This window comes from Hypanus sabinus, chromosome 2 (genome assembly GCF_030144855.1).
Source record: "Hypanus sabinus isolate sHypSab1 chromosome 2, sHypSab1.hap1, whole genome shotgun sequence".
NCBI classification, from domain to species: domain Eukaryota; kingdom Metazoa; phylum Chordata; class Chondrichthyes; order Myliobatiformes; family Dasyatidae; genus Hypanus; species Hypanus sabinus.
The window spans coordinates 99,446,337-99,518,425 of NC_082707.1; the positions used below are offsets into that span (position 1 = coordinate 99,446,337).

The following is a 72,089-nucleotide window of genomic DNA, read 5'->3' on the forward strand; positions in this document are numbered from 1 at the left end:
GTGTTGCGCGGAGCGCGTTACCTCCTGACTATCGTGGACCGGTTCACAAGATGGCCAGAGGCGGTCCCGCTCACCGACACCACCTCCGAATCTTGCGCCCGAGCCCTGATCGCCACCTGGATATCTCGCTTTGGTGTACCAGCCCACATTACCTCCGACAGAGGCGCCCAGTTCACCTCCAGCCTGTGGTCAGCTATGGCCAGCCTTTTGGGGACTCAGCTGCACCACACAACTGCCTACCACCCACAGTCGAACGGGCTAGTGGAGCGTTTCCACCGTCACCTGAAGTCGGCCCTCATGGCCCGCCTGCGAGGAGCCAACTGGGCGGACGAGCTTCCCTGGGTCCTACTCGGCATCCGCACAGCGCCCAAGGACGACCTGCACGCCTCGTCGGCCGAGTTGGTATACGGCGCGCCCCTGGTCGTCCCCGGGGAGTTCCTACCAGCCCCAAGGGGGCAAGAGGAAGAACCCGCAGCAGTCCTGGGCAGACTTCGCGAGAAGCTCGGTAACCTGGCCCCCATACCCACTTCACAGCATGGGCGACACCCGACCTGCGTACCCAAAGACCTACAGAACTGTAAGTTTGTGTTTGTACGAAGGAGCGGGCATCGGCCACCGCTGCAGCGGCCATACGAGGGGCCGTTTATGGTGCTCCGGAACAACGGGTCCACGTTCGTGCTGGACGTTGGGGGGAAGGAGGAGGTTTTCACGGTGGACCGCCTCAAGCTGGCCCATGTGGACCTGGCGCAACCGGCCGAGTTTCCGGCGCCTCGGCGCAGAGGCCGACCTCCCAAGCAGGTTCTGGCCCAGACTGTGGACATTGGGGGGTGTATCGCCGGTTCTGGGGGGGGGGGTTACGTGGCGACTCATTTCCTAGCGTATCCGAACCGACTCACAATTAGATAGCCTACGGGGGTTTGCGAGCACAGAGCTTTGGAGCCTCTTCGCCATGGGGGGCCGGTTGACAGAGGCTTAAAAGTAAGGCTGAAGTTTTCGAATAAAGTTTTTTCCTTCGACTGCAGTTACCGACTCCGTGTCGTAATTTTAGCGCTGCGTGTAGCACACCGCTACAAGACCACCCTTCGGGAGGGTGAACTCATTCACCCTCCTGAAGGATACTGTTACGTTGGCCTACCTAGCCAATTACTGAAGACCTGTGTTAATCAGCTTTTCTGTACTCAGCCAGGTTCCCTGTCTGGGCCACTCACTGGCTGGGATGTTTATGGATATCTTCAACCTCTTGCTTCAAGTAGTCATCACCCATACCAGTGCCCTTCGTAAGACCTTCGTAACCAGCCTCATAATCCTCGTAATCTTCCTGTCGCATATACATCCACTGTGATGAAGTGCTTCGAGAGGCTGGTCATGAAGAATATCAGTTCTTTGCTGAGCAGTGACTTAGATCCACTCCAACTTGCCTACCGTCAGAACAGGTCAGGAGCAGATGCCATTTCATTGGCTCATCACTCAGCTCTGGAACACTCGGACAATGAAGGTGCATATGTCAGGATGCTCTTCATTGACTACAGCTCAGCATTCAATGCTATTATTCCCCTGAAACTCATCACTAAGTTCCAGTACAGTACTCCCCTGTGCAACTGGATCCTTGGTTTCCTCACGGGCAAACTCCAGTTAGTATGGATTGGTAACTTCATCTCCACGTTCTGTCAGAATGCAAGTATCAAAGATCGGCAACTTCATCTCCTCCACATTCACCATCAGCACAGGTACACCGCTGGGCTGTGTGCTTAGCCCCCTGCTCTACTCGTTTTGTTTGTACAGCTCCTTTGCTGTTAACACCACTATTGTTGGCTGAACCAAAGGTGCTGATGAATCAGCATATACAGTTGGAGGGAGACTGAAAATCTGGGAGAATGGTGTCACACAATCTCTCACTCAACGTCAGCAAAACCAGAGAGATGATTATCAGCTACAGGGGGAGAAGCCAAAGGTTCATGAGCCAGCTCTCATTAGGAGAACGGAGGTAGAGAGAGTCAATAGCTTTTTATTCATGGGTGTTAATATATCCTGGCACCAGCATGGAAATGTCATCATAAAGAAGGCATGGCAGTGCCGCTGCTTTCTTGGAAGTTTGTGAAGATTTGACATGTTATCAAAGACTTTGACAAACTTCTTCAGATGCAGCATGGAGAGTTTGCTAATCAGTCGCATCATGGCCTGATATAAGAACACCAATGCCCAAGAACAGGAAAGCTCACAAAAAAATTGTGGATGCAGCCGAATGCGTAAGAGGAAAAAACCTTTCACCACTGAATACATTTACATGGAGCATTGCCACAAGAAGCCAGTATCATCCTCTGAGACCCTCACTCTCCATGACATGCCTTCTTGCTTCTACAATTGGCCAGGAGGTACAGAAGCTTTGGGACCCATATCAATGGCTTCAGGAACAGTTACTCTACAACCATCAGGCTTCTGAACTAGCATAGATAAATAAGTTCACCAGGACTCAGACTGATTCTACAACCTGAAGACTCACCTTCAGGCACTCTTTACAACTCATCTTCTCAGTATTATTTTTATTTGCACAGTTTGTTTTCTTTTGCATATTGGCTGTTTGTCAATCTTTGTTTATAGTTTCTCATAAAATTCTACTGGATTCCTTTTTCTTTCCTGTAAATGCCTGTGAGAAAAAGGAGTACTGTATATGGTAATATTTATGCACTTGCTTAATAAATGTTCTTTGAACTTTAAATTTCTGCCCTGCTTTTGCTCGGGCATTTCCATTGTCTCTCCTCACTCCATCCCTCAACACGGACTGTGGGTTCTGTTCTCCGATCATTATTCCCTTGGCACTGCACACTTTAGCTGCTGCATTAGATAGAATTAGCTCTACTGGTGCTGGTTATTGCTGATGTCCTCTACTCAATGGCTTAATATTAACAAACTAATAACTTAGATGCTTCTTGTAGAATCTATGGCTTACAATTGCCAATTGACTTAGTTTATCATAGTGGATAGTTAATCTCTGTCGCAACCACGGATTTGGCAACGCAGTAGAAACGGCAATTGCGCTTGTGAATTTGCACGGGTCAGCTAATTATTACTTAATCGTGGTAGTATTTAACTCCATATTTGTTGTAGTGCTTGTTGAGACTTAGTTAACGGCCCTGTTTGGCCTGGTGTTTATTGCTTTATTTTCCCTTGAACACTGTTTGCATTAAAGTTTTGTGAACTATCGACCTGTTTCAGTGTCTCTCACTCTGCGCTTGGGCCATATCCAAAACTCTTCCTATAGAGCATGATTAGCTAGTAATCAGCAGGCAAACTTTACAGCAGGAGTTTGATTATGTTTTTAGTGGAGAGGAGTACAAGGTTGTATAACCAGCCTGTCTCTAACTTCACCCGAAACATGAGTGAACCAGCATCAGCTTCCACGCCAGGGGCAGCATCACTAGCATTGATTATTCTGAGTCTGCTATGTTAAACAAGACACACCGTTTTACTTAACACCAGGCCATGAAATATACGTCCTGTTCTGTGCTCCATCATGGGAGGAGATTACTAGAAAGAGAGGGAATAAAGATCTAAGGATATTCTCAAAGTTTTATCAAAGCATTTTGGAGAGTTGCAGATATTATGGCCATTCATTTGAGGTCTTGAGCAAGTAGTAGAGGGAACAGGACACTTCATGTAGTAACCACCAGCCCTGTTGTGGATGAGTTTGTGGTTCTCTCATAGACCACATCAGCCATTTCAGAATTAATAAAACTGGAGCAGAAACAAGATGCAGGATTCTAGAGCAAAAAGAAACAACCATCTGCTGGAGGAACTCAATGGTTCAGGAAACATCTGTGAAGGGAAATAGACAGCTGACATTTTGGGTTGAGATCCTTCATATTGCCTTCTTTTAGGATGAGGCCAAACACAGACTAGAGGAACCATATCTCATATTTTGCCTAGGCGGTCTGCAGCTTGGTGGCATGAAGAATGGTTTCTCTAACTTCTGGTAAAATTCTCTGTCCTTTTCTTTCATCTCCTGATCTACCTAATTTGTCCCACACCTGCCCCAGTCTCATCACCCTATCCGAGTTTCTTTCCCCTTCTCCACCCACTCTATCTACCCATCACCCGCACACACCTCTCACTGAGTCCCTTCCAACTACTGTTTCCATCTGTCCACCCTCACTATCTCTGTTATTTATTTCTATTCTACACCTTCCATCATATTCCACCATCTGCGGCCCTTTGTCATTTCCACCCATTGCAATTCTGCTCCACCATCTGCCTGTCACCCTTTTCACCTGGAGCCACCGGTCACTTGCCAGCTCTTGTTCCAGTCCTTCCCCTCACCTCCTTCACTGACTGCTGTATTTCCCTTCTATCTTTCAGTCCAGGAGGAGGTCTTGACCTGAAGTGCCATTTTCCTTCCCAGATGCTGCCTGACCTGCTGAGTTCCTCTCGCAGTTTGTTTGCTGGTGTAGAAGAAGGTCATCTGAGATCTGGGATTTCCAAAGCAGAAGATGAGTAACATTTTGAGCATGGATGGAGATGTACAGACAGTGCTCTCTAAATGGTCCAATACCAAGGATATTATTAGTACTTTGAGTATGCATTTGAGTTTATGGTGTTGCAGTGTTAGAGACATAGGCAGAAGTTATTTAGTTAAAGCAGGAACCATTAGAGCCATAGAGTTGTATAACACAGAAACGGACCCATCAGCCCAGCACAACGTTTAACCTATTTGCCCATCTTCATTATTCCCCAATTATGTCCATATTCCTCGATGCATTGCCTGTTTAACCATCTTTCTACATGCCTCTTAAATGTTGTAACCACCTCCTCTGACAGTTATCAACCACTGTGTAAAATACTGACCCTGAAGATAATCTTTAAATCTCCTACCTCCCACCTCTGACCTTTTGTTTGATACCCCCTACCATGGAAAAAAAGATTTTGACTGTTCACTTCAAGCCTCTCATAATCACTCCTCAATCTCCCAGGTTCCAAGGAAAATAAGAATAGCTTTTCAAATCTCTCCCCATAAATAAAGTCCTTCAATCCAGGCAACATCCTGGTGAATCCCTCTTGCGCCCTTTCTGGTGCAATTAGATTATTCCTATTGTGTGGTGACTAAAACTATACACAATATTCTCAAATGCAACCTAACCAGTGTCTTATAACATATCATCAAAACTCAAACATATCATAAGCGATCTTCATCACCATATTGACCTGTTCTGCCACTTTTAGGGATGGTTCTGTCAGCAGACTTTGACCCATGATCTCTCCATTCGTCACCATTGCTTAGCATCCTACCAGTTACTGAATAATTTCTTTGAGTGTTTAACTTTCAGACACACATGATCCTGCATCAGTTGGGATTCGGTTCCTTCTGCCAATACACTGTCCAGTTTTCCACTTGATCTATATCCTACTGTAGCTAAAAACAACCTTTTGTGCTATTCACAACACCACTAATTTTCATGTAATCTGCAAATTTACTAATCATTCCTCTTACAATCACATCCAAATCAATAATGCATATCATAAACTAACAAAGATCTCAGTATCAATCCTAGTGCTACACTACATGACTAATTACAGACTTCCAGTCAGAGAAACATTCTTCCACCTTTATTGGCTATCTGCTATCACCAATTCAATTTTGGACTAAATTAGCCTACTCACGAACAAGAGAAAATCTGCAGGTGTTGGAAATTCAGGCAATACACACAAAATGCCAGAGGGTCTCAGCAGGCCAGGCAGCATTGATAGAAAAGAGTAAAGTGAATGTCTCAAGCTGAGACTCTTCATCAGGGCTGGAGACAAAAAGATGAGAAGTCAGCATTAGAAAGTGGGGGAGGGGAAGAAGAAACACAAGGTGATGGATGAAACGGGGATGAGGGCTGAAGTAAAGAGTTGGGAAGTTGATTGGTGAAAGAGAAGGCTGGAGAAGGGGGATCTGATAGGAGAGAACAGAAGACCATGGAAGAAAGAAAAAGGGGAGGAGCACCGGAGGGAGGTGATGGGCAGGCAAGGAGATGAGGTGAGAGAGGACAAAGGGATTGGTTAAGAGCGAGCATGAAGACAGAGAAATCAATGTTCATGCCATCAGGTTAGAGGCTACCCAGACAGAATAGAAGGTTTTGCTCCACCATCTGGATTGTGGCCTCATCGTGGAGGTCATGGATTGACATGTCAGAGTGAGAATTGCAAGTGGAATTAAAGTGGGTGGCCACTGAGGGATCCTGCTTTTCTGGCAGACAGAGCATAGATGCTTGGTGAAGCGGTCTTTCAATCTACATCAGGTCTCACTAATACAGGAGGCCACACTGGGAACACCAAACACAGTATATGACCCCAACAGACTCACAGGTAAATTGTTGTCTCACCTGGAAGGACTGTTAGGGGCCCTAAGTGGTAGTGAGGGAGGAAGTGTCGGGGCAGGTGTAGCACTTGTTCCGCTTGCAAGGATAAGTGTTGAGGGAGATCAGTGGGGAGGGACAAATGCACAAAGGAGTCACAAACCCTGCGGAAAGCAGAAAGTGGAGGTGAGGGAAAGACATCCTTGGTGGTGGGATCCTGTTGGAGATGGTGGAAGTTACGGAGATTTATGTGCCCGTAGGGTGGCAGGGGAGGAGAAGAGGAACCTCATCCCTGTTGGGGAGGCAGGAAGATGGGGTGAGGGCAGACATGTGTGAAATAGTAGAAATGCAGTTGAGGGCAACATTGATGGCAGAGGAAGGGAAGCCCCTCTCTTTGAAGGAGCCTGCTTTCCTTTGGTTCTACGTAGCTTAACTTCCTGAACCATGTGGAACTTTGTCAAATGCCTTACTAAAGTCCAGATAGACAATGTGTAGCATTCTGTTTTCATTGATCTTCTCAATTATGACTTTGAAAAACTTCAGCACATTAGCAGGGCAAGGTTTGTCCCTCACAAAGCCAAACAGATTTTCTCTATCAGATCAGTCCTGCTCTTTCCAAATGAATGTAGATCTTGTCCTTTAGTATATCCTCCAGTTATTTCCTACAACTGTCCCATAGATCTTCCTTTTTTCCAATGACATGTTGTAATAGATCACATCCATCCCTGGACACTTATCCACTCCAAGACATCCAACATCTCCACCTCCTCAACGTATTCTAGACAATATGTATCATTCCTTGAACTCAGTCAGCTCCACCTCCTTCTCCTTTGTGAATACAAATGTGTCCTACTCATTTAGGGCTTCTCCCACATCCTCCAGCTTCAGAGGCAGATTCTCTCTTTGGTCCTTAAGGGGCCACTTTTACACTGGCTACCCTTTTGCTCCAAATATAGAATGAGATAGGATTCGCCTTAATCCTACCTGCAAATATATCTCATTACCTCTCTTTGCTGTCCTAATTTTCTTAAGTATTCTAACTTTTTATTTTCCTCGAGGGATTCAGTTGATTGTAGTTGCCTATAACTGTTGTATGAAACTTTGTTTTTTTTTGTAGCTTAAACCCATGGTAACTTCTGTGATCTAATGTTTCCTAATCTTGACATTTTTACCCTTCATTCATGTTGGAGAATGCTAGCCCATGAACTCTCTTTTAAAAAACACCCACATGTCAGATGTTATTTTACCCTCAAGCATCCAAATCTTCAATCACCAGTCCCCCTCTGCACTAACAAAATCAGTCTTCCCCCTATTTAGGACCTTAACTTGAGGAGCAAACTTATACCTTTCCATAGTTACACACACAGAATGCTAAAGGAACTCAGCAGGCCAGGCAGCATCTATAGAAAAGAGTAAATAGTTGACATTTCTGGCTGAGATCTGTTCTCAGGACTGCATACATTATCCTCCATTCTTTCAATTGGCATTTAGCAGTCATGAGGGTCTCGACCTGAAACATCGGCTGTTTACTCTTATCCTAGATGCTTGTGTTTTCTTGAGTTGTTCCATGCTCTAAACCCACCTGTGAGGGTCCTCGTATAGTTCAGCCTGCTACACCCCCAGGCTCCCGAACCTGTCTGCCTGTTCTGTCCACATGTAATTCACAGAAACAAAAACCAGACTTCAAACTACTTCTAAATGCATCGACTGAGAACAGACACAGGGAAACAATGAACAAATTGCCCATTTATCAGAACTTCTGGAAGTCTTAGAGTTAGGGTATTCGGTGCCATTGAAAATCAAATGTCCTCTGCCTCAAACATCTGCATAAGTTAATGAGGAATCCCAGAAGGGTACCTGACCAATTCCCTGAACAAAGCTACATTTGATGGGTTGTCAATCACCTGTCATGTATTGCCATTGACTCTAATAGGATAAAATAATGATTTCAACAAGATTCTTTCACACACATCTCCCCTGCATATTGGATTTTACCACTGATGCTGCCTGACCTTCTCTCTTCAATATTTGCTGTGTTTACTTCAGATTTCCAGCATCTGTTGTATCTTTCTTTAATTTGATATATCTGTAGCTGTGAATATCTTTCAACCACAAGTCAGCCTTGTCTTCAGCATAAGCTCCAATGGATAGATTGCTGTGTCTGAATGTCCGATGCCTGCCTCCCTGACCTGGATGTCTTCTCCCAACTCTAAAAGGAATCAAAAAGGAGCCAAAAGAAATGGCACGAAAGTACACACACCATTGTTCTCAGTTACTGAGCCATTGAGACTAGTGATCATGGACAGTAAGGTTCTCACTGCTTGGTGTAGTGCCTTGTGGTCCATCAGATGTCTGGATTAGAGAGTAAGCATTGTGAGGAGAAGCACATAAGACATAGGAGCGGAATTGGGCCATTTTTCAATCGAAGCAAGAGGCTGCGAGTGGAAGACCAAAGCATCGCGGAAAGAAGGTTGTTTTTCTTTAACAGCTCGGGGAAAAGAGGCTCTACTGCGCAGGCACGTAACATAGCGCGCCAAGGTTTAAAAGAAAGACCGCCATATACAGTGTCCATCATTGGAGTGGACTGAGTCGGAGTGGGATGGCTTTGGCTCAATCAGGCTTCAGCGAGAAACAGGCAGAGGCAATGGTAAGTTTCTGTTTTTCTTCTTTTTTTTGTTCAGACTAGAGAATATGCCAGGCAGGATGTTGGAATGATCCTCTTGCAGGATGTGGGAAGTCAGGGAGACCTTCGGGGTCCCTGACAAAGACACCTGCAAGAAGTACATCCAGCTGCAGCTCCTACCAGACCGCGCTAGGGAACTGGAGCAGGAGCTGGATGACCTCTGCATCATTTGGGAGACTGAGCAGTTTATAGATAGTAGCTTCCAAAAGGTAGTTACACCTAAGGAACAGGGCACAGGTAATTGGGTTACCGTCAGGCGAGGGAAGGGGAAAGGGCAGGTAGTGCAGGGTTCCCCTGTGGCCATTCCCCTCCAGAACAGGTATACCGATTTGGATACTGTTGGGGGGATGGCTTACCTGGGACAAGCTGAGGCAGCTGGATCTCTGGCACTGAGTCTGGTTCTGCAGTGCAGAAGGGAGGGAGGAAGAAGAGGAGAGCGGTAGTGATAGGGGACTCCATAGTCAGGGGTACAGACAGGAGATTCTGTGGTTGTGACAGAGACTCCCGGATGGTTTGTTGTCTCCCGGTGCCGGGGTCAGGGATGTCTCTGATCGCGTTCACAGCATTCTGAAATGGGAGGGTGATCAGCCAGATGTCATGGTACACATCGGTACCAATGACACAGGTAGAAAGAGTCAGGAGGTCCTGAAGAGTGACTACAGAGAGCTTGGTAGGAAGTTGAAAAACAGGACCTCGAGGGTAGTAATCTCCGGATTGCTGCCTGTGCCACGTGCCAGTGAGGGTAAGAGTACGAGGCTCTGGCAGATGAACACGTGGCTGAGAAACTGGTGTAGGGGGCAGGGTTTCAGATTTCTAGATCATTGGGACCACTTCTGGGGCAGTTGGGACCTGTACAAGAGAGACGGGTTACACCTGACTACAAGGGGACCAATATACTTGCAGGGAGGTTTGCTAGTGTTATTGGGGAGGGCTTAAACTAGATTTGCAGGGGAATGGGAACCAGAGTGCCAGAGTAGTTAGTGGAACAGAGGTAAAAATAAATGATGTTAGTAGTTCATGCAAAGTCACAAATAGTAAGGTTGTGTGTGGTGGTAACAATCTTCTGAGGTGTGTATATTTCAATGCGAGGAGTATTGTGGGAAAGGCAGAAGAGCTGAGGGCCTGGATTGACACGTGGAATTATAACATCATAGCCATTACTGAAACTTGGCCACAGGAGGGGCAGGACTGGCAGCTCAATGTTCCAGGGTTCCGATGTTTCAGACGTGATAGAGGCAGAGGGATGAAGGGTGTGGGGGGTGGCTTTGCTAGTCAGAGAAAATATTACAGCAGTGCTTCAGCAGGACAGATTAGAGGGCTTGTCTACTGAGGCCACGTGGATGGAGCTGATCAGACATGTATGGATCCACCGAGATGCAACACTGAGCATCATAGAAAGTCATTCCTGCTTGTGGCCATCAAACTTTACAACTCCTCCCTCGGAGTGTCAGACACCCTGAGCCAATAGGCTGGTCCTGGACTAATTTCCACTTGGCATAATTTATTTATTATTATTTAATTATTTATGGTTTTATATTGCTATATTTTGACCTATTCTTGGTTGGTGCGACTGTAACGAAACCCAATTTCACTCGGGATCAATAAAGTATGTCTCTCTGTCCATCTGTCTGAGAAACAGGGAAGGTATGACCACATTAATAGGGTTGTATTATAGACGACCCAATAGTCAGCGAGAATTGGAGGAGCAAATCTGCAGAGAGATAACAGACAACTGCAGGAGACAGAAAGTTGTGATTGTAGGCGATTTTAATTTTCCACACATTGATTGGGACTCCCATACTGTTAAAGGTCTAGATGGGTTAGAGATTGTAAAATGTGTTCAGGAAAGTTTTCTAAAGCAATATATAGATGTACCAACTAGGGAGGATGCAATATTAGATCTCCTATTAGGAAATGAGTTAGGGCAGTGACGGAAGTGTGTGTAGGAGAACACTTTGGTTCCAGAAATCATAACGTCATTAGTTTCAACTTGATCATGTATAAAGATAGATCTGGTCCTCGGGTTGAAATTCTAAACTGGAAAAAGGCCAAATTTGAAGAAATGAGAAAAGATCTAAAAAGCGTAGATTGGGACAGGTTGTTCTCTGGCAAGGATGTGATTGGTAAGTGGGAGGCCTTCAAAGCAGAAATTTTGAGAGTGCAGAGTTTGTATGTTCCTGTCAGGGTTAAAGGCAAAATGAAAAAGAATAAGGAACCTTGGTTCTCGAGGGATATTGGAACTCTGATAAAGAAGAAGAGAGAGATGTATAACATGTATAGGCAACAGAGAGGAAATAAGATGCTTGAGGAGTATAAAAAGAGTAAGAAAATACTTAAGAAAGAAATCAGCAGGGCTAAAAGAAGACATGAGGTTGCTTTGGCAGTCAGGGTGAAGGATAATCCTAAGAGCTTCGACAGGTATGTTAAGAGCAAAAGGATAGTAAGGGATAAAATTGGTCCTCTTGAAGATCAGAGTGGTCAGCTATATATGGAACCAAAAGAAATGGGAGAGATATTAAATGGGTTTTTTGCATCTGCATTTACTAAGGAAACTGGAATGGAGTCTATGGAAACAAAGCAAACAAGTAGGGAGGTCATGGAACTTATACAGATTGAAGAGGAGGAGGTGCTTGCTGTCTTGAGGCAAATCAGAGTAGATAAATCCCCAGGACCTGACAGGGTATTTCCTCGGACCTTGAGGGAGACTAGTGTTGAAATTGCAGGGGCCCTGGCAGAAATATTTAAAATGTCGTTATCCATGGGTCAGGTGCCAAAGGATTGGAGGATAGTTCATGTAGTTCTGTTGTTTAAAAAAGCTCAAAAAGTAAGCCGGGAAATTATAGGCCAGTAAGTTTGACATCGGTAGTAGGTAAATTATTGGAAGGAATACTAAGAGATAGGATCTACAAGTATTTGGATAGACAGGAACTTATTAGAAAAAGTCAGCATGGCTTTGTGCGTGGTAGGTCATGTTTAACCAATCTATTAGAGTTTTTCAAGGAAGTTACCAGGAAAGTGGATGAAGGGAAGGCAGTGGATGTTGTATACATGGACTTCAGTAAGGCCTTTGACAAGGTCCGCATGGGAGGTTAGTTAGGAAGATTCAGTCGCTAGGTATACATGGAGAGGTAGTAAATTGGATTAGACATTGGCTCAATGGAAGAAGCCAGAGAGTGGTATGGAGGATTGCTACTCTGAGTGGAGGCCTGTGACTAGTGGTGTGCCACAGGGATCAGTGCTGGGTCCATTGTTATTTGTCATCTATATCAGTGATCTGGATGATAATATGGCAAATTGGATCAGCAAATTTGCTGATGATACAAAGATTGGAGGTGTAGTGGACAGTGAGGAAGGTTTTCAAAGCTTGCAGAGGGATTTGGTCCAGTTGGAGGAATGGGCAGAAAAATGGCAGATGGAGTTTAATGCGGACAAGTGTGAGGTATTGCACTTCGGAAGATCAAACTAAGGTAGAACATACAAGGTAAATGGTAGGACACTGAGGAGTGCAGTAGAACAGAGGAATCTGGGAGTACAGATACATAATTCCCTAAAAGTGGCATTACAAGTAGATAGGGTCGTAAAGAGAGCTTTTGGTACATTGGCCTTTATAAATCAAAGTATTGAGTATAAGAGTTGGAATGTAATGGTGAGGTTGTATAAGACATTGGTGAGACCGAATTTGGAGTATTATGTACAGCTTTGGTCACCTAATTACAGGAAAGATATTAATAAGGTTGAAAGAGTGCAGAGAAGGTCCTCAAGGATGTTGCTGGGACTTGAGAAACTGAGTTACAGAGAAAGGTTGAATAGGTTAAGACTTTATTCCCTGCAGCATAAGAGAGTGAGGGGTGATTTGATAGAGGTGTATAAAATTATGATGGGTATAGATAGAGTGAATGCAAGCAGGCTTTTTCCACTGTGGCTAGGGGAGAAAAAATGGTTTGGCACACCCAAGAAGGGCCAAAAGGCCTGTTTCTGTGCTGTAATGTTCTATGGTTCTATTTGGCCAATTGAGTCTGCTCCACCATTCAATCATGGCTGATATTTTTCTTCCCATTCAGTTGCACTCCGCAGCTTTCTCCCCGTAACTTTTGATGTCATGTCCAATCAAGAACCGATCAAGTTCTGCCTTAAATATACCCAACAACTTGGCCTCACAGTTCCCTGTGGTAACAAATTCCACAAATTCACCACCCTTTGGCTAAAGAAATTTCTCTGCATCTCTGTATTAAATGGATGCTCCTCTATCCTGAGGCTGAGCCCTCTTGTCCTAGACTCTCTCACCATGGGAAACATCCTTTCCACATCTGCTCTGTCTCTAGACCTTTCAACATTTAAAAGATTTCAATGTGATCCCCCTCATCCTTCTAAATTCCAGCAAGTACAGACCCAGAGCTATCAACCGCTCTTCGTATTTCATTCCTGGAATCATCCTTGTGAACCTCCTCTGAACCGTTTCCAATGCCAGCACAGATGAGGAGCCCCAAACTGTTCACAATACTCAAGGTGATGCCTCTCCAGTGCCTTATAAAGCCTCAGCATCACATCCTTGCTCTTTTCTTGTGTTCTAGACCCCTTGAAATGAATGTTATTAACATTACAATTGTCTACCACACCACAAACTCTACCTGCTAGTTAATCTTCAGGGTTTTCTGCACAAGGACCTCCAAGGTCCCTTTGAAATCATAGGATAGATAGAGCAAGCTAGTGTTTTTTCTCTTTACAGTGAAAGACCATCTGAGCTGATTTGATAGAGGTGTACAAGATGATAAAGTGAACAACCAGAGATATTTTCCCATGGTGGGAAAGGCTATTATGAGAAGGCATCATATTAAGGTGATTGGAAAAAAGTATAGGAGGGAGGTCAGTGATAGGTTTCTAACATCAATGTATGGGATGCGCTGCCAGGAGTGGTAGCAGAGGCAGACATATTAAAGACATTTAAGAGACTGTTAGATAAGCAAATACAAATACAAATACTTTATTGTCACTAAACAATTGATACTGGAGCATACAATCATCTCAGTGATATTTGTTTCTGCGCTTCGCATGGATGAATGGAAGATGAGGGCTATATAATCTTCGAATAGGTTAAGAGGTCAGCACAACATTGCAAGCCAAAGGGCCTGTAGATAGACAGATGGACACTTTTATTGATCCCAAAGGAAATCACTGTGACTAGAGCATTACAAGTACACAGATAGAAATATTAGAAGGGAAGTAGAAAGAATTAAAAAATTAGTTACCACAAACAGACTAACATCACTTCCCCATCTATAGGTTGACTCATTACAAAACCTAATGGCCAAGGGCAAGAAAGACCTCGTTTAGCACTCTTTGGAATAGTGCAGTTGTCTTAGTCTATTACTGGAAGTGCTCCTCTGTTCAGCCAAGGTGGCATGCAGGGGGTGAGAAACATTGTCCAGAATTGCCAGGATTTCTGTAGGGTCCTTTGTCCTACCATAGCCTCCAGTGTGCCCAGTTTGACTCCTATATCAGAGCCAGCCTTTCTAATTGGTTTATTGAACCTGCTGGCATCACCTCAGTTGATGCCATTGTCCCAGCGCACCACTGCATAGAAGATTGTACTAACAACAAACAGACTGATAGAACATGTGAAAGAGAGGCCTGCATACTCCAAAGGACCTCAGTCTCCTCAGGAAGTAGAGGCAACTCTGGCCGTTCTTGTACGCAACCTCTGTGTTGGTGCTCCACTCAAGTCTGTCATCCAGAAGCACTCCCAGGTACTTTTAGGTCCTCACCATATCCACGTCCTCACCATCAATTGTAACAGGGAAAAGTGAAGACAGTCTTTCTGAAATCCATCACCATCTCCTTTGTCTTACTGATGTTGAGCTGCAGATGATTCAGCTTGCACCATTTGACAAACTGTCATGCTGTGGTGTATGTTCTAAGATGCACACCATTTTGAGGACTAACAACTTGATATAGGTATTGGGATGTTGGGGATGAATGAAGGAGAAGGGGACCAGACCAAAGCTCCAAATCCTCCTGCGCAATACAAACACAAATCCCCATTGCTGAAGAGTGTGGGTGTCCAGAGTCAGGCCCCTCAGAAATCTGGAGCCTGACCAAGAACCACAGGTGTCATTTTTGACTCCAAGGGACCTCTGTAAAACAACAGTTATTAATCCACAGATGCTTTTGTGAAAATGAAGGCACATTCGAATATCAGAATATGTTTTGGGGTGACACACAAAATATACTGGAGGATTTCAGTGACTCAGGCAGTAATGATGGAAGGAAATGGACAGTCGATGTTTGGGCCAATCTGGAAGTCCAGTCCAGATTAAAATTATATAAAATTATAGAAAGCAGTTTTAAAAATTATGAAAGTCATGGATAGGGTAGAAAGAATCTTTTCCTATACACTGCACGTACACTGTAGATATTGGGAGATGAAGCATCTGATTCATCAGTCCTGGGTCTCACATAAATGGGTCGATGCGCTTTCATAATGGGCTGAGGTATTCAGCCAGACTTATTACTGGAGAGATGGAATATCAAAAACATGAATAATACTAATATAATTCTTGCCCCTCATGACATCTGTAGGCAGTAATGCCAACATGAAGGCAACATTTCCAAGGATCACAGGACAATGAAAGCAGTGAACAAAATAGAGGTGAAATTATTTCTAAGTGGGGAGAGGTGAGGTCGTCATTTTGGACTTACAAAGGGAGTATCTGCATATTTTAAGCTAGTGGACAGTCAGAAATATTGGAGACCTATGTACACAGATCAATAAAATATAACCAAGTACATAAAGCTCATAGAATGTTTGTATTTTTAAGGGGCTAGAATATAAATATTTACTTCAGCTACAGAAAGCTCTGAGCTGAGCAATTCGGGATAACTATCAAGAGTTTTGGGCATTGCATTTTGGAAAAAGATATTAACCTTGTGGAATTAATACAATGATGCCTGCACTCCATTAGCTGAAGAGAGATTACAAAAATAGGCTTCGGCTATGGAATGTAAGTTTATTGATTCTGTAAGATTTTGAAAGGAACTGGCGATTAACTATTCATTTCTTTTACTCCTGCTGCAAATCTAGGGTACAAAGTCTTCAGCAAGAAACAGAGCCAACCATTCTAGACAGCATTTTTAATTGTTATATAGCAGAAATCCATAACACAATTCTACAAACCTATCAACTCTATTTAGTTAAATATTTTAAATAGGAAGTTGGCAGATTTTTCACAAAACGGGAAGCTGACTGGTTTTTCAGGAAATGGAAGGAAAGTATTCAGCCTATCAAATCTGTATAGGCTCTATAATTGTATACTCCAGGCAAACCCACTCATTGCTCTGCAAATGGTTTCCCTCCAGACCTTTACCAACTCTGTTTAGAATGCAGCAATGGATTCTATCTCTACTATTCTCAAAGGCAGCTCATTTCAGATCACAGGTATTCCCTTAGATTCTTCTGTAAATCACCTTCATTCTCGGCCTGCTGGTTCCTGACCCCTCACCAACAGATATACTTTTTCTTTATCAATTTGAAACCCTTTATGACTTTAAATACTTCCATCTGCTCTCACAATCAAAGAGATTAAAATCAGCTTCTCCAGTCCTCCAAAGGACCTGAAGCTGCTCACAGCTGGCTCCTTTTTGGTAAATCTCTTGTCAACCCTCTCCAAAGCAGACAGATCCATCGGAAAGGGTGATGCCCAGAATGGGATATGTCAGTTGTTGTGGAAACCAGAGCAGGAGTAGGCCACTCAGCCCATCCAGCCTGCCAGTGGAAACAAGCATTGTGGTAAGGAGCTTCACCATGACTTCTATGAACTTGCATGTAATGCTTCAATTTATAAAGCCCAGGAACTTCTGTGTTTTTTAAGCTACTTTCTTGGCTTGTCCTGCCATGTTTCATTGTGTCCTACGTCTTGGTGTTCTTTAGTATTTTGCATATCTCAGAATTAAATTTCATCTGCCACTTCTCGGCCCATTTCAGTGTGTTTCTCCTTAAAATCCATTACTATCCTCCTCATCATTCGCCATACTTCCAAAATCACTGTCATCTGCAAATTGTGCCCTGTACATCCAGGTATAAGTCATTTATACGCAATAAGAAAAACATTAAATCTTCTCCTAACCAAATGCAAGATCATTCACTTTGGAAAGAATAATAGAAGAGCAGATTGTTACCTAAATGGTGAAAGATTGCAGCATGCTGTTGTGCAGAGGTATTTGGGAGTGCTTGTTCATGAATTGCAAAAAGTTGGCTTGCAGGTACAACAGGTTATTACAAAGGCAAACAGAATGTGGCTTTCATTGCTAGAAGAACTGAATTCAAGAGCAGGGAAGTCATGCTGCAACTATACAGGGTACTGGTGAGGCCGCACCTGGAGTACTGTGTGCAGTTCTGGTTTCCATACTTCAGGAAGGATATACTGTCTTTGGAGGCAGTGCAGAGGAGGTTCACCAGGTTGATTCCAGGGATGAAGGGGTTAACCTATGAGGAGAGATTCAGTGACTTGGGACTATACTCTCTGGAATTCAGAAGAATGAGAGGGGATCTTACAGAAACATACAAAATCTTGAAAGGGAAAGATAAGATAGAAGTAGGAAAGTTTTTTCCATTGGTAGGTGAGACTAGAACTAGGAGACATTGCCTCAAGATTCAGGGGAGAAGATTTAGGGTGGAGAAGAGGAGAAACTGTTTTTCCAGAGTGGTGAATCTGTGGAATTCTCTGCCCAGGGAAGCAGTTGAGGCTTCTTCACTAAATATATTTAAGATATAGTTAGACAGATTTTTACATAGTAGGGGAATTAAGGGTTATGGGGAAAAGGCAGGTAGATGGAGCTGAGTTTACAGATAGATCAGCCATGATCTTATTGAGTGGTGGGGCAGGCTCGATGGGCTGGATGGCCTACTCCTGCTCCTATTTCTTGTATAACAAAGCCTATTAAGCAGCCAAGACAGGAAGGTCAAATGGACAGTCTCAGAATGAAGGGACTTGCTCAATGAGTATACAGGCCTATTCATGGTCTTTGGTTCTGGTTAAGCATTTCCATGCAACCAAAACGCTATTAGAATATATTAAAGTTCCACTAATTTGGCTTCCCCAGGACTTTGGAAGTACCAGATTGGCAGACTTCACAGGCAATTGGATGTTACTCCAATACTTTCCTCAACAATATCATAAACTTCCCAGTGACACCAGTATGTTCAGGAAGGATGGGGACAGAGCCTTGATTAGTTTACAGGGCGCATACAGGATGAGCCCTGGTGAGCTTTTAACGAGATGGAAACTAGTGCTTCAGTCTGTGAAGAGGAACTCTCAAACTGGGTCACAAACAAGAGAAAATCTGCAGATGCTGGAAATCCAAAGCAACCCACACAAAATGCTGGAAGAACTCAACAGGTCAGGCATTATCTATGGAAAAGAGTAAACAGTCGATGTTTCGGGCTGAGACCCTTCACAATCCTGATTTCCTAAACAACCTAAAACGTAAGCTGTTTACTGGAACTGGGTGCTGGCTTGTCAAGGAGAGCACTGAGCTGAGGTCCTTGTACATCAAAGGGAGCACTGAGACTGGGGTCCTGTAGTGTTAAATGGAGTGCTGGAAGCAGGGATCTGTGTGCTAAAGGAAGATGGAACCAGGTCCCATTTTGTAAAAGGGAGCTTGTGTCAAATGGACCATGGAATCAGCATCCGGTGGATTAGATGCAGAGCCATCAGAACAATAGGACACTGAATACTAGAGTTTTACTGTAAATCCTTAAAATGGGCACTTTCCAAACTATAAAGTGATGTACATTGGAAGGTGGTGATCTGAGAACACAATACAGCTTGGATTTCCAATTTCATATCTAGAAAATGCTGGAGATTCTAGTTTTCATTTGAGATGTTAAACAGTGGTGTTATCTCCTCTCAAATGGACTAAAAGATCTGCTTACATTATTTTGATGCCATGACCTTTTCTTGTTAGTTACCCTGAGCCAATATGTTCCTAAATCAATACCTAAAATCACAAAAAAAAGTCACTTATTAACATTGTGAGGACTTTCTCTCTATACATTAGCTGAATTGTTTCAAAGTTTCAAAGAAAATTTTATTATCAGAGGACATACATGTCACCATATACAACCCTGAGATTCTTTTTCCTGCGGGCATACTTAGCAAATCTATAGAATGGTAACTCTGAACAAGATCGATGAAAGAGCAAGACAATAGAAGTCAACAAACTGTGCAAATACAAATAATTAGCAATAAATAATGAGAGTGAAATAACAAGATAAAGAGTTATTAAAGTGAGCTAACTGGTTGTGGGAACGTTTCAATAGATGAGTGTAGTTATCTTCTTTTGTTCAGGAACCTGATGGTTGAGGGGTTGTAAGTATTCTTGAACATGGAGGTTCATATATTACAGCAGTAACTGTCCAGTTGTATGATGTATAAAGCCAATGAAATGTCCACCATCTTCAATGGGATCCTACCACCAAACAGCTCTTTACCTCTTCCCCCACTCTCCACTTTTTGCAGCTATTGCTCTCTCCATTTTTCCTGTGTCTATTCATCCCTTCCCAGTTATCTCAATCCTGGCACTTATCACTGCAAGCAATGGAAATGCTACACCTGCCCATTTAACTCCTCCTTCACCTCCATTCAGGGCCCCAAATAGTTCTTCCAGGTGAAGCAGCACTTCACTTGCAAATCTGTTTGGGATTGTTTACAGTATCTGGTGCTCCTAATGCAACCGCTTCTACATTGGTGTGACACAATGTAAGTTAGGAGACCACTTTGTAGACCACTTCTGCTCCATCAACCGGAAGTGAACTTTCCTGGTTGCAAACCATTTTAATTCCTATCCCCACTTCCTATCATCATGCCTGTCTATGGCCTCTTCTTTTGCCATGATGAGGCCACTCTCAGAGTGGAGGTGCATATTCCATTTAGGTTGAACATCAGCCTCCTGCCTCTTCTCCTTGCCTGCCTATCACCTCCTCCCTGGTGCCCCTCTTTTTCCCCTTCCTCCTACAGTCCAATTTCATCTACTTTCAGATTCCTTCTCATCCAACCCTTGACCTTTCCCCAACCACCACCTTCAAGCGGATTCTCCTTCCCCTCCTCCACCTTCTTATTCTGGCATCTTCCCACTTCCTTCCCAGTCCTGAAGAGTCAGCTGGTTATTCATTTCCATGGATGCTGCCTGACCTGCTGAGCTCCTCCAATATTTTTTATGTGTTGCTCTGGATTTCCAGCAACTGCAGAATCTCTTGTGGCAATATAATTGTGTGCTTTTCCTAATTCTTCAACAGTTGGGGATCTTGTTAAACTGTTGATTTACAGTGACTTGCCACAGTATTTTGATAGATAAGAAAATACATAGAATTGGTAATGATCAATACGATGGCTGCCTCCATTGGAGAGACAGTTAGAAAGAGTTACAGAACAGAAGTAGGCTCTTCAGCCCACTGAGGCTATGTTGGCATTCAACCACTGATTCCTCCCTGACCCAGTTTATTCTCCCCGGATTCCAGCACTTAGCTTCACACTACAGTGGCCAGTAAACTAACCAAACTGAGTGTTGTGAGAGGCAACTGTGGTGCTCAGGAAAACCCATAGTCACAGCGACAACATGCTGACTCCACACAGACAAAACCCAAGGTCAGGGTCAGGCCTGGCTCACTGGATCTGTGAGGCAGCTCCACTATCTTCAGCACCACACCATAATAAAAAATTATTCTGCGATCTCTATGTATCTACAGCTTGCCCCTAGGAACACAGCAGCCCAGAATATACAGTGAGGGGTGAGTATCTTAACTCAGTAAATGTCAGTGCCTTTTGAAGGCATTGGGAAGTAGGATGTACACCACAGGGTGACAAGTATCTGTCTGAACCTGTAAGACAGAGAGATCAACTTGTATCTTCCCACCAGCTGGTTGATCCTCATCAATATTATTGCAAGGGGATGTCACCGAGAAGAGTTATCAAATTGTAAAGTTCACTTTGTTGAAGGAGAGTGACGTTTTGCTGTTCATGAAGGGGAATAGTTACTTTACTCCAGCCATTGGGTTCTTGAACTGACGTACTGTTTCCTGACCCTACCTCAGCAACGGAACATTACTGAGCTCCATGGACAGTCTGGTGTCTGGCTCTGTGGTCCCAAAGGGAAGGGTGCAGAAGAGGTGGGCTGTGGTGACAGAAACATAGAAAACCTACAGCACAATACAGGCCTCTGGGCCCACAATGCTGTGCCAAACATGTACTTGCTTTAGAAATGTCCTAGGGTTACTCATAGCCCTCTATTTTTCTAAGCTCCATGCACCTATCCAAAAGACTCTTCAAAGACCCTATTGTATCTGACTCCTCCACTGTCACTGGCAGCCCATTCCTCACAATCCCCACTCTCTGCATAAAAAACTTACCCGACATCTCCTCTGTACCTACTCCCCAGAAAACTGTGCCCTCTCATGTTAGCCAAGGCATTCATTAATTAGTGGAAGGGACAGAAAGAAGGTTTGGTAGATGAAAATGAGATTCCCAGATGGTATGTTGCCTCTTGGGTATGAGGATCGAGTCCTCAGCATTCTTAAGTGGGAGGGTGAGCAGGTTGTGGTCCATAAAGGAACCAATGACATAAGTAGGAAGAGGGATGAGGTTCTACAAAGTGACTTTTACTTCCTCTACTTCCCATAGCATGCACTAGTGAGGCCAGAACTGCGAAGCTTATACAGTTTAGCATGTGGCTAAGGAGCTGGTGTAGGAGGGAGGGGATCTGATTTTTGGATCATTGGGCTCCCTTCCAGGGAAGGTGGGATCTGTACCAAAGATCTGGTTTGTACCTAAACTGGAGGGGAACTAATATCTTAATGGGAAGGTTTGCTGGTGCTGCACAGGGTAGGTATAAACTAGAGTTGCAGGGTGATGGGAACCAGAGTGCCAGAACAGATAGTGGAGTGGCTGTGGAGACAGATGTTGTTGCTAAGACCTCAGGAATCAAAAGGATGAACATGGTGTGACTAATATTCTGAGTTGTTTATTTCCATGCAGGAAGTATTGTAGGAAAGGAGGGTGAGCTCAGGACATGGATCAACACTTGGAGTTATGATATTGTCGTCATTTGTGAGACTTGGTTGCAGGAGGGGCACAACTGGCAGCTCAGCATTCTGGGGTCCCATTGCCGTAGACGTGATACAATGGGAGGGAAAAAAGGGGGAGAGGTGACATCACTAGTCAGCGAAAATCTCATGGCAGCACTCTGTCAGGACAGACTGGAGCAGACTTTAGAAGAACAAATTTGTAGAGAAATCACAGACTGCTTCAAGAAACTTAAGGAGGTTGTGATAAACAGTGAATTTAACTTCCTGTATATTGACTGGGTCTTTCTGTATATTGTCAAAAAAAAAGTTGGGATAGAGATGGTCAAATATGTCCAGGAATATTTTTTGAATCATTGTGTACAGATAGTGTGCAACACTGGAGGGTGGGTTTGGGAGGTGTTAAATGAGCCTTGAGGGCAACAAGTAAAACATGTTGATGGCATACAAATTATTGTTACAAGTTACACAGTAACTGCATGATACAAATACTGACATTAACATTTGAAATTATAGGATACAATAGTGCCTGGAACAACTGCAGAGACCTGTCACCATTAAGAACAGCAGAAAAATCTTTTGTGAGGCACGTCTTGGTTTGTTTGACTAAATCTGAGTTGAGTCCATCCTGAATCCTGGTGTAGATTTAGGGCTGCAAGATCAACTACAGCCATACAGGCTTTCTGAAAATCTCAATAAACTATATCCACTGACTCTCCTTTATCCATCTTGCTGGTTATTTCTCTCAAAGAATTCAGACAAGATTTCTCCTTACGGAAACCATGCTGACTTTTTATCATGTGTCTACAAGTAGCCTGATACCTCTTTCATAATAATGGACACCACCATTTCTCCAGCTACTGATTTCAGGCTCACTGGCCTATAATTTCTGCTCTTCTGCATCTTCCCCTCTTAAAAAGTGGAGTAATCTTTGCAATTTTCCAGTCCTCTGGAAATGTTCCAAACCCTAATGATTCTTGAACAATCATTGAACCTCCACAATTACTTTAGCTGTCATTTTCAGAGGCGTGGCATGTACTCCATCTGTTTCAAGTGATTTATCTACCTTCAGACCTTTCAGCTTCCCAAGCACTTCTCCTTAGTAATAACAACAACACTCATTTCTGTTCCTCGACACTCGAATACTGCTAGTATTTTCCATAGCGAAGATGGACTCAAAATACATATTAAGTTGCTCTGCCATTCCTTTGTCCCCCATTACTACCTCTCCAGCATCATTTTCCAGTGGTTCAATATCCACTCTCACCTCTCTTTGCCTAAGATTAAAGGCAACACAAGAGGTCCTGGATAATGTCTCCATTCCCCTATCATGCATTCATTCTTCTTCAGGTGAAGGGTCTCAACCCCGATTGTTGACTTACCATTTCCCTCCATAGATACTGCCTGACCCACTAAGTTGCTCCAGCATCTTGTGTGTTGTCCCAGACTCCAGCATCTGCAGTCTCTTATGCCTCCTCCCCTCTTCATTAGCCAGTGCCTAGAGTTAAAGCAACTAAGTCATCTTCTGAGACCTGAAGCTGTGCTTTCAACTTCTTTACTTCTTCTCTCCTTTGTAGCTGTTTCTGGGCATCTGCTGTTCCTTGTGTTGAAAAATCTGGCACTGCACATCCATTTTAAATTTTCTCCAAAACACTTTAAACATATGCCCGCCAGTGCTCGATATTTCTGTCTTTGAAAAAGATTCTGATTGTCTGATTGTCTACCCTATCTATGCCATTCATAATTCTATAAAAATGTTTCAGAGCTCCTCTCAGCCTTTGACATTCTGAAGAAAACAACCAAGATTTGCCCAGCCTCTCTTTATAGCTCATGCTCTTTAATCCAAGTAGCATCCTGGTAAGCCTCTTGTGCACCCTTTCCAAAGAACCCACCTCCTTCCTGCAGTGGGGCAACAATACTATGTCTAAGCAAAATTTTATACAACTGCAATGTGACTTCCTGACTCTTATACTCAATGAATAATGAAGGTAAGTATGCCATCTCACTTCTTCATCACCTCACCTACCTGCATGGCCTTTTAAAGTGAGCAATGGATTCGAACCCCAAGGTCCCTCCACACAACAATCTTTTTTGGGTCCTGCCATTAACTGCATAAATTCCCCTTACATTTGACTACTCAAAGTGCAACAGCAGAGGCACCATTGGTCACAGATGTCCATTCTTCTACCACTTGCCCTCTATCAGCAAACCAATTCTAAATCCAAACTATCAATTTACCATCAATCCTCTGCACCTTTCTGATCAACCTACTGTGGGGAACCTTGTCATATCCCTTACTAAAGATCATGAAGAAATCATCTGCCTCCCTGTCCTCATCAGTCACTTTGACCGCCTCCTCAATCACATTTGTAGGACATGACCTGTCCTGTACCAAACCACATCAGTCCAAGTTCTCCCAAACATGAGTAAATCCTGTCTCTAAGAATCCTCTTAATACCTTCCATACTACTGATGTGAGATTCACTCTCTATAAAAACCTCAATTTTCCACTTTTTTGTAAGTTAGCTGAAAGTTGGGTACATTAAAGCAGGAAGCGTCTTTGCTAAGTCCCCTGTTAAACACTGCCGTCCTCTGGAACCACAGCTTACTAACAGGGAAGGCAGCCAGAAGTTTTGGTTCATATTAGCACCAATGGAATAGGTAGGAAAAGGGAGGAGATCCTAAAGCCAGAATTTCAGGAGCTAGCTCGAAAGCTGATGAACAGGACCTCCAAAATAATAATCTCTGGATTGCTGCCTGTGCCACGTGGCAGTGAGGGTAAGAATAGGATGATTTGGCAGATAGATACATGGCTACAGAACTGGTGCAGGAGGCAGGGGTTCCTTGGGCTTTCTTCTGGGGGAGGAATGACCTGTACAAAAGGGACATTACACCTAAACCAGAAGGGGTCCAATATCCTTGCAGGCAGGTTTGTTAGAACTGTTGGGGAGGGGGATGGGAACCAGAGTGATAGGGCTGAGGAAGGGGCAGTTAGTAAAACAAGCAGAGGTAGTGTGTAGTGAGACTGTCAGGAAGGACAGGCAGATGATGGAATGAGTTGCAGTGCAATGGGGTACAAAATTGAAAATGGTGATAAATATAGGATTGAAGGTGTTATATTTGAATGCACACAGTATATGAAATGAGTAGATGATCTTGTAGCAGTTAGAGATTGGCAGGTTTGACATCACTGAGCCATGGCAGAAAGAATATTATAGTTGGGAGCTTACCATCCAAGGATACACATTGTACTTAGAGGACAGGCAGTTACACAGAGGGGTGGGGTGGGCCTGGTGGTAAAAATGTGAAATCAAATCCTTAGAAAAAGGTAACACAGGATTGGAAGATGTAGAATATTTATAGTAGAGTTAAGGAACTGCAAGTGTAAAAAGACTGTGATAGGAGTTATATACAGGTCTCTGAACAGTAACCAGGATGTGGGCTGCAAATTACAACAGGGGGTAGTAAATGAATGATAAAAGGGCATTGTGATGACAGTCACTGGGGATTTCATGTGCAGGCAGATTGGAAAAACTGACTTTGGATCCCAAGAGAGAGGGTATGTAGAATGTAGATTTTTAGAACAGATTGCGGTTGAACCTGATTTGACTAGAGAGCCTAAGATAAAGGAAACCTCAGGAGACAGTGATCATAATATTGTGGCAAGCATTTGGTCCATGATGACAGATGAGAAAAGCTCATTTATCTCAACTGACATCTTTATTGTGATAGACACAAAAACAGACCAGGCGCAATGACCCGGGGAGAGAACGCATGCAGTCGCATACAGATGGGGGAGGTGATTACTAGACACCACAGTTACAGTCAGGGTGACCCACAAACATACAAATGAAAAACTAGTATAACCCAAGCTAAAACTTAACAATAAATGAACTTGAACATCCCCCATAATCACAAGAACACATTTTAAAACAAGAACAATAAATAGTGCTGGCCACAAGAAATGCTGGGCATGCCCCTGGAGTGCCACACTGACCCACCTGAGAGATCAGCTGTCCCCAACAACCCCAGAGTCCACAACAAAGTCCAAGAGTTCTGGTGGAGGCTGTCGCTGCTGCCTGGGGCACTGGGGTGGAGGGCAGAACTCCCAAGGGGAGTAACTGTTTGATGAGGCAAGAGGCAGGGCACCTGGAGTGTCACCCCCTTCCTCCGGCCTCACTGGGTCAGTGGTGGCCAAGGACGCTGGGTCAGTCGGTGTCAGCCGGTCCCGGTACAGCACGACTGCCTCCCGCCGCTCAGACAACCGCACCCGATATATCACATCGGAGATGCGGTGGAGTAAAGTCCCGTCCCTGGCTGTGGGAATCATAAACTCATTTTTGGCTGCACTTTGATTCTGCTGATAACATCGTGACAGCCCGCAGACACCCTCACAGGAGCTGCACATACTCCAACCCGGCCTTCCTAGGAATCTCTGGTTTAGGAGGGGGGCCAAACACCAGATTGACCGGCGGGCACAGCTCCCGCCCAAACAGCCAGTGTACACCTGGTGCTCTTCTGAACTGCTGTCTGGTATGCCCACAGTACCAGGGGTAGGTGGTACTCCCAGTCACACTGGTGTTGGCTGACGAGGATGTTAAGCTGGTAGCTAGGGTATGGTTAGAGTGTTCCACCAGCCCACCTCTCTGCAAGTGAAGGGCGTGGTCCATATTTTGCAGAGTCAAAGAAGGCTGCAAATCTCTCCAAACACCTGCACCTCCGTACCCAGGAGAGCAGAAGTGTTCACGCAACCCACCCAATGTCTTTGTAACTCCGAGGTGGCCGGCCCCACCAGCCCGTGCACCGACCAAGCACCATGGTGGAGCCCCCGGGGACCACCAAGAGATGTCTGTCAGTGTCGGACAATTGCCACCGCCGGAACAACAACCTGTCACACACCTACATTGAGAATAGAGGGCTTTGGTCTCTGGGTCCAGGGCGCAGACCTTCCCCCACACTAGGCCACCCCCTCACTTGGGCCAGTGCGAGATCGCTCACCTGCCTCGCCACGCAGTTGCTGGTCCATGGTGGGGAGGTGGCTGCAGACTGTCACCTGAATCACTGCCTCCATCGCTTGCCCCTGGCTCCGCTCCTCGAGGAGGCAACTGTAGTGACATTCGGTGGCCTCACAGGGATGGCGAGAGAGGGCGTCAGCGTTGCCATGGTGTGGTACCGTATCTCGAAATTGTAGCCCTGGGGAGCTAACCATCATGCCAACCGCCCCCTCGGGGCCCAAGAAGCTCGACAGCCACGTCAGCAACTCATGGCCCGTGCAAAGTAGGAACCGCCAGCCGAAGATGTAGGGCTGGAAGTGGCGGAGGTCCTGGACCATGGCCAAGAGCTCCCAGTGGCTGACACCACAGTTTCATTCAGGACGGCTCAGGGTGCAGCTGAAGTACACCGTAACATGTTCTCCTCGGCCTCTCTCCCATGACAGGACTGCGCCAAGCCCCCCGTTGCTGGTGTCTGTGTCAACAATGACGGGGTGTGCTGTCTTGGGGTATGCCAGCACTGGGGCCTGGGTGAGCACAGCTTGAGACCAATTGAAGGTGGCAGTGCAGGTGTCAGTCCAGGCAAAGGGCCTCTCCTTCTTGGTGAGCTGGAGCAGGGAAATGGTGATGCTGATAGTAGTATGATGCCAGCCCAGGAAGCTTAGAGATATCGCAGGGGTGGTTACTCTCGGACCACCGATCCCTTCCCAACGTCCATCGGCACTCACCACGTGCCCCAGGAACCTCATCTGGCAGAGCAGCAGGCAGCATTTCGGAGGGTTGAGGTGTAGATTTGCCCATCAGATTGCGTTGAAAGCCTCTTCCAAGTTCCACAGGGCATCATCAAGAGCTGTGGTGTGCACGAGGATATTGCCCAAACAGAGGAGACAGCAACTCCACGTAATGTGAGCCAGCACCCTCTCCATCAGTCTCTTGAATTTGGCTGAGGCATTACCTGGAAGTGCCACAGCCCTTAACCAATGGTGAAGGCAGTCTAGGGCCAGGCTTCCGTGGGCAGTTCGACCTGCCAGTGGCCACTGCAGAGATTAAGAAAGCTGAACCAGGTCAAACCCACAATACAGTCGAGGGCATATTCAATTGGGGGCAATGGGTAGGAGTCCTTCTGGGTCACGGTATTGAAATGGTGGTACTCTATGCAAAACTGCCATGACCCATCTTTCTTCCTGATCATCACAGCTGGGGCTGCCTGACAGAGGGCTTGATAATGCCAGCTGTTGCCATCTCAGTGATCTGCTGCTCTGCTGCCTAGCATTTGGCAAGGGTTGCAGGCGGATGGGCTGGTTGTTCCTGGTGTTAGTGGGGTGTTGGACAAGTCCTATGCATCTGCAGTCAATGTGAAAATGTCAAGGAGCTGGTCCAGGAGGTCTTCCAGCTGCAGCCTCTGGCCCTGATCTGAGCTCTCACTGCTCCACCGTCACCCTGCCTGCTCGGTGGTGTTGAAGAGCGAGGGAAGCTGCAGAAGGACTTGGACAAATTAGGAAAATGGGCAAATAAGTGCACATTTCTAAATGTGGAGAAAATTCAAAATTCTGAGGTGCAAAGAGATTTGGGAGTCCTTGTGCAGGATTCCCTAAAGGTTAACTTGCAGGTTGAGTCAGTGGTGAGGAAGGCAATGTTAGGATTCATTTCCAAGGATGAATTGCCAAGGCTTTTAAGGCACTGGTGAGGCCTCATTGGGAGATGGTTCAAAGGAGGTTCACAAAACTGATTCTGGGATTGGAAGGCTCAGCGTACAAGGAGTGTTTGATGGCTTTGGGCCTCAACTAACTGGAATTTAGAAAATCAGAATCAGAATCAGGTTTATTATCACCAGCATGTGACGTGAGATTTGTTAACTTAGCAGCAGCAGCTCAATGCAATACATAATCCAGCAGACAGAGAAAAAATAATAATAAATAAACAGGTAAATCAATTACGTATATTGAATAGGTTATTAAAAATGTGCAAGAACAGAAACACTGTATATGTTAAAAAAAAATGAGGTAGTGTCCAAAGCTTCAAAGTCCATCAGATGGCAAATCAGATGGCAGAGGGGAAGAAGCTGTTCCTGAATCGCTGAGAGTGTCCCTTCAGGCTTCTGTACCTCCTACCTGATGGTAACAGTGAGAAAAGGGCATGTGCTGGGTGCTGGAGGTCTTTAATAATGGACACTGCCTTTCTGAGACACCACTCCCTAAAGATGTCCTGGGTACTTTGTCGGCTAGTACCCAAGATGGAGCCGACTAAATTTACAACCATCTGCAGCTTCTTTTGGTCCTGTGCAGTAGCCCCCCCCCCATACCGGACAGTGATGCAGCCTGTCAGAATGCTCTCCATGGTACAACTATAGAAGTTTTTGAGTGTATTTGTTGACATGCCAAATCGCTTCAAACTCCTAATAAAGTATAACAGCTGTCTTGCCTTCTTCATGGCTGCATCAATATGTTGGGACCAGGTTAGATCCTCAGAGATCTTGACACCCAGGAACTTGAAACTGTTCACTCTCTCCACTTCTGATCCCTCTGAGGATTGGTATATGTTCCTTCATCTTACCCTTCCTGAAGTCCACAATCAGCTCTTTCGCCTTACTGATGTTGAATGCCAGGTTGTTGCTGTGGCACCATTCCACTAGTTGACATATCTCACTCCTGTATGCCCCCTCGTCACCACCTGAGATTCTACCAACAATGGTTGTATTGTCAGCAAATTTGTAGCTGATAAAATGTGAAGGGATCTCAAAGAAACTTATTGAATATTTAAAGTCCTAGATAGAGTGGATGTGCATAGGATGTTTTCTATTGTGGGCCATAGGGCACAACCTCAGAATAGAGGGATGTCCATTTAGAACAGCGATGAGGTGGAATTTTTTAGCCAGAGGGTGGTGAATTTGATGAATCAGGCTTCCACAGGCGGCTGTGGAGGCCAGGTCATTGAGTGTACAGCTTGTTTTCTGCACACACCTCACAAGTTGTCGTCACAAAGTTCCAATTCAGAACAAGAAGGCAGCAGGAGAACACCTAAGGATTTCCAGCGGGAAGACATTTTGAGTTCTCGGGGGAAGACAGAGGCCAGACTGCGCAGGTGCGTGACGTCAGCCTGTTGAGCACGAAGTTTAAAAAGAAGGCCGCCATATTCAGCAGACAGCATTAGAAGCAGGCAGTGGAGTGAGAGGCAGCAGAATGAAAGGGTTTTGGCTCCACGGGCTTCGGCGGTAACGGGACGAGGTGAGGCAGTTGTTGATTGCTAAAGGATGTAGCATGTGTGTGAGGCCGGTTTTCTGTGGTCGGTGTCAGATGTGGGAGGTCCTGGAGTCTCCTGGCGTCCCAGACGGCCACATCTGCACCCGGTGCATCGAGATGCAACTCCTAAGGGACTGTGTTAGGGAACTGGAGCTGCTGTTCAATGACCTTCGTCTGGTCAGGGAGAGTAAGGAGGTGATAGAGAGGTGGTCACTCCGGGGCCACGGGGGACAGAGAAATAGGTCACAGTCAGGAGAGGGAAGGGGAAGAGTCAGGTACTAGAGAGTACCCCTGTGGCTGTACCCCTTGACAATAAGTACTCCTGTTTGAGTACTGTTGGGGGGGGGGAGGGGGAGGAGGACAGCCTACCTGGGGGAAGCGACAGTGGCCATGCCTCTGACACAGAGTCTGGCTCTGTGGCTCAAAAGGGGAGGGAAATGAAGAGGAAGGCAGTAATGATAGGGGACTCTACAGTCAGGGATTCAGACAGGCGATTCTGTGGACGCAGGAAAGAAACTCAGATGGTAGTTTGTCTCCCAGGTGCCAGGGTCTGGGATGTTTCTGATTGCGTCCAAGATATCCTGCGGTGGGAGGGAGAACAGCCAGAGGTCATGGTACATATTGGTACCAATGACATAGGTAGGAAAAGGGAAGAGGTCCTGAAAGAAGACTACAGGGAGTTGGGAAAGAAGTTGAGAAACAGGACCTCAAAGGTAGTAATCTTGGGATTACTGCCTGTGCCATGCGACAGTGAGAATAGGAATAGAATGAGGTGGAGGATAAATGCGTGGCTGAGGGATTGGAGCAGGGGGTAGGGATTCAGATTTCTGGATCATTGGGACCTCTTTTGGGGTGGGTGTGACCTGTACAAAAAGGACGGGTTGCACTTGAATCCCAGGGGGACCAATATCCTGATGGGGAGGTTTGATAGAGCTGTTGGGGAGGGTTTAAACTAGTTTGGCAGAGGGTGGGAATCAGAACGTGAGTGCAGGGATTGAGGTAGAAGGACAAGGGCATAATGCTAAGAGTTCTGAGTAGATGAGGAAGGACAGGCAGGGATCAGAACATAATTGTAGCCAGTTAAAGGGGTTGAAATGTGTCTATTTCAATGCTAGGAGTATTAGGAACAAGGAGGATGAACTTAGAGCATGGATTAGTACGTGGAACTACGATGTTGTGGCCGTTACTGAAACTTGGTTGGAGGAAGGGCAAGATTGGATGATGCAGGTCCCGGGGTTCAGGTGTTTCAAAAGGAATAGGATGGGAGGTAGAAAGGGGGGGGGGGGGAGTGGCATTGCTGGGCAGAGATAGTATCACGGCTATAGAAAGGGAGGGTGCTGCAGAAGGAGTGTCCATGGAGTCAGTCTGGGTGGAAGTCAGAAATAGGAAGGGATCAATCACTGTGCTGGCAGTAGTCTATAAGCCCCCAAATAGCCCTCAGGATGCCGAGGAGCAGATAAGTAGGCAGATTTCAGAATGGTGCAGGAAATACAGGGTAGTTGTTATGGGTGATTTCAACTTCCCTCATATTGACTGGCACCTCCTGAGTGCAAGGGGGATAGATGGGGCTGAATTTGTCAGGTGCGTTCAAGAGGGATTCCTGACACAGTATGTGGACCGGCCGACGAGAGGAGAGGCTATACTGGATCTAGTTCTGGGTGATGAACCTGGCCAGGTGACAGACCTCTTGGTGGGGGAGCATTTTGGTGAGAGTGACCACAACTCCCTTAGCTTCAGCATAGCTATGGAAAGGGATAAAATCAGACGAAATGGTGAAGTGCTTAACTGGGGAAGGGCAAACTTTGAAGGGATGAGGCAGGAACTAGTGAGAGTAAATTGGAAACAGATGTTCAAAGGGGAAGGCACAGAAATAATGTGGGAGAAGTTTAGGGACCACTTGAGCTGGGTTCAGGATAGGTTTGTCCCACTGAGGTAAGGAAAAAATGGTAGGAAAAGGGAACTGTGGCTGATGAAACATGTGAGGCAACTCATCAAGAAGCAGGAAGTAGGAGGGGCTTATGAGAAATAGGGTAGCCAGGAACGAGCTAAAGAAAGGACTTACGAGAGCCTGAAGGGGGCATGAGAAGGCCTTGGCATGTAGGATTAAGGAGAACCCCAAGGCGTTCAATGCATATGTGAAGAATAGGAGGATGACGAGAACGAAGGCTAAAGGATAAAGAAGGCAACATGTGCCTGGAAGTGGAGGTTGGGGAGGACCTAAATGAATACTTTGCTTCAGTATTCACAAGTGAAAAGGATCTTGATCAGGATAAGGTCGAAGTAGAGCAGGCCTGTGTGCTAGACAATGTAGAGATTAAGGAAGTAATAGTGCTGGATCTTCTTAAAAACATTAAGACTGATAAATCCCCAGGGCTGGATATGATACACCCAGGTTGTTGGGGGAATTGAGAGAAGAGATCGCAGGAGTATTAGCTATGATCTTTGAATCCTCTTTAGCTGCAGGGGAAGTGCTGAAGGACTGGAGAATAGCAAATGTAGTTCCCTTGTTTTTAAAAAAGCTAACAGGGAGAAACCTGGGAACTATAGAGCTGTGAGTCTTATGTCAGTGGTCTTCAAACTACTGGAAAAGATTCTTAAGGATAGGATCTACGAGCATTTGGAGAAGTACAGTCTACTCATGAATAGTCAACATGGCTTTGTGAAGGGAAGATCATGCCTCACAAGCCTGATTGAGTTTTTTGAAGAGGTAACAAAAGAAATTGATGGAAGTAGGGCAGTGGATGTGGTCTACATGGACTTTAGCAAGGCACTTGACAAGGTCCCTCATGAGAGACTCATCCAGAAAGTCATGAGGCATGGGATCAGTGGAACCTTGGCAGTTTGGATAAAAAATTAGCTTACAGGAAGAAAGCAGAGGGTAGTTGTGGAAGGAAGGTATTCTGCCTGGAGGTTGGTGACTAGTGGAGTGCAGCAGGGATCTGTCCTGGGACCCCTGCTATTTGTGATTTTTATAAATGACCTGGATGTAGAGGTGGAAGGATGGGTGAGTAAGTTTGCGGATGACACGAAGATTGGAGGAGTTGTGGATGGAGCTGTAGGTTGTCAAAGGTTACAAGAGGATATAGACAGGCTGCAGAGTTGGGCAGAAAAATGGCAGGTGGAGTTCAATCCGGACAAGTGTGAGGTGATGCATTTTGAAAGGACAAACCAGAAGGCTGAGTATAGGGTTAATGGTTGGTTACTTAAGAGTGTGGATGAACAAAGGGACCTTGGGGTTCAAATCAAGGTCGCTGCACAGGTTGATAGGGTAGTTAAGAAGGCCTATGGGATGCTAGGCTTCATTAATAGGGGGATTGAGTTCAAGAGTAGAGAGGTCATGTTGCAACTCTACAAATCTCTGGTGAGACCACACTTAGAGTCTTGTGTTCAGTTCTGGTCACCTCATTATAGGAAGGATGTGGAAGCTATGGAGAGGGTGCAGAGGAGATTTACCAGGATGTTGCCTGGATTGGAGAACAAATCATATGTTGCAAGGTTAGCAGAGCTGGGACGTTTCTCTTTGGAGCGTAGAAGAATGAGAGGGGACTTGATAGAGGTCTACAAGATTATGAGAGGCATAGATAGGGTGGATAGTCAGTACCTGTTTCCCAGGGCACCAATAGCAAACTCCAAAGAGCATATGTACAAAATTGAGGAAGGGAAGTTTAGGGGAGACATCAGGGGTAAGTTTTTTTTACACAGAGGGTTGTGAGTGTTGAAAACATAACAAAGAGGGTTGTGAAGGTTGTGGGTGCCTGGAATGACCTGCCAGAGATGGTGGTGGAGGCTAAAACATTAGAGGTATTTAAGAGCCTCTTGGACAGGCACATGGATGAAAGAAAAATGGAGGGTTATGGGGTGGTGTGGGTTTAGTACTTTTTTTAAGGATTATATGGGTTGGTACAACATGGAGGGCTGAAGGGCCTGTACAGTGCTGTAGTGTTCTATGGTTCTATGGTACTGAAATTGCTGATGGCCTTCTCTGGCAAATCATTTGACTGAACTCACTTTCAATGCATTAACTAAACAGAGATTGCAGATTGAATCCTGATTGTCTGTTTGTGAAATGGCAAATCAGGTAATTTCCAATGATTCACTCATACTTGAAATGAAAATGCAATTGATATGGAGTAGTGCAAAAAAATCAGAAAAAATCTTGCACACTTAAAACAGAGAACACAAACAAAATGCTGAAGGATCTCCGCAGGTCAGATAGTATCAATGGAGGGAAATAAACAGGTGACATTTCAGGCACAGAACATTTATCATGATCCCTGAAACTTTGACTGTTAATTTCCCTCCACAGATGCTGCTTGATTTGCTGAGTGCCTTCTGCATTTAGAGTGTTGCTATAGATTTCTAACATCTGCAATGTCTCCTGTAGCTACACTCAAAATGGACTTGCTTTCTGCAGTAGAACTCTCCTTCCCATGCATAATTATGCCAAAGATATTCCTGGGATGCATAAATTCATCAGCAGTCGTGTTCTTTAATTAATCATTTCTTTGCAATTAACAATAATTTATCACATCTGAATGCAAGAGTGTATTATATTTACCAAGGCTTAAACGTGTACGAGATTTTTGAGAAAAATTGCCTGCTATCTAATTGCTGCCGATTAGACAAATCAGCTCTTAGCTGTAAATATAGGTCTACTTTGTTTTGGCAACAATAGGGCAGATGTTCAAAACATCTGGATTTAAATACCTGACAGAGGCCACTAAAAACCAGAGATATTACCATCACAGTAAAATCTGCGGATGACATGATTTGCCTGCCTCGTTTGTTTGCTTGACCCTTGTTCTGAATGAGGACTGGCAGCTACCCAAGTTTGACTTCAACAGTTAGAGAGTGATAAGTCCTGAGAATACGCCTCTCTATCATCTGAATTATCTGGCAGAAGATTGCCCCCCCAGTGACATATCTTTTGTTCACGATATATCATTTGGTGGGGGAGTTAATGTGTTCAATTTATTGAAGTAAATTATTGCATTGATGTTCCTGGCATGCAGGAGAATCCATTGAAATTAGAAGCTTAGCTCTCTGAGATGGATTTAGCCGTTCAGGTACCACAAGAAGGACTATTTGCAGATTCTGTAATTGAACCACATTGCCAACTATCCTGGGACTAAGCTTATAAAAAGGAAGATAGAATCCAGATGCTGGATGTTTGTATTAAAAACAGAATGTTCAGCAGATCGAGCAGCATCTGTGGAGCAAAATCAATGGTAACATCCAAGTGCACTGACCCTTTGTCAGAACTGAGAACATCATCCTTGTTGAAAACGTACAGAGATTGTGATTAGTCTGAGATCACAAGAGACAGAATGACTAAAAAAAAGTGAGGGAGGGTGGGGAAACTTTGTTAACTAGTTAATCTGGACAGAACTCATAAATTTCATCAATGTTAATGCCAATTCTTGCACTTTGATGTGATCCATTGTGGGCAAGTGAGCCCTGGACTGGACATTCTGCTCACTTAAGGAAGGTGAAGCATCTCCCATAGCCTCTCCTTTCCAGGTGTAGTGATAGTTGCAGGCCCACTGTTGGTTGTTTGGTTAACCATGTAGGAGGCCACCTTTATATGTCCTCTCCTCTGCTACTGTGCCCACAGCAGAGCCTTCATGTGGCATCCCTGTTCTTACTGAGTTTGCTATGTCATGGCACGACCGAGTGTCCAGCAGTATAACTGGGCGGGCAGGCTGGGATCATCAGCCTTGGTTGACAGCCAGCCTAAGAGAAGGACAACCCTAATTCCAAACACAGGCAGATAGGACTCGTTAGCCTTGCCAGGCAGTCTGTCTAGGACGGGGGTCGGCAACCTGCGGCTCCCGAGCCATTTGTGGCTCTTTCACCTCTGTGCTGCGGCTCCCTGTGGCTTTGGGAAATAATTGGTCAGTATTTAATTAAAATGTATTTTATGTTAGTTTGTTAGCTTTTGAAATGTAATTATGGTGATCTTGTACAACCTAAGTGTAGCGACACATTTCCTGCCACATCCGAAACGGCTCACAATTAGCCAGCATTCCGGCTAAGGGAGATAGCCTACGGGGGTTTGTGAGTACGCGTCTTTTGCAGCATCTGCGTCCATGGGGGCTGGGTTGAGGGAGGCTTAAAAGCAAGGCTGTTTAGTTCGAATAAAGCTATCTTTGACTGCAGTTTACTGACACCGCTACAACGTGTTTTTATCGCTGGCTGTCCAGACGGAAGGTGCTGAAACGCTTTGTCGCGTGTCTGGAAGAAGTGAAAACTTTCCTGGGCAGCAAAGGGCTCACCTTTCCTGAGCTGGAACAGCCAGAGTGGCTGGAAAAGCTACACTTCATGGTAGACATGACAGCGCACCTGAACACGCTGAACACAGCTCTTCAGGGGAAAGGACGTACAGCCCTGCACATGTTGGAGGATGTTTTGGCATTCGAGCGCAAGTTGACAGTGCTTGCCAGAGATTTACAGAAAGGCACTTTGTCTCACTTCCCCAATTTGAGAGAGTTCAAACAAGGTCACGACATGATAATTTCGGAGTATTTACATTCTGCAATCATCGCAATGCAAACATCGTTTGGGAAACGCTTCTGTGAGTTCAGAGAGGAAAAAAACACATTATCCTTCCCGGTCACTCCCTTAAGCATCGATCCTTCCCTACTGAATACGACTGCATTGGCAGGTGTGAGTCAACCTGATCTTGAGATGGAACTGGCCGACATAGCCGACAAAGACATATGGGTGTCCAAGTTTAGACGCTTGACAGCAGACCTTGAAGATGTTGCCCGTCAGAAGGCCGTTCTTGCTCAGAAACACAAATGGAGTGATATTGAAAACCTCACAGATGACAGCTTGCGATCCTGTGTAAAGATGAAGGTGACATCATACAGCCCTGATGTGCAGATGCTGTGCGCTGAGGTCCAGGAGCAGAAATCCCATTAACCAAGTATGATAAATATTTTAATTGCCTATTATTTTACTTATATTCATATTTTTTCATTGTTCAGTGAAATAGTCCTTTCATTTTTCAGGATGACAGCTGGCTGACGTTATTTTTGGTTTGCTGCTGGCGGAAAATTTAAGTTCGGCGTTTTTCATAAATACAAGAAGGACTCAAATAGACATTGAATATTTTACTTAAAAGTAACTTTCAACTCAACATCTTTTTTTCGGAGTTCAAAATGTTTTTGTTGCATGCAGAAATGTAATTTCGTTTTCTCTGCAGGAGTTCATCAATTTCATAAATGCAACACATTATAGTTTGTTTATACATAGCATAAAGGCAAAAAAAACGTTGTATGCAGTGTTATTTCATTTTAAATGTCAAACGGGTTTTGCGGCTCCCAGTGTTTTCTTTTCTGTGGGAAACGGGTCCAAGTGGCTCTTTCAGTGGTAAAGGTTGCTGACCCCTGGTCTAGGAGAAGGAAAACTCTGATACTCAACCTGCAGCCTTGCGATCACTGCATTCATCGCAGCTCACTGAGGCATTGTGCAACGTCCCCCGGCCTAAAGAGTGGAACCGGTTCATGTGTACCGATCCTCTCTATAAACCTACGCATTGCAGGCAGGAAGAAAAGTCTGACAGTGATGGAGAAGGGGCAATGACTTTCCTACTGACCTTTGCAAGCGAAGAAACAGCCATCATCATTGTCATCTGTGGCCCATCTCTGGGCCAACGGGCCTGTATCTGTGCGTTATCAATCTATGATCTTTGGTCCCTACCCGTTCTTTGCTCCAGTCATGGTGGCAACGGCTGAACTGAGGTGTGGACAAACAGCAAACACTGTCACAGTGAGCACTGGCAATGGCTCAAACCAGATGCAGAGGAATGGCAGACTCCATGTAGAGAAGTAAGCAAGAGGTTGGGCACGCAAATACCAACAGAGCATCAGAGGCCTGAGCAGGCAAAACCACGAGACAAATCGTTCTCCACAAACACAAGGACTCTGCTCCAGCGGTTATCAAGAGTCCTTTTTAGATTATAGTAGAATGCTGGAAACCCATCCTGTCGCAATTAACTGACCAGAATTATGAGAAAGCACAAGGGTTTAACAACTCTTGTTAAAATTGCAGAACAACATCACCTGAATGTGTGGGTGATGTCTCCCTCCCAGATGCGCTGAATAACTTCTACTTTTGAGGTGGAAAATGATGTGGCGGCGAGGAAGTCCACCCCTCCTACAAATGACCAGGTGCTGTGTCTCACCGTGGTTGATGTGAGAAGAACCCTGTGCAGGGTCAGCCCACGGAAGGCTGCTGGACCAGACAACATCCCTGGTAGAGTGTTCAGAGGATGTGCAGACCAGCTAGCAGATGTTCTCACTGACATCTTCAACATCTCCCTGAGCAGCGCCACCGTTCCAATGTGCTTCAAGGCCGCCACCATCATCCCCGTGCCGAAGAAGTCTTCAGTGTACTGCCTAAATGACTACCGTCCCGTTGCACTCACATCCATCATCATGAAGTGTTTTGAGAGGCTCATCATGCGGCATATCAAGACCCTGCTGCCCCCTCACTGGACCCCCTGCAGTTTGCGTACCGTCCCAAACGCTCAACAGACAACGCCATTTCCATCACCCTCCACCTGGCCCTAACCCACCTGAACAAAAAAGACACATACGTTCGAATGCTGTTCATAGACTTTAGTTCAGCATTCAACACAATCATTCCTCAGAAACTGTTTGGAAAGCTAAGCCTACTGGGCCTGAACACCTCCTTCTGCAACTGGATCCTAGACTTCCTGACTGGGAGACCTCAGTGTCCAGATCGGGAGCAGCATCTCCAACACCATCACACTGAGCAGGGGGGCTCCCCAGGGCTGTGTGCTCAGTCCACTGCTGTTCACTCTGCTGACCCATGACTGTGCTGCAACACACAGCTTGAACCACATCATCAAGTTTGCCAATGACATGACCGTGGTGCGTCTCATCAGCAAGAATGACGAGTCAGCTTACAGAGAGGAGGTGCAGCGGCTAACGGACTGGTGCAGAGTCAACGACCTGTCACTTAATGTGAAAAAAACAAAAGAGATGGTTGTTGACTTTAGGAGGGCACGGAGTAACCACTCCCTGCTGAACATCGACGGCTCATCGGTAGAGATTGTTAAGAGCACCAAATTTCTTGGTGTTCACCTGACGGAGAATCTCACCTGGTCCCTCAACATCAGCTCCATAGCAGAGAAAGCCCAGCAGCGTCTCTACTTTCTGCAAAGGCTGAGGAAAGTCCATATCCCACCCCAACCCCCACCCCCCCCATCCTCATCACATTCTAAGGGGTTGTATTGAGAGCGTCCTGAGCAGCTGCATCACTGCCTGGTTCGGAAATTGCACCATCTCGGATCGCAAGACCCTGCAGTGAATAGCGAGGTCAGCTGAGAAGATCATCGGGGTCTCTCTTCCTGCCATTACGGACATTTACATTACACGCTGCATCCGCAAAGCAAATAGCATTATGAAGGACCCCATGCACCCCTCATACAATCTCTTCTCCCTCCTGCCATCTGAGAAAAGGCTCCGAAGCATTTGGGCTCTCACGACCAGACTATGTAACAGTTTCTTCCCCCAAGCTATCAGACTCCTCAATACCCAGAGCCTGGACTGACACCTTACTGCCCTATTGTCCTGTTTATTATTCTTTGTAATGCCTGCACTGTTTTGTGCACTTTATGCAGTCCCGGGTAGGTCTGTAGTCTAGAGTAGTTTTTTTCTGTGTTGTTTTTGTATTGTGCTAAGTAACACCAATGTCCTGAAAAATGTCTCATTTTTACTATGTACTGTACCAGCAGTTATGGTCGAAATGACAATAAAAGTGACTTGAAAACAATTAGTAAATACAGATACTCAAGAAACAGAGCAGCCCAACGCTCTACGATAAACTGCAGGCCTCCCTCCTGGGCTGCAAAACCCAGAACAGATGCAACACTCTCGAGGCAGGCTGGAAAACACAGACAGTGCATACACATAGCATTGTCTATAGCTTGGAAATTTTGTGTATATAGCTTGGGAACATTGCATATGTCTCAGAAACATTGCATAACATGGGAAAACTTACAAACCTTGAAGACCCAGAGAACCTTGGAATAAATCTAGAATGATGCTTGATACTCTGTTGGAATCCAATGTCTTACCTCTTGAACCTTCCTGACATGGAAGTCTGCCCTTCCTCCGCAAGTGGGTTGTGTCATCGACAGGGTCTGACATTCCTCTGCAGCTGGGCTCAGTCGTCGTCAGTGCTCATTATGACAGTCGGCCGTTCCTCCGTAGCAGGGCTCAGTCATTGCCAGTGCTCACTGTGACAGTCGGCCGTTCCTCCGTAGCTGGGCTGTCATCGTCAGTGCTCACTGTGACACTCGGCCGTTCCTCCGTAGCTGGGCTCAGTCATTGCCAGTGCTCACTGTGACAGTCGGCCGTTCCTCCGTAGCTGGGCTGTCATCGTCAGTGCTCACTGTGACAGTCGGCCGTTCCTCCGTAGCTGGGCTCAGTCGTTGCCAGTGCTCACTGTGACAGTCGGCCGTTCCTCCGTAGCTTGGCTCAGTCGTTGCCAGAGCTCACTGTGACAGTCGGCCGTTCCTCCGTAGCTGGGCTCAGGCATTGCCAGTGCTCACTGTGACAGTCGGCCGTTCCTCCGTAGCTGGGCTGTCATCGTCTGTGCTCACTGTGACAGTCGGCCGTTCCTCCGTAGCTGGGCTGTCATCGTCTGTGCTCACTGTGACAGTCGGCCGTTCCTCCGTAGCTGGGCTCAGTCGTTGCCAGTGCTCACTGTGACAGTCGGCCGTTCCTCTGTAGCTGGGCTCAGTCGTTGCCAGTGCTCACTGTGAAAGTCGGCCATTCCTCCGTAGCTGGGCTCAGTCGTTGCCAGTGCTCACTGTGACAGTCGGCCGTTCCTCCGTAGCTGGGCTCAGTCGTTGCCAGTGCTCACTGTGAAAGTCGGCCATTCCTCCGTAGCTGGGCTCAGTCGTTGCCAGTGCTCACTGTGACAGTCGGCCGTTCCTCCGTAGCTGGGCTCAGTCGTTGCCAGTGCTCACTGTGACAGTCGGCCGTTCCTCTGTAGCTGGGCTCAGTCGTCGCCAGTGCTCACTGTCATTCTCCACAAATGCAAGGATTCTGCTGCAGCGCTAAGGGAGAGTCCTCTTTTAATAATCATAGAATGTGGGAAACCTGTCCAGTCACAATTAACTTGATCAGATTAAACAGAAGGAACAAGGACTTAACAACTCTCATTGAGACCATTAGTAAATACAGGTGCTTGAGAAAGCCAGAAGTCCAACGGTCTATGATAAACTGCAGAGGCCCACAGGGCTCACGGCAGTTCTAGTGTCTTCTTCTCCCAGGATAGGTTAGTGGCCAATACCCGTTACAATCCCACAAATTCCCACAGCTACCTAAGCATTACCTTCTCCAACCTCATTTCCTGGGAAGTCTGCTTTCTATTCTCCTAGTTTTTTGGACTCAGTTTCAATAAGAAATGCTGAGGTATCCTCTCACTGACAGAGCTCCCTTTGTCTCCACTTCCATCCTCATCCTGCCATCATCGAGAATAAAATGAAATAACTAACTGGGCCCAGAGCACAGGCACTCTGCTAATTCCTTATTTTACTTGTGCACAAGAAGAAAAGCATGTCCCCTGTATTCCACACGTCCAATCAAAAATCTGCTAATTTTATAGTTGGCTTATCAGTTATGGATATTGATCATGTGATAAATTGCATCTGTTTGAATTCCTTCCTTGCATGATTAATCACCATTCACAATAAAGATGGTAGAAGTCAAATAAAGCCTCAAGCTGACAAACGATGACACTAAAGCAATGGTCCCACGGTTGTTGGGTGTGTTTCACAATCTTCTAGTATTCCTATCTCACCTGTTTCCGACACCCCTACTATGTAAAGGGAAATGTTCTTTACTGGCATAGTTATTCTCACCTGTTTCTGACACCCCTACTGTGTAAAGGGAACTGCTCTTCACTGCCAGAGTCATTCTTGTCTACCTGTCTGCAAAGGGAAGGTTGGCTCTGACAGTCTCTCCCAAAAGATCTCTCTTGTCTCAGGGACTGCCCCACACCACTCCCACCTTGGAAACTCTGTCAGCTTTCTGTTTGGCTAATCCCTGCACACAGACCACTGCTAAAATGCACCAAACCGGTCTGCCAGGAAGTCAGAGTCTGGGCAGAAGGAGCCACCTCATTGTTACAGGAGAATTTTGAACGTTCAGGGAGGCAACCACCTACGATCATCATATCAAGACTGATGAATATGCCGGATCTGTGACCAGCTACAGGATGTTACTGTCATTAAACCCAGCACCATTTGTTCCAATCAGGAGCCATGGATGACAGCTGATGTCCGGGCACTGCTGAAAGATCGAGGTGGCACCTTCTGTTTTGGGGATCAGAGCAGCAACAGCTGTGCGTTCCTGAGGCACCAGGGTGACACACTGAAACTCTGCAGTCACTTCTGCAAAGCAGGGCCATGTGGCCGGGCATTCAGTCCATAATGGACTTTTAGACCACCATGCTTCTCGATGACAATGAGACCACTCTTCCTGATAGGATGAACACATTCCTCATTCATTAAATGATGGGCTGACAAAAAGACCCCACCCCCTGAGGAGCAGGCACCCTGCCTGGCCACAGCTGTTGTGAGAAAGTCTCGAGTCAGGGTCAACCCTTGCAAAGCTGCAGGGCCTGTCAACATTCCTGGCCGTGTGCTCACAGACTGTGCACCCCAGCCAGCAACTGTTCTTCTGACATCTCCTGGGATCCCACCGGCTTCAAGGCTACTTCCATCATTCCAGTGCCCATCCTGTCTCAACGACATGGCACTGACCTATGTAATAATGAAGTGCTTTGACCAATGATCACAAACTACATTAAATCCAGCCCTCCCATCTCATTGGACCTCAAAGAAGTATGCATATTGGCCCAATGAAGATTTCCTGGCCTCTGCCCTTTACGTAATCCTATCTCACTTGTCAGAAGTTCACTTTTGTCAGAATGCATAGACTGCCCTTTACATGATCCTGTCCCACTCGGACAACGATTCCCCTCTCTCAGAATGACATGGTCCTGGCCCACTCGGACAACAGTTCCCCTCTCTCAGAATGACATGGTCCTGGCCCACTCGGACAACGGTTCCCCTCTCTCAGAATGACATGGTCCTGGCCCACTCGGACAATGGTTCCCCTCTCTCAGAATGACATGGTCCTGGCCCACTCGGACAATGGTTCCCCTCTCTCAGAATGACATGGTCCTGGCCCACTCGGACAATGGTTCCCCTCTCTCAGAATGACATGGTCCTGGCCCACTCGGACAACAGTTCCCCTCTCTCAGAATGACATGGTCCTGGCCCACTCGGACAATGGTTCCCCTCTCTCAGAATGACATGGTCCTGGCCCACTCGGACAATGGTTCCCCTCTCTCAGAATGACATGGTCCTGGCCCACTTGGACAATGGTTCCCCTCTCTCAGAATGACATGGTCCTGGCCCACTCGGACAACGGTTCCCCTCTCTCAGAATGACATGGTCCTGGCCCACTCGGACAACGGTTCCCCTCTCTCAGAATGACATGGTCCTGGCCCACTCGGACAATGGTTCCCCTCTCTCAGAATGACATGGTCCTGGCCCACTCGGACAATGGTTCCCCTCTCTCAGAATGACATGGTCCTGGCCCACTCGGACAATGATTCCCCTCTCTCAGAATGACATGGTCCTGGCCCACTCAGACAATGGTTCCCCTCTCTCAGAATGACATGGTCCTGGCCCACTCGGACAACGGTTCCCCTCTCTCAGAATGACATGGTCCTGGCCCACTCGGACAACGGTTCCCCTCTCTCAGAATGACATGGTCCTGGCCCACTCGGACAATGGTTCCCCTCTCTCAGAATGACATGGTCCTGGCCCACTCGGACAACGGTTCCCCTCTCTCAGAATGACATGGTCCTGGCCCACTCGGACAATGGTTCCCCTCTCTCAGAATGACATGGTCCTGGCCCACTCGGACAATGGTTCCCCTCTCTCAGAATGACATGGTCCTGGCCCACTCGGACAACGGTTCCCCTCTCTCAGAATGACATGGTCCTGGCCCACTCGGACAACGGTTCCCCTCTCTCAGAATGACATGGTCCTGGCCCACTCGGACAACGGCTCCCCTCTCTCAGAATGACATGGTCCTGGCCCACTCGGACAACGGTTCCCCTCTCTCAGAATGACATGGTCCTGGCCCACTCGGACAACGGCTCCCCTCTCTCAGAATGACATGGTCCTGGCCCACTCGGACAACGGTTCCCCTCTCTCAGAATGACATGGTCCTGGCCCACTCGGACAACGGTTCCCCTTTCTCAGAATGCTGTTTAATGACTTCATTTCTGCTTTCAATACAATCATTCCCAAGAAGTTGGTTGGATAGCTGTCCATGTTGGGTCTCAACATCTCTGTACGTTACTGAACATTGGACTTTGTGACAAAGAGACAACAGACAATTTGTATTGGCTGCAACATCTCTAGCTCCGTCACCCCCCAGGGTGGCACACTCGGCCCGCTGCTCTTCACACTGTTGACACATAACTGTACTGCTAAATCTAGTTTGAACTAGTTTGCTGCCAACAGAACAGTGGTTGGCCTTATCAGCAACAACGATGAAACAACACACAGGGAGGAGGCAGAGCAGCTTGTGCACTGATGTAAACACCACGACCCGAGTCTGAACATGGATAAGACTAAAGATATGATTGTGAACACCAGGAAGGTGCAGGCTCTCCACTCCCTATTACATACCAAGAGCATCTTGTGGAGAGAGTCAGAGCACCGAGTTTCATGGTGGACGCATTACCGACAATCTCACCTGGTCCATCAACACCACCTCTTTAGCTAAGGGAGCACAGCACATATCAACTTCCTGAGGAAGCTAAGGCAAGTGAGTCTCTTCCTCCCACCTCATCCTCACATTCTGCCAGACCCGTCTGCCCAGGGGAATGCAATGCAGCAGATCACAAACCCTGAGGACTGTTGAAAACATCATTGGGGTCTCTCTGGCCCCTCCATTCAGGACATCTATCAGAAGCACTGAATACGCAGTGCCTCAGCCTTGGCAAAGATCCCTCCAATCCTTCCCACCATCGCTTTGACCCGCTGCCAGCAGGCGGAAGGGAACACAGCACAAGAACCAGAACTGTCCTGCTGGGTACAGCTTCCTCCCAGGCTGGTAGATTTGTTAACACCCAGAACACATGTCCGTCTGTCCAAGTCCCTGCTGCGCCTCGTCACTCCCACATCACAGACACTCTTCCTGATGACTCCTCACCCTATCACAGCCACTCTTCCTGATGACTCCTCACCCTATCACAGACACTCTTCCTGATGACTCTCTATCCTATCACAGACACTCTTCCTAATGACTCCTCACCCTATCACAGACAGTCTTCCTGATGACTCCTCACCCTAATACAGACACTTTTCCTGATGACTCCTCACCCTATCACAGACACTCTTCCTGATGACTCTCTATCCTATCACAGACACTCTTCCTGATGATTCTCCACCTTACTTTGCTTGTTCAATTTTTTCTCAGTTCTGATTAAAAGCCATTGAACTGTTTCCCTCCCCGTAAACGCTGCCTGACTTGTTGAATATTTCTTCCATTTTCTGTTTGAAACTGAAACTAAACTTTGTTCTGTCTATATTCCTTTCTTCCTCACTACTGCGGAGAATTTATCCCTGACACACTAGCATCCTGAGAAAATTTGTATCTATTAATATTATTAACCTGCGAGGAAAACTCTTGAGCTGAATCAATTTTACTTGATGTACACAAAATATTCCTCTTGGTGGTTGTACAGCTAATCACAATCTTCCTTCTGAGTCAGCTTCATCAGTGAGGTGTTAGATTAGCACCGGAGAGGAGATTATTTCTGGCTACAAATTCTGCCTGTAGTACAATGTGATATCCCAAAACACTTCAAGGATAGATGAATTTCAGGAACCTGTCACCACTGTTAAAAAGTGAACAACTTGACAATCTCTCTCACCACCACAACTTCATTATAACAAGCTTCAGTCCCAAAGCCCTGCCCCTACACCAACAGCCCAGCTCACAAACAAAATCTTTACCTGTGCTTTCAGCTCCTGTAAATTAAACAATTCAGTTTATGTTTCAATGTTTCTCAAAATCTACTTCACTAAATCCAGTCAACCCTGCGACATGTGGAATATAACTCCCCCAAACAGTCAACACTTGTAGCCAGGTAACAGAGAGAGTAAAAGAAGTAATGAAAATGGATCCAAATTTAAAGTGCAATCCACAACCTCCTAATTTAAAAGGACTTCTGGTTTGTTGTCAGTGAACCGCACTGGTTTGATGAATTAAGTTGTTTCATGGGATGTGTTTGTACCTGTGCTCTTGGAATTATGGTGACACATCTATCTGTGTGCAGGTCTCTGTAAACTAGTCAACTTGTTCTTTGTAGTGCTGGTCTCTGAGGTGAGGGGTGTAAGAGACAATATTCATTATCATCATCTTCCCAGTTCCATTTTCTATCCCCAGATTCCTCTTGCTTTCTATCCTGGCTAAGGAGAAATGTGGCTTCCACCCACACTCTCCAAGATTAAATCAGAAAGCGATTGCACTTGTAAGCTGCCACTTGATGGCAATGAACAGATCAAAGAAGAGGCCGTGATCACAATGAAATATTGTCGGTGAAATAAATCACACAGTTTTGATTGCCTCTTTGCCTATTCATTAGTGGGCTGTATCCTGTTCAGGTACCCAGAGAAGCATACACGAAGATCCCCTTCCATTGTCACCTTCCTTGATTCAGAGGTAGAAACGGTTACTTCATTTTCCTTTCTACAGAGAGTTGCTCGCTGGATGGATGATGTGTGTCTGCATGTGTGATAGTATATCTGTATGCACGCATGTGTGATAGTATATCTGTATGCACGCATGTGTGTATGATAGTATATCTGTATGTGTGTGTGGTAGTATCTCTGTATGCGCGTATGTATGTGTGTGCACATGTGCATCTGTGTGTACATATCCACGAGGGTAAGTGGTGTAAGTGTGTGTGAGTAAATGTGAGCAGTTCTCCATGTGCATGGAAGGGGTAGGGAGTGAACTTCACCAAGCAGTATCTATACAGGATGTATCGCTCACTTTGATGTAATCAGCCTGGCCAGAAAATTTTTGACACATTTCTCCACAATCCTAGGATTCCTCTTTGGTGGGCATTAAGCCATCCAAGTTGTGGTGGCAGCTCTGGTGCGCTCCTGCCCCAGCACCTCATGTAGGAGCTACTCTTTGGCATACTTCCCGATGGGCTCTTGTATATCATGATTCATGTGGCTCTCTTCCCCTTCCTTGTTCACTGTCCCTTCCTTACAGCAGCCCTGGAATGAGTTACTGGTGTCTAGTTGCTATGGGGAGTGTACTGTCAGGTACTCATGTCCTTCAGTGATTGGTGCCCAGTAATGTTTTGGTAAATAATGTAAAGCATGTTAATTAAACCCAAAGATGTACTGTTAGAAAGCTCCACCTGTTGAGAGATGAAAACGAGGTTTACCGTTTTTTAAAAAAAACTTGGGGGAGAAAAAGCTGTGGGTTAACGATGTACAGACAAGTGAGAGAAACGCAGCAAACTATTAGAAACTAAAGATATAAACTGTTGAAAATGAGATTAGAAGTGTGTATCTCTACCGTACGTACTTGAAATCCTCAAGGAGAGGCGATATCGATAAAAGATCATTGAAGCTGTAGCTATCACAAGCAGCAGTAGTAACGAGACAATATCGCAGAGATGAGTTTCCCAGATCACACGGGGTAACCGGAGGTTAGCTCTGTAAAATCACACAAGGGATATGGTTGGGTTTTTTTGTGTAACTTTTATGAGTCAACTTTTATGGATGATAAACGATTTAATGCGATAAAACAAGAAACAAGACGGTGGGTCTCTCACGATGAAAATCCGGCACAGGAACGGAACGCTTCAAGACGTAGAAGAGTCAATATGGTTGGAGCTTTATTTTTCATTCGAAGGATCTGAATTTTGATTTTCTGCATGAACTGATTATTTTTGTAAAGACCTTGATAAATACTGAATGAAATTTTCTTTGTTTAAAAGTTGTGCCGTTGTAGAAATGCCGTGAAAGGAGTTAAGCTGCATATGTATGTGTATAGACAGGGTCCATGACCTGGAGAGTGAACCCGAACAGTCTCACACCGACGGGGGAGGTGACCATCACACACCCTGGTTACAGTCAGGGTGACCCACAGATACACAAGCAAATAACTGTATAGCCCAAGCTAAAATGTAACCATAAATGAACTGGAACGTCCCACTATAATCCCACAAAAACATTTTAACACAACATCGATAAACAGTGCTGGTCATTAGAAATGTAGGGGCGGGCTGTAGTCCGCCCGCCCCAAGCATCACACTGCCCCCACCCGAGCAGACAGCCGTCCCCTGCGACCCCAGAGCAAAATCCAAATGGCCGGTGGGCGTCGACACTGCCGAGTGTTTGCAAGAGGCAGGGCACCGGAGTGTCACATCCTTCCTTCAGCCTCGCTGGGTCAGTGGTGGCCAAGGACACTGGGTCAGTCGGTGTCAGCGGGTCCTGGTGCAGCACGACTGCCTCCCGCCGCTCAGACAACCGCATCCAATATATCACATCGTCCGGTCGGCGTCCCACACTCAGCCATTCCCTCACCCGGGTCAACACGGTCCGGCCGGTGTCCCACACTCGGCCATTCCCTCACCCGGGTCAATACGGTCCGGCCGGTGTCCCACACTCGGCCATTCCCTCACCCGGGACAACACCGTCCGGCCGGTGTCCCACACTCGGCCATTCCCTCACCCGGGTCAACACGGTCCGGCCGGTGACCCACACTCCGCCATTCCCTCACCCGGGACAACACGGTCCGGCCGGTGTCACACACTCGGCCATTCCCTCACCCGGGACAACACGGTCCGGCCGGTGACCCACACTCAGCCATTCCCTCCCCCGGGACAACACGGTCCGGCCGGTGACCCACACTCGGCCATTCCCTCCCCCGGGACAACACGGTCCGGCCGGTGACCCACACTCGGCCATTCCCTCACCCGGGTCAACACCGTTCGGCCGGTGACCCACACTCAGCCATTCCCTCACCCGGGTCAACACGGTCCGGCCGGTGTCCCACACTCAGCCATTCCCTCACCCGGGTCAACACGGTCCGGCCGGTGTCCCACACTCGGCCATTCCCTCACCCGGGTCAATACGGTCCGGCCGGTGTCCCACACTCGGCCATTCCCTCACCCGGGACAACACCGTCCGGCCGGTGACCCACACTCGGCCATTCCCTCACCCGGGACAACACCGTCCGGCCGGTGTCCCACACTCGGCCATTCCCTCACCCGGGTCAACACGGTCCGGCCGGTGTCCCACACTCGGCCATTCCCTCACCCGGGACAACACGGTCCGGCCGGTGACCCACACTCGGCCATTCCCTCACCCAGGACAACACGGGATCGCTCACCGGTTCGCCGCCCAGCTGCTGCTCCATGGCGGGGAGGTGGTCGCTTGCTCCTGATCCCGCGGTGTTGCGTTGGGCCGCTGCCGGGTGTGCTGCACTGCCCCGACCCGCTGTGAACCCCGTGGTGGTTGCCGCTCCCGGTGGGACCGCTTCCCGGGGAGCCATGGATTCGGCACCGAGGTAGAGTGTGTGTTGCCCCCGACACATCCACACGGGCCCCGGCGGGACCACAGGTCCAGGCCACGGATGCAGGACTCTCGGATGTCGCCGAGCCACACCTCGTGCTCCACCGTGTTTCTTCCCACTGCGATGCGCAGCCTCCTCTTCCGTCTCATCGCCGCACAGTCACCGGTGACCGTCGCCAGCTGGACGGCCGTCGTTGTCCACCCAGACGGGGATGTCTGGTCCGTGTAGGGGAGATCACCGGGACGTCTGCTGCCCAGTCCTTCCCTCATTGCTTCCGCTCACGGCCTCGGCTGGAAACGCCGCTCAGCGCCTCTCCGAGGGCCCGGTGGTCACGCTGCTCCGCCGGCGTTAGGTCGAGGAGGGCCCGCAGGGCATCTCCCTCCGGAGCCGGGGCAAGGTGCACCGCCGTCTCGGTGGGACTCCACCCGTTGTGCCAGCGGCCAGTTTGACTTGCGCCAGGTACGGCTCCAGGCGGCCGGTACCGTCGTATCTGGGGAGCTTCAGGGTGGAACCTGAGGGGTAAATCGTCGAGGCTCTGGCCTTCCTGTTGCTCTGGCGGCGACTGCCCTGATGCCCGTCCTCCCATGGCTGCGGCGTCTCGGGTTGCCGGTGGTGAGTGATCCGCTCCGCTCTGTCCCCCGGGTTGGGGAGCCTTTGGGACGGTCGCTCGACGCTCGGTTCCCAGGTCCTGTCTTCACGAGGGTGCAGGGGGAGGCATACTGCTCGGTCCCTCCTCTTATTCCCCGGGTCTTAAGGCACTTTATCGCCGTCGTAGCTCTTCCATCTCGTCGTCGATCTCGTATCCCAGTCCTGACACCGATGTGGCGAGCATTTGGTCTACAATGCCCGACGATGAAGCTCGTTAACTCAACAACCGTGTTATTGTGATAAACACAAACCCGGAGCGTGAACCCGAACAGTCTCACACCGACGGGGGAGGTGACCATCACACACCCTGGTTACAGTCAGGGTGACCCACAGATACACAAGCAAATAACTGTATAACCCAAGCTAAAATGTAACCATAAACAGCGCTGTTCATGTGAAATGCATGGGTGGTCTCTCGACCATGCCCCACTGGCCCGAAACTGTATATGAATTTGTAGACATACTGACCTGAACTGAACCTGAAGTTAGCCGTAAAAGGAATTCAATCAGCTTACTAACTAACTAGGGATAAATATTATATGGTAATATCTACTATAAATATTAATATATTTATAGTAAATGATTATTTACTATAAATAATAGTAAATATTAACTGGCTAATATTTACCAGTTTGTTAACCTTTAAAGAGGGAATAACACTAGATCTAATTAGTTAGAGAAATTGGTGTAATGAAGGTTATTCTAAAGAATCTCACTGATTCTAACCAAAAAGGAATTTGGTTTTCATTTGCTATCTGAGATTTGGAACCTAAACAGGATGCTGGAATTTTGAATTGTTCTTACTTGTGTAAATATTTTTAATATATTGCTGTTTATAAACACACTCATATCTAGAAGTGTGTGCTTTTTATTCACTGCCTCCTTCTGGCCCACTAGCACCCACTGTAGTACAATGTAAGTAGATTATTGCTTAAAGAATATGGTGACCACTCACACTATATATGACAGGCACTACACAAAACTGAGTGAAATGTCCCTGTCTTTGGCCAAAAGCAGCTCACCACAGTTTCAAACATTTTTTTTTGCCAGGAATCCGAATGGGCACTTGTTCAAATTTCAAGCATGTTTTGGAGCAGTTGCTGCACTAGGTCAAATTGCAAGCATGTTTTGATGCAGTTGGTGCACTAGGTCAAAATGCAGGCATGCTTTGGTGTATTTGCTGCACTAGGTCAAATTGCAAGCATGTTTTGATGCAGTTGGTGCACTAAGTCAAAGTGCAAGCATGTTTTGGTGCAATTGGTGCACTAGCGCAAATGCAAGCATGCTTTGTTGCAGTTGGTGCACTAGGGCAAAATGCAAACATGCTGTGGTGCATTGAAAGTGGTGGGAACTGAAATTCTCAGAGAATCTGTGCAAAGCAGCATTGATATACAGTGGGATCTTGTGGTCCAATCTATCGCTCCCTGAAAGTGGCAGCACAAGTTGATAGGAATGTGTATGGCATGCTTGTTTCATTGGACAATGGCCATGTTGTAGCTGTATAAAGATTGGAGGCTTTGGAGGGTCAGCAGTATACTTCCTGAATGAGAGGGCATCCGACAGGCTTAGGCAAAGCTGATAAAACTATGAAAGGAGATGTACAGTGCAAGTTTGTTTTACAGAGTGTGGTAGATTCTTGGAACATACTGGATCCTGGTCAGGTACATGGAGCTCAGAAAAATAGAGGACTATGGGTAAACCTCGGTCACTTCTAAATTAAGTACATGTTCAGCACAGCATTGTGGGCCTGTGTTGTGCTGGGGTGCTGGTGGAAGCAGATGTTGAAGGGAATGGAGAGATATAGACCATGTGTGAGCAATGGGATTAATTTGATTTGACATCACAGTCAGTAGAAACATTGTGGGGTTGAAGATCCATTTCCTGTTCTATGTTTTAAATTCTGTCTGACATTCAACTTATCAGCAGAAAGTGTTGATTCATTATGTACTTCTTTGCAAATTCCTTACAGTCCCACCCTCCACCTTTGTTTCATTAGAGTTTATAGTTCCGCATACTAAATTTAGCTCAGAATAACAAAGGTTCCCTTGGTTAGAAAACTGCTCAGGGCAATGTATTTCAAGTACTTTCCAGTGGTTCCACAAAGCCAAACAATAAATTGATATTAATTGCCAATAAGTTGACTGAGATGGGAAGTTCCAGGTGTGGGAATTGTGATTTCTGCAGAGGTGTTGAGGGATCTGGTGTTCAAGGTAAAGGCATGTCCAAGACCAGAAACAGCTACTTCAAGAAGAATGAACGGGTAAGTATGTTAAGCTTCAGTTCTGGAGGCCAGTGGATTGTAAGTGAAAGAGAGAGCTGACAAAGGAGCTGTCTTTGTGAATTTCCTGATTCACAAGAGGTGATATCTCCAATAACATGGGTAACATTAGGGACACGTTCACTTCTGAGGCAGCCTCAGTGCAGGGGCTCATTTTAATGTCCACTGGAGTTCTGAGAGAATGTTAGTCTTTTGTTATTTCCCTCTTTGGGAGAGCCATTAAAGCAAAGCCTCATTTTCCCTCTGAGATCGGCACAAAAACTCCTATGATTCTACAGAATGGATCTAAAGCTCTAGTCTTTTATATAGCTGGCAATCTTGTAGCTCACCTTGTACCCCATCCCACCCCAAAACCTGTCCAGCAACTACAAGATGGAATATCTCTGTTTGCCTGGGTAAGTGCAGCTTCAACAACACTCAAGAGCCCTGACACTACACAGGGCTGATCAGCCTGTTTGATAGGTATCCCATTCACAACCATTTGCCTGACCATCAACACACTAACAGCGGTTTGTACCATTGACAGATGCACTGCAGCAACCCAGTAAGGGAGCACCTTCTAAACGTACAGTAGCATGGACTGGAGCAGTGGCTCAGAGGCAGAGATAAAAGAGGACAGATACCATCCAGAGATAGCTGGAACTGGCTCAGACTGACCCAAGCTGCAAGTTATAGTCTGCAGAGAATGGCTGTAAACCTGTGACTGGCTATCGACATAGTGGCCATGCAATAACCTCCAGGAGTGAAGCTAGTTCAGTGACAGGATGTTCAATGGGTTGGAAAAGAATGCCATGGAGGCCAAGTCATAGGGTATATTTATAGCAGAGGCTGATAGATTTTATGATTAGTTGGGGCATCAAAGGTTATAGGAAGAAGAAGGAGAGATGGGGTTGATAGGAAAAATAGATCAGCCATGATGGAATAGCAGAACAGACTCAATGGGAGGAATGGCTTGATTCTGTTCCTATTTCTTATGGTCTTAGCTTGACACTGCAAGAAACTAACCTCCCTCAATGTGTACACGTTGCTTATGGGGTAGAGATAAATGGGAAAGAGTGACAAGTATTAGTTTAGGAATAATGGAAACTTTGGGTTGGGGAGCATTGGGGACCAAGACAAGTGACTCCCCTGTTGGTGTCAGGTTGTAATAAAGAAAGGCTGTACTAAAGGTAAATGCTGGGCTTTGTGTGATTTCTTTCCATCTACCAGCTCAAAGGAAAAGCTTGGTGGCTGAAGCTTGGGAGCATACCACCTGGAAGTTGTGCTCCAAACCACAGACTATACTGACTGGAAACATATCACCTTCACAACACTGCATCAAAATCCTGCAGCTCCCTCCTTATCCACACCTCAACGACTGCAACTCTCCAACACCTTCTCAAGCACAGCTAGGGATGGGCAATTCAATACTGACGAGGGCTGCAAAAAATTCTCATCCCTTGAATAGGTAAAACAAAAGATTTCTGCTCAACCTACTCTGATGCAGGGTCTTTTGATGAGATATTGACAACTCAGAGGCTGCTTGACATGCTGAGTTCCTGCGATCTGCAGTCTCTTTTGTCTTCTACACCCTCCTCGTGATGACCTGCAGTGACACCCACTCCCTAAATTCTCAATACTGAATTTCAATTAGTTAATGACCCAGATAGTCCTTGTCTTAGTAATATAGAACAGTGCAGCATAGGAACATGCCCTTCAATTTGATGTTGTGCCAAACTAATGATGCTATACCCTTTCTGCCGGCCTATAGTACTGATTCTCCATTCTCTGCACATTGTATGTCTATCTAAGTGTCAGTACCTCCAGGTGAATGCTGTCTTTTTGTGTGTTTCCCCCTAGCTGTTAGTCTGTGGTTTTGTATTGCCATGTGCTCCTGTCCCCGTTCCTGCTCTACTCCGGCCCCTGTATCACTGAGTACTCTGTCTCTCACCTGTTTCTCATTATCACCTGTATTGCTGCCACCCGTGTCTCATTGTGCTCCACCTATCATCTGCCTCTCTGTTTATTGCTCAGTGTAGCTCAGTCCTGTGTTTTCACCTGTTTGTTGCCAGATTGTACCAGTGAATTTTCCTGAGCCTGTCCTGCGTTCGTATCTGTACTCTGTCTGTCTGAATATTGACTCTGCCTGATTCCTGATTCTGGTTTTTGGATTTCTCTGGATGTTTTGATCTCTGTCTGAACTTTGATGCTGACTTTGTTACCTCTCTGGATTTGCTACTCAGTAAATATCACAGTGCACACAGTACTTGGTCTGCGATTGTGTCCCTGCTTCAGCATCCTGACACTAAGAGCCTTTAAAACATATTTGTTTCCTTTACCACCTCTGGCAGCACATTCCTGGTACTCATCACTCTGCGTCAAAACTATTCTCTGCACATCTCCTTTGAGCTTGACCCCTGCACCTTAAAGGCACACTAGACATTTCAGTCCTGGGGAAAAGAGATACCAAACGTCTACATATGCTTTTCACAACCTTAAAAACTTCTATCAGATCTCTCCTCAGCCACTCCCAAAATAACAGCACAAATTTGTCTGAACTCTCCATCAGAACCTGCCCAGTAAATCTCTTCTGCCCCATCTCTAAAGCCTTCACATCCTTCCTGGAATGGGGCTAGTAGAATTGAATGCAATATGTCAGGTACAGCCCAACCAGAGTTTTATGAAGCAGCAATATGGTTTACTAACTCTTGACCCTTGAAATACCATCTGCCTTCTATGAAACTGTGAGCCTCCATCAGGGACTTGGACCCCAAGTTCTCTCTGTACTTCAAAACTGGAGGGCTCCTGCCATATGGGATAGAGGTAAAGGGAAAAATGTGGTGAGATGCAAAATAAATTCTTGAGCTACAGTACTTGCTCACTGGTCAATAGAACCACAGAAGAGAAGCTGAGGGATTAACTGAACATTCTAACAACCTGCTGCAAAGGTATAGTGAAAATGATCCTGACTGGCTGCATCATGGTCTGCTGTGGAAATTTGAATATGCAGGAACGTATGCTGCTGAGTGTAGGATGTGGAGAGGGACTTGGCACATCCCTCTCCACCATTGAGGGTGCCCACAGAAGATGGAATCCATCACCAAGAATTCCCACCATCTGCCATGCCACCTTCTCATAGCTGCCAGCACAGGCACAGGCACAGCTAAACACCGCTTGGTCCAAGAACAGCTGCTTGCCTCTGGCTATCCAGTTCTTGTACCAACTCACACAGCCCTAAGAACTACCTGAGTTTTACAACCCTGAACACTTTGATCACTTTACACCACCATGGACTTCATTTTGTTTTGTCATTATAATTAGGCTCTTCCTTGCATAATTTTGAGTAATTTATGTGACTATGTGTCATTATGTTATTAGAGTAATATGTGTTAATTTATGCAATTATATTTCACTTAATGCTGCTTATCTGATGCTAAGGGACAATGATGCTACTGCAAGTATGATTTTAATTGCACTTGTGTATACATGTATTTATGCATATGATAATAAATTTAAGTTGAAAACTGGCCATTTTCCTTTATGTTATGTGTGATGAAAGCCACAGAGAGGGCTCTACCTGTAATAGCAACAGAGATCTGTACTGCTGCTGGTTTGATAATGACTAGGAAGAAAGAAAAATCCTGCAGTTATTTTGCATCATTCAGAATTTCAGGACATCCCAAAGTAATTGAAAGCCTATGGATTCACCGTAGAAAATCATTGCAACTAATTTACACTGAATAGTTTTACAATTTGCATGAATTAAATCTCTGATTAATTGATAATGGCTGAAAGATAAATGCTCAAGGAAACCCAGAGTTTTTCATTGAACAGAGCTATGAATTATTTTGCAGTTGCTTTGAAGAATTTTTACTTCAGTGGGAGTGTATCCATAGTGAACGATCCTCCTGGCATTCATTGCTGGCTCTGATTTCCCGGAGTCTAACAATGTGAGGGTAATATGGTGGAGACCTCCTCACTTGTTAGATACACATTGGTTCAAAGTGTTCTTGACTGGCAAAAAAGAACTGCAGATTGTGTAATCCAAAACAAAAGCACACATCAAGTTAGAGAGCATCTGGGAAAGCACAGAAGTCAGAAGAGCCACAAGCCCTTTGGTCCACATGATCTGTGCTGAACGTGATGCCAAAGGAAACTAAATTTCATTGCATGGACATGATAAGTAACCCTTGCTCCATTCCCTGCATAGTCATGTGTTTATTTCAATGGTCTTTCCAATGCCACTATTGTGTCTGCTTCTCCCACTACCCCTGGCAGCCCATTCCAGACACCTATCAGTCTCTGTAAAACACGTGCCCACACTTCACTTTTAAACTTTCCCTCTCTCGCCTAAAATGCCAAAAAGAACTATAGTGAATGCTTCAGATCAAAGTCTTTTGGAGCTTCTTGAGTGCTAAGGTATGATTGGTGATGAGCAACACACACAAAATGCTGGAGGAACTGAGCAGGCCAGGCAGCATCTAGGCAAAGAGTACAGTCGACGTCTCAGACCAAAACCTTACCGAGTCCTGCAAAGTGTTTCGACCTCTTTTCCTAGATGCTGCCTGGCCTGCTCGGTTCCTCCAGCATTTTGTGTGTGTTTCATTGGATGTCCAGCATCTGCAGATTTTCTCTTGTTTATGATCAACGATAAGTTTAGTTTATCTCCCATGTTCTTGTTCGGGCTACACTTAAACTTTTTATCTGAAAGTGACCAAGTAATGAGAGGTCTGCTGGGCAACGAGGTGACAGTCTGCAGGCTTTCTGATCCACTGCTGGTGCTCTATGACACGTCCAATTGTATAAGTTGTTGTGTTAGATCTACCTTTATCTTGTACCATTCAACCATACGTGGGGTACCCTCCACGATGGAAGATTGCTGCATAGAGCTGGGCTTTTAATAAATTCTTTAGTTTGTACACGGATCTCCCAGCTGCATGTCACTTCTGTGGGCTGGAGGAGACCGTGTACCACATGTACATGGAGTGTATGAGGCTGCAGCCCCTATTTGAATATCTGCAACGGCTGCTTCTCACCTTCTGGTTACATTTCAGCCCTACCCTATTTATAAATGGTCATCCATTAAGGAGGAGGGCATGGAGGGATGAGGATGTCCTTGTCTACTTGCTCCTGGGGCTGGCGAAATCAGCCATTCATGGTTCCTGGAAACAGGTGGCAGAGGGATCTGCCCAGGCAGACTGCCTGGCAATGTTTAGGGGGTATATCTGTGCCTGGGTAGCCACTGAGAGGGAACATGCACTGTCCATGGTGACCTTAGAGGCATTCTGAGATCATTGGGCTCCGCAGGGGGTAATTGCCATCATTGGCAGAGGTGGAAACACTTTGGTATAATGTGTATTGTCTATTTGTAGTCAAGTAATTGTGTTAGCTACTGTTCTGTATATATAACACTGAATTTGTAATAAAGATATTTTGTATAAAAAAAGGATGGAAGATGTACTGTGTATGACTGTCTAAGAGAACTGCTTTCCTTCATCTTTTTATTATTGGATCAATTCATGGCTTACAACTGAATTGTCCTTACACTCACAGTTCATTGATGATGCCATTTAATCTGGATCTGATTTTATCTCCGTTCCTAATTGTGTGGAGTTTGTACATTCATCAGTTTGCACAGATTTCTCTCATTTTTTCCCGTTCCCAAAGGTGTGGCTATCAGTGAATCTGACAGTAAACACAAAGTGCACTGCAGGTGCTGTGGTCAAATCAACACACAAAAGCTGGATGAACTCAGCAGGTCAGGCAGCATCCATTGAAATGAACAATCAACGTTTCGGGCCGAGACCCTTCGTCAGGACGGAAGAAGGAGGGGGCAGGGGCCCTATAAAGAAGGTGGGGGGAGAGTGGTAGGTGCCAGGTGAAAAACCAATCAGAGAAAAGATCAAGGGGTGGGGGAGGGGAAGCAGGGAGGGGATAGGCAGGAGAGGTGAAGAAGGAATGTAAGGGTAGTAGAAGAAGGCAGAATCATGAGAGAGGTGATAGGCAGCTAGAAGAGGAGGCAGAGTGAAAGTGGGATGGGTGAAGGGAGAGGGAGGGAATTACTGGAAGTTGGTGAATTAAATGTTCATACCAAGGGGCTGGAGACTACCCAGACGGTATATGAGGTGTTGCTCCTCCAACCTGAGTTTGACCTCATCTTGGCAGTAGAGGAGGCCATGTATGGCCATATCCTAATGGGAATGTGAAGCAGAGTTGAAGTCGGTGGCAACCGGGAGATCCTGTCTGTTGTGGTGGACGTAGCGGAGGTGCTCGACGAAGCGGTCCCCCAATTTGCGTCAGGTCTCACCGATGTAGAGGAGGCCGCACCGGGAGCACCGGATGCAATAGATGACCCCAACAGACTCACAAGTGAAGTGTTGCCTCACCTGGAAGGACTGTTTGGGGCCCTGAATGGTGGTAAGAGAGGAGGTGTAGAGACAGGTGTAGCACTTATGCTTGCAGGGATAAGTACCAGGTGGGAGATCTGTGGGGAGGGACGTGTGGACCAGGCAGTCATGGAGGGAACGATCCCTGCGAAAAGCAGAGAGGGGTTGAGAGGAAAAGATGTACTTAGTGGTGGGGTCCTGTTGAAGGTGACGGAAGTTGCGATGGATAATATGCTGGATCCAGAGGCTGGTGGGGTGGTAGGTGAGGACAAGGGGAACACGGTCCCTGTTGTGGTGACAGGAGGATGGGGTGAGGGCCAAAGTGCGGGAAATGGAGGGGATGCGGGTGAGGGCATCATTGATAATGGCAGAAGGGAAAGCACGATTCTTAAAGAAAGAGGACATTTGAGATGTCCTGGAATGGAAAGCCTTGTCCTGGGAGCAGATGCAGCAGAGACGGAGTTATGAGAGTCAGTGGGTTTATAGAAGATGTCAGTATGCAATCTGTCTCCAGAGATGGAGACCGGGAGATTGAGAAAGGGGAGAGAAGTGTCCGAGATGGACCAAGTGAATTTGAGGGCTGGGTGGAAGTTAAGAGGCAATGTTGACGAGCTCAGAATGGGTGCAGGAAACAGCACCAATGTAGTTGTCAATGTAGCAAAGGAAAAGTTGGGGAGCAGTGCCAGTATAGATTTGGAGGATAGACTGTTCCGCATAACCCACAAAGAGGCAGGCATAGCTGGGGCCCATGCGAATGCCCATAGCTACACCCTTGGTCTGGAGAAAGTGGGAAGAGCCGAAAGAGAAGCTATTAAGTGTGAATCTGACAGCACCACTTATCTTCATGGAGGGAAAAAGAAAGCCATTTATTATTTTTTAACCACAATCTTGTGACCTTCTTTACATCATTTAGATTTATCCTACATTAATGCTAACTCAGAATTAATAAGATTTGCTGGGTTCATTGGCTGTTTGAAAATATCTTTAGTGCATAGGTGAGTGGTAGAAACTGGGGGGAGTTGATGTGAATGCAGGGAAAGTAAAGACAGGTCAATATAGGATTAATGTAAATGGATCAGCATGGACTCAATGGGCTGAAGGGCTGGTTTCTCTGCTGTATCTCATGTGCTGTGTTACATTGAATAGTTTATGGGCTGCAGAGAGCAATAACAGAGCAAAGTTTGTGTCAGTGAATCTGGGGGTATCATTACTGAGGGAATAAGAAAACAAACTATTTTTATCACAATCTCATGACCTTTTCTTACATCATTTAGATTTGTCCTCCTTTAATGCTAACTCAAAAATAATCAGGCTTGAGCTGTGTTACGATTTCTTGTTTTCCCTCCGGTTGCATTATCAAAATACTATCTTTTACACTGTTCAAGGAAAACCCTGATTTGTGACTTTCTTGAGTCAAGACCTGCTTGGTTCAACACCCCTTCAGGATCAAGCACTCCTCTTTACACCAGTCCAACCATAAATGATGTATTCTGCCTCCTTGTCGACTGTTAGTGTCGGGAGAGTCTGGGGGGTTAGAACACCAAACTGGAAATCTTCCCTCTTGCAATGACTTGACTACGCAATGATCCTCCCTTCCTTCCAGTTCACAGAAGGGTTATGCTGAGACAGCCAAGGGTGCTCGAAGATTAGGGGTATGTGAGGAGAATTGATGATATGGAAACAAATGTTCCCCTATCCTTATTTGTAAAACTAATGCCTACTGCAGGATCTGCCCGGAACCAAGACGATGACAGTCCGGTGCAGTAGTGGGCATGGACTGGCTCAAGTCCTGCAGAAGTATGTTGAGCCGATCGGCAGTCCACAAGTCCAGGAGTGACTGTCTGCCTCGGAGTCAGCAAAGGCATTTACTTCCCTCCGGTCCTTTCCCCGGAAGATCTCCACCTTCAACATGACACCAGAAACAGTGGGGTTGGGAGTGGTGGCTACTATCACTACAGTCCTCCCAACACTGTCCTCCAACTCCTGATGCCTGCAGCTTCAGACACTCAACCCACAGGTGACCTGCTTCCCCATAGTAATAGCAGGAACCTCAACTCTGATACCAGGACCTCTCGTCGTGTGGCCGATTTGCATTGGCTTGATGAGATCTTGTGCAGGAGCTGCACCTTCATCAGGCAGTCCGAGGCTCTGTTTGCTCCGGTGGGTGATGGAATGCCCTTTTCATGTCATTCATGAATTCTTTTGAATCAGACCAGATCTCTGACCTCTGCTCCCAATGTGCGGTGGCCCAGGCCAGGGCTCTCCTGGTCATGAAGGCCACCTTTCAGCAGGGAAAGGTGTAGGGAACCAAGAAGGCTGGAGTTGAAACACCAGTGAAGACTGAGTGGAAGCCACAGCAAGAATCCAGGCCGCACACGAATCTCTCTGGGGGTTGGAAGATAGGCTGATTCTGCGGAACGACTGACAGCCTCACCTGAACAATTCTACTTCCTTCTCATGACAGCTGGCGCATGGTGACCTGGAGGTTGTGTACTTTTCAGCTCTGTCCTCTCTGCGGCTGCCCACAGCAGGCAAGAGACCGCTGGGTCCAAGTTAGGATCAGTTGTACTGTGACGAGAGGCCTGAGCAAGGATGGTAAGGACCTGAGTGCTGGAGTATCCAGGACTAGAATCAAGACTGGAACAAGGACAGGATGCTAGACGAGAATCCAAAGTAGAACTGATGATTGAGCCCTCAACCTCAGTTCAGGTGGTGTTTAAAAATCCTGGTGACAAAGCATGGCCGCCAGTTAGCGGGCACACCTGAGTCTTCAGGGGCGTGTCAGCTATCCATATTCTGGAAAGTTGGGGCGTCTAGACCCAGGTGCCTATCTTAACACAAACGTGGGTGTCTGGAGCTCTGAGGGAGTGTCCCTAGCAGGTTCCACACCCTGGTCATTACCCACCCTCTGCTATTCTTAACAGATTCCCAGATCTACCAGCAGAACAAAATTCTCATTAAACAGCAGTGCCAATTATACTTTGTAAAGGTACAAATAGGGAAATATTCCTTACTGGTTCTTCCTCATATTTATTCACTCAATAATTGCATTGCTTGATGACAAATCTTTAATCGCATCACAGTACAGGCTGCATAAATAGCAGGAGTTATAAAAATAACAATGTTTCAATATTCTAGCAAGAAAAGATTAATTAACTTCTGACACTCATAAAATACCCATTACCAAGACTCAAACTGCTGCTAAGATTGCCTGCCTGCCCATTAAACATCAGCTCAGTCCTCAATGAGCTGATTAATATTAATACAGTATGCAAATGAGAAAAGCAAATCGCACATATTTTGTGTGCATGCTCTGAGCATCTAATTATGACCTGATTATTTCACTCTGCCCCCATTCTGTTAGATTGGTGCCATTTATTTTGAAGGGGGTTTAAAGATGAGTGGCTTACTTTCCATCCTGTGAGGGGAGGTGACAGAATTGCTGGAACACAGTTTTGTGACTTTGATGGATTTGTGTAATTTTCACAGTGCTGCTGGTAAAAATACAAAGTGAAGTGGAATATTTGTGATTTGGGGACACCAGCTAATCCACCGGTTCAGAAACTAAAGGACAGGTAATGCAAGGCCTCTGAACAACTCAACCAGTACAGAGTGGTTTGCAGCAACGATTAATGCAATAATCATTGTCATTTCTTGGTGAAGCTAATACTTCATAACACACTGAACAATAATTTAATTATTTGTACAGCTTTTTCTTTTCATCTTTTACCTTTTTATTACTACTTTATCAGTCAATGCCAATTCTCTTAAGGAACTATTTTTGGGGAATACAGTGCCTTCCATAATTGTAATGAAATGATTCCATCTGAGTAATATCTACAGTATCGAGAACCTTTGAAGTGAACTATTTATCAGTTTCATGGGCCATCTCTGTGAGGAGAGGAGAAGAAATCCAGTACAGAAACATATGGAACCACAAGAGACTGCAGATGTTGAAATCTGGAACAACGCACGTACTACTAGACGAACTCAGTGTGGAGGGAAATTGAAGCAATTGGCCTTTGGCTTGACTAGCATCTGCATCTTTGCCTATCGCTGAATTCAGTGGAGTTTGGCGTGCAGAGGTGAGGAACAGCTGGACGTTTACTGCTGACATATTATCCCATCCACGTTCATCCTCTGCTTATGGCCTTGTATGGCTTTTGTAATTTGGCCTGATTATTCTTCGTTCATTGCTGGTGAAATTTGCGATGGTCAGGATAAACTTGGAATTAGGTTTTTTTTTGTGAAGAACAGGTTTCTGGCACACTAGAGCTTGTTTTTGTGAACAGCAGCAGAATAGATAATAGACAATAGACAGTAGGTGCAGGAGTAGGCCATTTGGCCCTTCTAGCCTGCACCGTCATTCACTGTGATCATGGCTGATCAAACACAATCAGTACCTCATTCCTGCCCTCTCCCCATATCCCTTGACCCCACTATCTATAAGCTCTATCTAACTCTCTCTTGAATGCATCCAGAGACTTGGCCTCCACTGCCTTCTGGCGCAGAGCATTCCACATATTCACCACTCTCTGGGTGAAAAAGTTTTTCCACATCTCTGTTCTAAATGGCCTACCCCTTATTCTTAAACTGTGGCCTCTAGTTCTGGACTCACCCATCAGCAGGAACATGCTTCCTGCCTTCAGTGTGTCCAATCCTTTAATAATCTTACATGTTTCAATCAGATCCCCTCTCATCCTTCTAAATTTCAGTGCATACAAGCCCAGTCGCTCCAATCTTTCAACATATGACAGTCCCGCCATTCCGGGAATTAACCTTGTGAACCTACGCTGCACTCCCTCAATAGCAAGAATGTCCTTCCTCAAATTTGGAGACCAAAACTGCACACAGTACTCCAGGTGTCGTCTCACCAGGGCCCTGTACAGCTCCAGAAGGACCTCTTTACTCCTATACTCAATTCCTCTTATTATAAAGGCCAGCATGCCATTAGCTTTCTTCACTGCCTGCTGTACCTGCATGATTGCTTTCATTGACTGATGTACAAGAACACCTAGATCTCGTTGTACTTCCCCTTTTCCTAACTTGACTCCATTTAGATAGTAATCTGCCTTCCTGTTCTTAACGTTGGGATGCCAGAATGTTGGGACCTGACCCACTGGAGATGAAGGAAATGGTAAGATGGCAATTGAATGACTGGTTGAATCAAGGTGATGTTTATTTGTGAGGATCGTTCTATTTGTAATGGTATCAATGGTAGTGCTGAGGCCTGACTGCTCCAGTGGCCCTTGTCTGTCCTGCCCTGGCTTGCTGCCTGCGTGGAATTTTGTATATTCTCCTGCCGTCTTCCACATCCTGGAAACATGCTGGAAGTTAATTCCCACTGTCTATTCCACTTAGTGCAGGTGACTGGCAGGAGAATCAAATACAAGTTGATGGCCATATGAGAAAGAACAGATAAAGAGGGATAAACAGCTGATCAAATGGCTGTACAAGCTAGCAAAGACTCAGTGGGATGAATGGCCTCCTTCTCTGTCAGAACAAGTGAAGCTTTGAACAGCTTAGGGAGATTTACCAGGGATAAAATTCATTTGATATGTGGAGAGACGCGGACGTTCGGTTTGGTCTATGGTATTTGGAATAGGGTCTCGGCCCAAAACGTAGACAGGTTACTCTTTTCCACAGATGCTGGCTGGCCAACTGAGTTCCTCCAGCACTTTGTGTGTGTTGCTCAGATTTCCAGCTTCTGCAGATGTTGGTGATCATAAGGTTATTCTTAGTTCTGGTGCAGTAAATTTCACAAACGAAGGAATCGGTGCAATAGTTAGTCAGAAAATGAAAGGTTTGGGTGAACAAGCCAAATAGTTAGTTATACTATGTGCTATTGTGTTTTGGAAGGCACCAGCTGCTGGGGATACACTCAATAGGTAATTCTCAGCTCTGTGGAGTTTGAAAGTTCTCTTTGCCCTAGTTTCATCCACATCACAAAAATGTGTGGGTTATTAATTAACTGATCACTGCAAATTGTCACAAGTGTTTGGGGAGGGGAGTAGAATTTAGTAGAGTTACTGAACTTGTGAGAGTGATGATAGGGAGTTGGACTAATGACATTGCTGTCAGAGCTGGCCTAGGTCTAATGGGGAAATCAGCTTGCTATGCTTCATAACTTCAAAACAAATGCAATCAAAAGAAAATACACGGGAGCCAAGGAGAACATATTCTAGTTTATTTTTTATTTCCAGTGAGACGTGCACATATGATTTAGTGGTGTAATGATATTTTCTATTAACATACTTCTACATATAACCCATAATGAATTTGTAAACAGCAAAGAATGCTTAATCAAACAATGTATCTACAATATTACTCAAAGATTATTGTAATATTAAACACATAACACTCCTCCCTGCTTAGCTATAAATTCCAACTCATATAGAATGCATCTCAACTCAAATAGGTAACACATTGCTCTCTAGTCATATACCCTTTAAGCAGTCCCATTCATGCTGAAAGATTTAATTGCCATGAAATATTTCTTTCCCTTGTGGGATAATGTCTTTCCTGACAAGGGTGGTCACTCTGCTTGGCAGGTGAGACATCGACGGCTCCTCGGTAGAGATCGTAAAGAGCACCAGATTTCTTGGTGTTCACCTGATGGAGAATCTCACCTGGTCCCTCAAAGCCCAGCAGCATCTCTACTTTCTGTGAAGGCTGAGGAAAGTCCATCTCCCACCTCCCATCCTCACCACATTCTACAGGGGTTGTATTGAGAGCGTCCTGAGCAGGTGCATCACTGCCTGGTTCGGAAATTGCACCATCTTGGATCTCAAGACCCTGCAGCAGATAGTGAGGTCAGCTGAGAAGATCATCGGGGTGTCTCTTCCCACCATCATGGACATTTACACTACATGCTGCATCCGGAAAGCAAACTCATACAATCTCTTCTCCCTCCTGCTGTCTGGGAAAAGGCACTGAAGCAATTTGGCTCTCACAACCAGACAATGTAACAGTTTCTTCCTCCAATCTATCAGACTCCTCAATACCCAGAGCCTGGACTGACACCTTGCCCTACTGTCCTGTTTATTATTTATTGTAATGCCTGCACTGTTTTTGTGCACTTTATGCAGTCCTGTGTAGGTCTGTAGTCTAGTGTAATTTTCTCTGTGTTTTTTTTACGTAGTTCAGTCTAGTTTTTGTACCGTGTCATGTAACACCATGGTCCTGAAAAATGTTGTCTCATTTTTACTATGTACTGTACCAACAGTTATGGTCCAAATGACAATAAAAGTGACTTGACTTGACTTGACTTAAAGGATGCCCCTCTACTCTGAGGCTGTGTCTTCTGATCATAGGAAACATCCTCTCCACATCCACTCTATCAAGGCCCTTCACCAGTTGATAGCTTTCAATGAGGTCACCTCTCATTATGAACTCTAGTGAATTCAGTCGCGGAGCCACCAGATGCTTTTCATTTGACAAGCTATTTAATCCTTGAATCATTTTCATGAACCTCATTTGAACCCTCTCCAGTTTCAGTACATCCTTTCTAAGGGGCCAAGCCTGTTCACAATACTCCAAGTGAGGCCACACCAGTGCCTTATAAAGTCTTAATATTACATCCTTGCTTTTATATTCTAGTCCTCTTGAAATGAATGCTAACATTGCATTTGCCTTCCTCACCACTGACTCAAGTAGTGAGGACCACCAAAGTATGGACAAGGGAAGCACAGGACCACTTACAGGACTACTTTGAATTGGTTGGATGCGACATCGGAAGCACGCCAACTCTGGCAGGGTTTCCAGGACGTTACTTCCTACAAAGCAAAACCCAATAGCTTGAATGGCAGCAAAACTTCATTACCAGATGAGCTTAACACCTTCTATGCCCTCATTGAAAGGGAGAATAAAACTTCAGCGATGAGGATCCCTGCAGCATCCGGTGACCCTGTGATCTCTGTCTCAGAGAGGGTAAACCCTCACAAGGCAGCAAGCCCCACTGGGGTAAGGTTCTGAAAATTTGTGCCAACCAGCTGGTGGGTGTAGTCAAAGACACCACTAGTGTCAGAAGTTCCCACCTGCTTCAAAAGAGCAACAATTATGCCAGTGCACAAGAAGACCAGGGTGAGATGCCTTAGCAACTATCACCCAGTAGCACTCACATCTACAGTGATTAAGTGTTTTGAGAGGCTGGTCATGGCTAGAATTGACTCCTGCCTCAGCAAGGACCTGGACCTGTTGCAATTTGCCTATCACCACAATAGGTCTACAGCAGATGCAAACTCAATGGCTCTCCACACGGCCTTAGGCCACCTGGAACAACGCAAACACCTACAGTATGCCGTTCATTTACAATGCTCTCCATCATTCTTAAAGTCCTGATCGATAAGCTATGGAACCTGGGCCTCTGTAGCTCCATCTGCAATTGGATCCTTGACTTCCTAACTGGAAGACTGCAATCTACGCGGATTGCTGATAATATCTCCCTCTCACTGACGATCAACACTAGTGCACCTCAGGGATATGTGCTTAGCCCACTGATCGACTCTCTCTATACCCATAAATACCATCTATAAATTTGTTGATGACACAAATCTTGCTGGCAGTATCTCAGATGGAGACGAGAATGTGTACAGGAGTGAGATACTGTATATACCAGCAACAACCTTGCATTCATTGTCAGTAAGACGAAAGAGCTGTAAGATAAGGGAACATGAACCAATCTTCATAGAGGGATCAGAAGTGGAGAGAGTGAATAATTTCAAGTTCTGGGTGTCAACATCTCTAAGGATCTAACCTGGTTCCAACATATCGATGGCTACATCTCAAGGCTACTCAGACCTGTGTCACTCTCATCATTATCATAACAGCATGCAGGTTAGTGCTCTTTTTGAAACTACAACTTGACTTTTTATCTTTTTCACTTCCCTGGGCAGTCTATTCGTTTTAGTCTGTTTGACATGCTCTTTGTATGTGTCTTTTTTTGTTGTATTTTCTACAAATTTCACTTTTTATCTTGCATTGGTCTGGTGTATATGAGCCCCTGCCATGACAGTGACACAATTTGTTCATCAAGGCAGCTTTCTGTTTAGATGTTGCTATTTTGCTTACACTCACTTTCATTCCTGACTCCAGCTCACTTGCATCCTTTCTACTGTTTCCATTGACAAGGTGCCATGGAATTACAGAAAAGATTCTATCATGGATAAAGCAGTGGCCGACAGGCAGGAGACAAAGTGGGAATAAAAAGAGTCTTTTCTGGTTGGTTGCCGGTGTCTATTGGTGTTCCACAGGGGTCTGTGTTAGGACTGATTCTTTTTATGTTATATGTCAATAATTTGGATGATGGAATTGATGACTTTGTTGCAAAGTTTCCTGATGATACAAAGATAGATGGAGGGGCAGAAGTTTTGAGGTTCAGAAGGACTTGGACAGATTAGGAGAATGGGCAAAGAAGTGGCAGATGGAATGCAGGATCAGGAAACGTATAGTCATGCACTTTGGTAAAAGAAATTAAAGTATTGTGGTGACCCACTTTCCAGCGCACTCGAACTGACTCACAAAATGGCACGCGCCGGCAGGGAGGCTGGCCCCAAAAAGGGCACCAGGCCTCCTTCACCCGCAAGGGGAAAAAGCCCGCGCGCGGGAAGGGACCGTGAATATGCGCCGCCTACAGTATTCCCACCCAGGGAGGGCGGAAACGGGAAGGCTTAAAAGCGAGGCCGCGAAGTTTGAATAAATCTTTTATGCAACTGCAACTCACCATCTGCGTGTCGTTATTCCAGCGCTGCATGTAGCACACCGCTACAATTGGTGATCCCGACAGTCCAAGCGATATTTGGACCAAAGATGACCAAATCTGTTCATGCAGTTTCATTAAAACTGCCAAGCTTCTGGACGCTGCGACCTCACCTATGGTTCCAAGAAGCAGAAGCCCAATTCCACATTCAGCAGATAACCTCGCATTCCATATGTTACTTCTACATGGTGAGCTCCCTCGACCAGGAGACAGCCGCCCAGGTTGAGGAGTTCATACAGTCGCCCCTGGAGGACGGCAAATACACGGAATTCAAAGCCTTGCTCATAAGGACTTTTGGACTCTCAGTGCGAGCAAGCTGCCCGTTTACTGCACCTGGATGGTTTGGGGGATGGGCCACAGTTGGCTTTGATGAACGAGATGCTGTACCTGGCCAGAGGACACACACCCTGCCTCATGTTTGAGCAGGCATTCCTGGAGCGGCTGCCCGAGGACATACGCCTGCTGCTGTCCGATGCAGATTTCAGCGACCCTTGGAATGTGGTGGCCCAGGCAGATGTGCTGTGGAAAGCCACGAAGAGTGGGCCGTCTGTCGCACAGATCACCAAGCCATGTGCCCAACAGCAGACCAGACCAGGCCCGGCAGCAGAGCCCACAAAATCCAGAGGCAGGAGTGCGGAGGCCAACGAACGATGGTAATTCTACCACCAGCGGTGGGGCACAGAAGCCTGCCGTTGTCGCCCGCCCTGCAACTTCCCGGGAAACACCGGGGCCAGCCACCGCTGATGGCTACGGCAGCTGGCCATCAGTATAGCCTCCTGTATGTCTGGGACAAGCAGTCATGACGCCGCTTTTTGGTCAACACCGGAGCCGAGATCAGCGTCTTACCTCTGACAAGTTACGACACCCGCAACAGGGCACCGGGTCTCACCCTGAGGATCACAAACGGCAGCACAATACGGACCTATGGCACCCGTACGGTGCGGCTACAGTTCGGCTCCAGCCAGTTCACGTGGGACTTCACACTGGCTGCTGTGGCCCGACCACTCCTGGGAGCGGATTTTTTGCGAGCTCACAGCCTACTGGTTGACCTGCAAGGGAAGAGACTGGTCCACGCCAAGACCCTTCTAATGTTCTCCCTGGGTGAAGCCAAGTTGCCGGCCCCACACCTGGACTCCATCACACTGTCCGACAACGAATTCACCAGAGCCCTGGCGGATTTCCCATCAGTTCTGGCACTGCAGTTCACGGCAGCCATGCCCAGACACAGGGTACAGCACCACATCCCGACCCAGGGACCACCCCTCCATGCCCGCGCTCGGCGGCTTCCCCCGGACAAGCTCCGACTGGCGAAGGAGGAGTTCAAGAGGATGGAGGAATTGGGGATCATACGGCGGTCCGACAGCCCGTGGGCCTCCCCCCTGCACATGGTGCCCAAAGCAACCAGGGGCTGGAGACCATGCGGCGACTACCGCAGGCTGAACGAGGCTACAACACCGGACTGCTACCCTGTGCCGCACATTCAGGACTTTGCAGTAAACCTGCACGGCGCAAAGATCTTTTCCAAGGTAGACCTCGTCCAGGGATACCATCAAATCCTGATGCATCCGGACGACATCCCCAAAACTGCACTCATCACTCCGTTCGGCCTTCTCGAATTCCTCCGTATGCCGCTCAGCCTAAAGAACGCTGCACAGACGTTCCAGCGGCTCATGGACGCGGTGGGACGCAACCTGGACTTTGCATTCATCTATTTGGACAACATCCTCATAGCCAGCAGCAGTCATCAGGAGCATCTATCCCACCTCTGTCAACTCTACACCCGACTGAGTGAATACGGTCTAACAATCAACCCGGCCAAATTTCAGTTCGGGCTCGACACCAACGACGTCCTGGGCAATGGGATTACTAAAGACGGGGCAACCCCTCGGCCCGCCAAGGTAGACACGGTCCGCCACTTCCCCTGACCCAACACACTCAAAGACCTGCAGGAATTCGTGGGTATGGTGAATTTCTACCACTGCTTCCTCCCCTCAGCAGCCCGAATCATGCGCCCCCTGTTCACCCTGATGTCGGGTAAGGGCAAGGACCTGGGATGAAGAGGCTGCAGCCGCTTTCATTAAAACCAAAGAAGCCTTGGCAAATGCCGCGATGCTAGTGCACCCCAGAATGAACGTCCCTACCGCCCTCACAGCGGACGCATCTAACACGGCAGTCGGCAGAGTGCTGAAACAACTCATCAAGGGGCGCTGGCAACCCCTGGCATTCTTCAGCAAACACCTACGACCATCCGAACTCAAATACAGTGCTTTCGACCGGGAACTGTTGGCACTGTATCTGGCAATCCGGCATTTCCAGTACTTCTTAGAAGGTAGGCCCTTCATCGCGTGCACGGACCACAAACCTCTTACCTTTGCGTTCACAAAGGTGTTCGATCCCTGGTCGTCCGGCCAGCAGCGACATCTGTCCTACATCTCTGAATACACGACGGACATCCGGCATGTCTCGGGAAAGGAAAACGTCATGGCGGACGCACTCTCCAGACCTACCATCCAGGCCCTGTCCAGGGGTAGACTATGCAGCACTGGCAGAGGTGCAGCATGCAGACGATGAGATCCCTAGTTACAGAACTGCAGTCTCCAGTTTACAGCTCCAAGACTTCCCCATAGGCCGAGGTGAGAGGACCCTACTGTGTGACATAGCTACCGGCCAACCTCGCCCCATTGTCCCGGCAGCCTGGCGGCGGCGAATTTTCAACTCCATTCACAACTTAGCGCACCCCTCTATCAGGACAACTGTCTGGATGGTCTCCAACAGGTTCGTTTGGCACGGACTCCGCAAGCAAGTCAGTGAATGGGCCAAAATGTGCATGCACTGCCAAATAGCCAAGGTGCTGCGGCACACCAAAGCCCCGCCGCAGCAGTTCCACCCCACCCACCGGCGTTTTGACCACATTCATGTGGATATCGTGGGGCCCCTGCCAGTGTCGCGAGGACGCAGCACCTCCTAACTATCGTAGGCTGGTTCACAAGATGGCCAGATGCGGTCCCGCTCACCGAGACCACCTCGGGTTCCTGCACCCAAGCACTGATTGCCACC

General features: G+C 46.4%; 1 protein-coding gene across 1 annotated transcript; it reads right to left on the reverse strand.

Moving 5' to 3' along the window:
• Nucleotides 1–42,565: 42,565 nt before the first annotated feature.
• On the reverse strand, nt 42,566–50,256 carry LOC132403784 (uncharacterized). Its single transcript, XM_059987469.1, has 3 exons — nt 49,802–50,256; nt 47,990–48,120; nt 42,566–42,747 (listed from the first exon to the last, which is right to left on the reverse strand). Exons 1-3 carry the CDS (start codon nt 50,251–50,253, stop codon nt 42,566–42,568), a joined length of 765 nt encoding a protein of 254 aa, XP_059843452.1. The 5' UTR covers nt 50,254–50,256.
• Between the last annotated feature and the right edge of the window lie 21,833 nt (nt 50,257–72,089).

What these genes read in the sequence shown, in the direction of transcription:
- LOC132403784 (XM_059987469.1), bottom strand. Translation starts at nt 50,253, where the DNA reads ATGAGGGAAGGACTGGGCAGCAGACGTCCCGGTGATCTCCCCTACACG. An exon ending in AGCAGCTGGGCGGCGAACCG is followed by an intron (nt 48,121 to 49,801) that starts GTGAGCGATCCC and finishes GTGATTTTACAG; the next exon opens with AGCTAACCTCCGGTTACCCC. An exon ending in CCTCTCCTTGAGGATTTCAA is followed by an intron (nt 42,748 to 47,989) that starts GTACGTACGGTA and finishes CCTGCTTTGCAG; the next exon opens with AAGTGACTGCAGAGTTTCAG.